This window comes from Medicago sativa, chromosome 8 (genome assembly GCF_051527215.1).
Source record: "Medicago sativa cultivar Bolivia chromosome 8, Bolivia_mono, whole genome shotgun sequence".
In the NCBI taxonomy this organism is placed as follows: Eukaryota; Viridiplantae; Streptophyta; class Magnoliopsida; order Fabales; family Fabaceae; genus Medicago; species Medicago sativa.
In genome coordinates this window covers 76215925-76287855 of record NC_140756.1, presented here as the reverse complement: position 1 = coordinate 76287855, position 71931 = coordinate 76215925, and the positions used below count along the sequence as shown (strand labels likewise).

The following is a 71931-nucleotide window of genomic DNA, read 5'->3' as shown; positions in this document are numbered from 1 at the left end:
CTCTTTTATTCCGCCTGTAGAGAACATTTAGAGATATCCTCCAAAGTCGACTTCTATCTGATGAAAACTTTTAGGTTTTGTTTGAGAGTTTGAAGGGGATGGGAAGAGAAGGATATGGAGAGTTGGAAATATAGGAGAAAATGATAATTTTTATATTTTTTGAAAGAGTGATTTTTTAGAGAATGATAAATTAATGCTTATGATTAATATATTTTTAATTTTAAAAATATTCTTATGATTAATATGTTTTTAATTTTAAAAATATTATAACTACATAGATTAAATTTGAAAAATTCATGGACATCCTCTAAAATCTCATAAAACTCTATTCCAATACAATTTTTGAGTTCCCCCAAATGACGATGATTTTGTATTTTGAAGGAAAAAAAATGAACCCTCAAAGTCTCATCTCTCAGTGTCATTTATTTCTTCCAATTTCTCCTTCATTTTTTTTTTCAAACCTATTCCTCTCTTTTCCTTCAAACTCGCAAACAAAGCCGTAAAGAATAGGGGTTGTTGAAGTATATGTGTGTAGCTTTTGTGTGAACGGAGTTGATACAAATCATTTGCTTTGTCAGCGCTTATTTTATCTTGAGGTTTGGTCTTTGGTTAGGTTCTTCTTTTCATTTATGCATTGATGTCATATTAGTTCTATTGCAACAATTCCTAGTTATCGCAAACGAATGATGTTATCTTAGGCTTTGTTTAGGAATTTGGAGGGGAGGGGAGGGGAGGATTTTGGAAAAAAGGAAGAAGTAAGTGGAAGAAATAGAAGACATTGGGAGGAGAGGGCTTTGGAGGTTAATTTTTTACTCATAATAAAAAATCCCCTCATTTGGGAAACTCAAAAATTGCATTGGGGGAGGGTTTTGGGGGGTTATGGAGGGTTTATATGAATTTTTCAAATTCAATCTATGTTGTTATAATATTCTTAAAATTAAAAGTATATTAATCATAAGTATTAGTTTATCATTCTCTAAAAAACTGTTCTTTCAAAAAAAGTGAATTTTTGTCCATTTTTCTATATCTAAAAAACCGTTCTTTCAAAAAATGTGAATTTTTTGTCCATTTTTCTATATATTTCCAGCCCCCAAAGCCCTCCTCTCCCTTCCCCTCCAAACTCCCAAACAAAGCCTTAGATTCTTAGCGAAAACTATCAATCATATTTGAATTATTTGGCATTATCACATTCGCATTTCTCACCAAGACAAGGTGTTTTTAACTTGATCTCAACCTTCTTTAAAAAAGAAAAAAACTTATCTCAACCTAGTGTTTGTTTGTTTGTTTGGTTTTGGCAGGGATTTCGACTTTGCCCCATGCTTTTTGTATTGTTTTCCTTTTTATTCATGATATATGTTTGTGTGCTACAAATGGTTTTTTAGAGGGTATTTGTTTCAAGTTTAAAAATGATATTCTCGATAATAGATAACTAGACAATGATTTATACACATGTTTGTTATAAAGTTGGGAAAAAAATTATTTCTGGATATAAAGAATCCAGGAAATAAAGTTATTTCCATTAACTTCTTTTATTCTCATGGATTTATTCTCATACGAGAATGTGAAAATATACATTCCTATAGAATTCTATATAGTTTTTTTTTTTTTTTAAATGTAACTTCCAATTTTCATAAAAATGTTAAGTTATGTGTCAAACACATTTCAAAATAACACTCGATCAAATTTTCATATTTACGTTTTTAGGTGAGTTATTCTTGAAAATACTTCATCCGTCCCATTTTAACTTAGCTTTTGATTCATTTCACATATTAAGAAAAAATGTACTTATAAGTGAAAGAGAGAGAAAAATACTTTTGAATGTCTTGTCAAGTATTGATGCATTCATTCTTTTCAATTTTTTTAGGACACAATATTTTTTTTGCAAATGACTCAGTTATTCTAGAATGGAAGGAGTAATTTTTATAGCGGTGAAACAAACGACCCCAGTCAAGATGTAAGTTGTCATTTTAAAATTTCCACTCAAACTTACATTGCTGAAAAATTACATCTCATTTGTCTCAATATACTTCCCCATAACTGAATAAACTAATTTCTAAAGTCAATTAATATCATCATGGTTGACAAAACTTGAGTTTTAACATCACTTCGAGCATTCTAATTACAAGAATTCCATAAACTCTAGTAATTAATCTGAAAGATACTCAAACTATTTTATTGAGACGTTGTTGGTTCTCTCTCTATCATACATATATACAGTGCACACAAACAAAATTTGGATCGAATTAAAGCTGAATTATTTCTTTGTTTTCTCCCTCTAGTACTGGTTTACGTGAGTGGATAAATAGGATCCAGAACTAGCTTTCATTAGTGACAAATGCACATGCTTCTAACTCAAAAATCAAACACAAGACTCACGAGGCTTTTTTGTGGGGCCAAACGTATCCCTCACCTTTTCTTTATGCTAATGATTCTCCTTAATATTAAATTTCTCAAACCGCAAACTTCGCCAGAATTTATACTTACGAACAGCACAAAGCAACAAACATAAATACTGTATTGTATACCATGCTGACATGGCACAAGGAGAACTTTATACGACAAGAGTCGAGAGGGACAACCGTTTGTCGTTTTGAAAAATGAAAACATAAAAGGACACTTGGTCCTACCCTATAGGTCCTAGATGAGATTACTTGGTCCTACCCTATAAACGCTGTGACGTTTGTGGATTCCGTTCCTCATGGCTCATGGATTTAAAAACAATAGGAATCGATTAATTCATTCATAAGTTAAGGGGATAAGAAGAATCAAATTTAAAAAATCATCTTAATTAAGCCTTTGATACGCTATTAGAAAAGTTAAAATAATGATGAAACAAATAAACTGACCATTAAGGGCGTCACATAATTAGAGACGGGTGTTATCATTTCTCGTTTCAATATTTATGTTGTTATTTCAATACTTTAGCAAACAAACTTAAGTATTGACCTAGGGGGTCAGAAAAAGTGACCAATATTAAACAGTAATTGGTCGAAGTTGAAGTTGGAGGAGTAATTACAAACACTTTGTCGTTTAAGTCAATATGAAATTAAAGAGTGAGAGATATTGAAATGATAGAGTGTGTATCTTGAGATGGCGTCCAAGGATAGAAGTCGTTGGGGAGTTGATGATAGACCGTGCACACCATCAATGTGGGTTTCATCACAAGTCGTTGAAGTGTTACGGAACAATGGAATCTCAAGCTAGTCGTTGAGGATAAAATCTAACTCTGAGGTTGTTGGATTGGGTTCTTAACATGTTCGGGTCTATGTGCTTTTGAGCATTGTATAATAAGAATTGTGCACCTTAGGTCAATCAAGAACAAATATGTCTATAGAGTATTTCTATAAACTTCAACCATTTGTTTGAAGTTTATTTTTTTTTCTCTCATCAAAACTATGTCATGCATGAATCGGATCGTAGTTAATATTCTCATATACCTAATGTTGAGTCACACCCATTGGATAATGAGAATCCAACTTTATTCAAAAGTGATTTGAGGGACAAAACTAACGTGAGGGTCTTTGTTAAGCAGTTAAGCACAGCCATGTTAGTTGGATTGGGTTAAAGAAAAGTAGTTTGGGTTGGGGAGAGTGCTTATTGGCTGGTTTATGACAATTACATTATAGCAACCACCACATATCCTTAAACACCTGGTGGTTATTGCTTCATGCCATGTGGCAGTCTTTCTCAATAACCAATAATTTTTCCCTTCTGCACATGGTAGAGCACATGCTGTATCAACATCATATTGCAATTCATTATCCTTTTCTTTGTTATTTTAAGTCAAAATTTCATAATTTATTCCTTGATTAGTGGTTAGTAGTCCTCCACACACACAATGTACGACCTCTCTAGGTCATCATTTACACACAAGGAAAATAATTTGAGTGAAGAAATATAATCATAAGATTTTTTGTTTGACCAGAGAATACAATGAGATGAAAGTAAAAACTGAGAATAAGAGTGAAATGAAAAATAAGATACTTTTTTTTTTTTTCAAACTCAAAGCCGGACACCAAAGGAAAGGAGAGTCCAAAATTATGGAAGGTGGTGGTAAGAGTGAACAGATTATGATGAAATTCACATAATTCAAGAAAAAATTGGTACAGCACATAATGCAATTTTTCTTTTCTTTTTTTAGTCAAGAAACATAATGCAATTTTTATTAGGTAAAATTAACGTTTTTTTTTTATTATCAAAAGTATCAAAATGAACGTGTAGTCATAAAATTAAAAGACTGTGTAACCAAAAAAAATAAAATTAAAAGACTGTACATAATGGGCTTGTATTTTTGTGTGTGTGTGTGACTAAAGGTATGCTAGGGCTTGTATTTTCGTGTGTGTGTGACTAAAGGGGCTTGTATGTTAACCCAGCCACAAACAAAGTTCATATATGTTAGTATGTTACAATCAAGTTTTATGTCTTACTCAAATGTGTTAGTCGACGTGACCATATTTTGGACTGGATTAACCTCCTTAATTAAGTATAGGTCAGATTATGTTTTTTTCTTCAAAAAAAAAAGTTATAGGTCAGAACACAATTGGATATTTTGACATAGATTGTTTGATCCTTTGGACCCTTTTTAACCAATTTTTTAAAATTGAAATAATTTACTTTCTTAAAAATTTGAACTTTGCCTAGTTTGACCCGTCCCATATATTTTAGGTTGAACTATGTCATCTACTATACTTAGGGATGGGAAACGATCAGGCCGTTCGACAGAGGCCTACACTCTAGCTATTTAAAGTCTAACTCGGTCCAACTCGTTATATAAAAAGGTTAGACTCAAACTTTTTATAAACTCCTATTTAATTACTCCCACCGTCCCACAATAGATGACCCATTTGAAAATGTGCAATTTTGACCTAACTTACTTGGACCGTATTTTTCTACTAATATACAAAGATAAATAATATCATATAAGATGTCGTTATATTCGTCTCGATGAGTATTTTCAAAATATCAAATTTTCATAATTTTTTCTAATATATTATTCAAGATATTTAAGCTCAAAGTGATGCATTGACATGCGTAATAAGGTCAACTGTGTCAAGTATTATGGGACGGAGGGAATAAATAGGTTAGGCTAAGGTTTAAAAAAGACATATTAAGTCTATCAGACTATTAAGCTTTTTATATATAATTTCTCATCCCTTATTGATATTGTTGATTTTTTTTTAGGGTTAATTAAGTTTTTAGTCCTATAAATATTCACACTTTTGTTTTTAGTCCCTATAAAATAAAATCACCCTTTTTAGTCCCTGTGTCATTTTTCTTAAGCATTTTAGGGACCAAAAATGTTGATGGAAAAATTGTATAGGGACTAATGATGCTGATGGAAAAATTTTATAGGGACTAAAAATGTTGATGAAAAATTGTATAGGGACTAAAAAGTGTGATTTTATTTTGTAGGGACTAAAAACAAAATTTTGAATATTTATAGGGACCATTTACTTAATTAACCTTTTTTTAATAAACTCAAGCTTTCGTCTATGATTTGGTTATTTACTAACATGTACACCCTCCGGTCACAAATATAAGCAAAAATTTACTTTTTAGGTTCATTCAATAAATGATGTATGTGGTCTATAAAATATTCACAGTTTTGTTTTTAGTCCCTACAAAATAAAATCGCACTTTTTAGTCCCTATAAAATTTTCCGTCAGCATTTTTAGTCCCTATAAAAAAATTCATCAGCATTTTAGTCCCTGTCAAAAATTTCCATCAAGATTTTTGGTCCTTAAAATGCTTAAGAAAAATGTCACAAGGACTAAAAAGTGTTATTTTATTTTGTAAGGACTAAAAACAAAGCTGTGAATATTTATAGGGACTAAAAACTTAATTAACCCTATTTTTTTTCTTCTTATTTTCTCATTTCATCATGACAGGATCTAAAGTAAGGGTTTTATTTTGGTGCACCCTATATTTAGTCAAATAATCCGTATAGGACTACATTATATTATGGAGTGTATGTATATATTTTTTTTAATTGGGTATCCTTCACGCACAATTGTATAAACTAATCTCTCGAACCTTGTATGACTTAAATGAGCGACAAACTCTCTAAAAGTTTTAACGTTAGAGACTAATCCCTCAAATCTTGTAGTTTTTAAGTAGAATTAATTCTAAAGACAAAATTGTACTCAAAAGCAATTAGAAGTATTATACTAAGTACTAGTTTGGTTCCAACTCTCACTACCCCATAAGCGCTTCTTTTTGCCTCCACCGTGAAAACTAGTTGTATCAACATGTTTGGTTCTCCCATTCAAAATCAATTCCCTTCCTCCAAAAACAATTCTATTTGAAGCTACAATTCCTAACTTTTGAGGTCAGGTAGAATCAATTATGCATCAAATGATATTTTAGTTGATAAAGCATTATTGCATCCAAACATAAATCAATTATGTAAAAATCAATTCTATCAAAATCAATTAAGTTAAAATCAAATTTGTTCATCTTAAAACCAAACACACACTAAGTCACTTGTTAATTCACTTGTCAATGGAAGTGTGGCCCTTAATTAAATTCACTGCCAGAGGAGGAACTACATAATCATATGTGTGAGTAAAAGGCTCGATTAATGTAGGATCAGAAAGTAATAAACATAATTTATTGTCTGAATTAACTATAATTAAATGCATTTGAGTGGAGTTAATAGTAGTAGAAAAACGTAGCCACAACCAAAGATTTTCAGCCACATTTGCGAGGAGAGGGAGGGACCAAAAGAGACCCTCATGTTAGCTGGTTCTATAGCAAAAGGTTAACTTCCAAAAAATGTTCCTTACATCGTTCAGGCAGAGCATTCTGTCCTACACCAAAGGGGACAGATAACCTTCCTTCTTGGCAAAAGGTTAGAGATTTCCCACTAGTACTTGATACTTACCCGTCTCTCCGAGCTATTAGGTATCACATCACATATATATGCCTCAAATTCTCTATCTCCAACCAAGCTCAAGTAGTTGATACGCAACATTCATGTATGACAAATGAAATGTGATCTTCAATAATTGAATATAATAAATTATAATTGACTAGTAATACTTGTTTTTGATGATTTTCTCACCATGCAGTCGATTACATTCATAGACATGGTCACGGCTAATATTAGCCAACACTTATTATTTTCACTAATTATATGAGAGCACAGAGAATCTTGGTAATCATTGTGAAGGTTTGTTTGTTGATTGTGAATATATTTTCGGGGATGATATTCTTGGAAATATTTTTACTATGAATATGATTTTCAAGATCATTTTTAAGAAATAACAAAAATATATTCCATGTTCATGTTTCAAGAAATAATTTATTTTTTTGACAGATAATTTTATATAACATGAAATACTTACTAATTCTAATTCAATTAAAGACAAGCATAAACATTTTCCCATTTAAAGATCAATTGAATTCTTTCATGTTCTTGTACTGAAAAAGATGTGATCACCTGAGTTGGTGTTGTGATAAGAATAAACATTTTCCCATTTAAAGATCGTATTGTTTAGAAAATTGGATGTTGAACACATTATAAATAAGAGGACTCATGAACTCAATAATTTAAGGTTTTGATCCAATGTGTACGATTCCTGAAGATTATTGTTGTTTAGCAAGTGTGAGCAGGGGCGGATCTGAGATTGAATTATTAGTGGGGCTAAATTTTTTTTTGAAGGAAGTAAGACTAAATTTTTTGGAGAAATAAATATTAATAGATAATGCACAACGTAAGTTACAAAATCTTATCTTATAACACGCGCGCGCGCACTCATTCACGCACACGCACGCGCGCGCCACATACATACACACATACATACATACACACATACATACACACATACATACATATATCAAAGTTGCAAAAAAAAAAAAAAACATTGCAAGCATTATAGCTTATTGGAAGATAATCATGTCAATTTGTTTGGAGTTCACAAGTTCGACTCTCACTAAGTTTATTTTTTACAAGTAAATTTATTTTTTTATGTTGTTTATATTATCATGAAAAAAATTATCAAAAAAACGCAAAAGTTAAAAGTTGAACGCAACAACCAAACACAAACAGAAACACAAATGTCGCGCCACTAGACCAAAGAATAATGTCACATTATGTTTCGAAATAGAACATATATATTATATAATTATGTTCTGTATATTTAAAAAAAAATTATGCTCTGTATATAAAAAATAAAAAAAAAAGAATGGGCTGGGCTGGTGTGGCAATAACCACACTCAGCCTCACACAGATCCACCCTTGAATGTGAGTTAGAAGTCTTACATTGTTTAAAAAATTTATGATTGAGCACGCTATAATGCATTAAGATTTTGAGTTAAGAGGTGGTGTCCAATTCACTCTATTATACAACAATGCATTTTATAGCAATGTGACCATTGATATGATCACTCTCTAGATTGGGCTTTTTAACCCATACCTTTACACTTTGTTTTCACTATTTATTTATACACTTCTATATTTAATGTTAATCTATGTATTAATATTCAAATTCATCCCCAACAGTTTGGTCCAAAAAATAGAAAGTTCATCCCCCACCATCACACGTCAATTATTTTTATGTTAAAACGTACCTATTATCTCTTAATTATTAGCACCTGATCGCTTTGAGGCATTAAATATTTGTTGACAACCTATTGCCGAATAAAAGTCACAGATTAGAATCATACGTTTTCCCTCTTTGTAACGGATCCTGGTATCAAGGTTAAAAAAATAAATTAAGAGATATCAAAGCTTCATTGTTAAATTTTACGACCCATTGTTGTCATGACCACAACAATGTGTGTTTTTTGGGGAGAACAATGGTGAGCAGAAATACGCAAGTTCCACTAAAAATCATGTGTGATGTTTAGACCTTCTCAGACTGCATCATTTTCATTATCAATATTGGCTTTTTCTGATTAATAGGCTTGTCGTGTGCAGATATCATACTATTGAATATTCATTGATGATGGTGAAAATATAGAAAAAATAATTAAGGTGTTAAATGAGAGTGTAATCAGGAGCATGTATCTAGAAGAGACAGGCAAGGATAAACAAGAAATAGTGAAACAATCATTTAATGTCATGTGGTATGGTTATTTACTTATTTTATCAAACACATTTAACTCCATTTGGCTGATCACATATGCCTAATTTCATGGAATTATCATATGGTCTTTGCAGGGCCGTCCCTGTGAAATTGGAGGCCCGGCTCTCTTATTATTAATAGGCCCCTAAAAAATACAATTTTTTTAAAAGAATTTTAATATATAATGTTTTATTTATTTATTTTAGAATAATTATAATGTTTGTTGTTATAGCTTTGCGAAAGAAGTGAACTGAATTGGAAGAAGAAGAGAAAGTATTGATGACATATAGACCTCAAATCCATTAAAATTAGGCCCAAAAAGGATAAAAGAATAATACAATTACAAAACAAATGACATTTGCCATATATGGGAGTTGAACCGCAGACCAAAAGGAAAACACCACCATAGCTAACCGCTGGGCCACACCATTGGTTTTGTAAACTTACCTATACTATGCCTATATATTAAAATTTCAATGCGTTATATATTAAAAAAAAATATTTTGGGCCCCAAAATTGGGGAGGCCCAGCTCTATAGAGCTGTTTGCACCTCCCCAGGGCCGGCCCTGGGTCTTTGCTTCAATATATCAATCATGTTCTGGTATAATTTTTGGTTTAGAAGTCAAAAACCCTTCATAATTACTTACATCCTCGTTTTCCTTAGTGGATAAAGATTAAAGACATTTACTTTTCTTCTCTCTTCTCATTCTACCTCTTAATTTTAAGGGTCATGTTAATCAACGCCTTCCGTTCACTAGTTAAGGAAGCTAAAAAGAAAAGTTTTAAGTTTGAAAATGTAACTCTTTAGATTTTTGATGAGTTGATCACACAATTTCCAATACGATTATGTTATATTTGTTCTTTAACTGGTGCTGAGAACACCGATACCTAATTTTTACAATTTGCGATGTTTTTGAAAGCTCGTTTCTTCCCCCTCTCCCTTTTCTTTTTGACATACTAAGCATGCTACGCAACATTTGACTACTATACTCCTTGTAAACATTGTAAACAGTTTGAATATAAAATTTAAGTAGAGAGCACTTTATTTGTTTTTAAGAATGATGAGTGATAAAGTTGCCTTGACAATAGTTTGTGTCATTGTTTTATCGGTACCATATTTTGAGTAACATTGTTTATAATGGATATAATCAAATTCAACATATGTCGATCTTAAAAATGACTTGTCAACATGTGGTTGAGTTGGTCATTTCATAGATCACATATAGTCAATATAAGCGAACATCAACAAGTATTTCCCCCCACATATTGATGGGTTTTAAAGATCGTAGATTTTGCATTATTCTTTATTGTTGAACAAATCTGAATGAAAATTGTTTGATCATTAGGATTAAAGTTTTTGTTTGTCAATTTTATTGACTTTTGAAATATTTAGGCTAAAATATGGTTTTAGTCCCTGCAAATATGTCTCGTTTTGATTTTAGTCCCTGTAATTTTTGTTTTGTTTTTCGTCCCTGCAAAATATTTTGTTTTTGAAAATAGTCCCTAACCCTACTTTTGTGATGATTTGCATATATGACACATGATGGCTGAACCTATTTTGTAGTTTTTGGTCCCTGCAAAATATTTTGTATTTTAAAAAGGTCCTTGCAAAATATTTTGATTTTGAAAATAGTCCCTCCATGGACTATTTTAAAAAACAAAAAAATTTGCAAGGACCAAAAACTACAAAAAAAATTTACAGGGACTAAAACCATATTTTAGCCAAATATTTATGTGCATCCTTATCCACGCATGTTCTTGACTTCTTTAATCACTAATATCAATATCAAAATGTAGATGAAAAATATCTCATTGCATCATTTTGTTGTATTGTCTTTATTTTATCAGTTGAAGAGAAATTTACAACTAAGCTAACACAATTCCCTCGGGAATAAAACTAAGCTAACACAAAATTTACAAAATAAATAAACATGTTTTGACAAAGTAAACAAACTCTTAATTTGGGTTTTTCGAAAGTTTTTCCAAAAAACAAACTTTAAGGGCTTGTTTGGTTGTGTTTTGCTTTTCAGTTTTTGGAAAGTGATTTATAATTCTGTTTTTAAAACCTGTTTTTAAGAAGAAAATTTAAAAAAAAAAATCTGTTTGGGAATTATACTTTCAAAAATTGTTTTTGAGATGAAAAATGAAAAAACTTATTCGGTAACTTTATTTTAAGAATACATTTTCAAAACTATTTTTGACTCAATAATTTTTTGAAACTGAAAATCATAAAATTTGTTTGATTTTGAATAATATGTTTTACAGTGACTTTTAGTTAATTAAAAAATCAATTAAATTTTTCTAATTTTTAATTTGATAATCAACATACATTATATTTTATGAGCTCGATAGTTTTTTTTAGAGGATGAGCTCAATAGTTGAATATTGAATTAATAAAATATTACAGATTGATTAATATTTTTTTTTTGAAAGATTGTGAATATAGGTATGTAGTGTTAGTGTGCTACACCAAAATCAATTTATGAGTTATATGCCTTATTTAAACGTACGGCCTAAACGTAAACAAAAAAAAAAAACGTATAGCCTTGGACTATTTTTTCTAGAGTATGGGTATGATTTACGTTCTTGTTAAAAAAATAAAAATGCATGATTACCTTAGCTTCCGGTGTAAAAACAAACACAGATTAAAATTAAACAAAATGTTGTTATAATTACCAAAGATGCCATTAATGAAAATGTACCAGTGGTCTGCCTTTCTGCATTTTTCAAAAACAAAAATTAAAAACCAAAACTATCTTTGGCTGTTTTACTTTTTAAGTTTTCAAAACCAAAAAACTGAAATTAGTTTTAAAAATTACATGTTCTAAAATAGTTTGCCAAACAAATTTTGTAGTTTTTAATTTTTAAAAACTAAAAAACAGTTTTTAAGAAGTGAATCAAACAGGCTCTAAGTCACTTACAATTTTATTTTTTTAGTTTCAAATAAAGCTTGTGTACATAGGAGTATTCCTTTTACTTTTTGTTAGGCTGATAGAAAGAGGGCAAAACCCACTTACATCACGTTTAAGAAAATAAAATGGTCCAATGGAGCCTAGATCCGGCAAAAACAAAAAGAGAATTTCTCTTCTTCCATCTAAAATTGCTCCCTTCCATACAAACTGACGAAAATATCTCCTATGTGACTTAAGGTGCGTGACTTAAATCACATAAGAGATATTTTCGTCAGTTTAAATCGGAGTGAACAATTTTGAATAGAAGAAGAGCAATTTTCAAACAAAAATAGATAACAACAAAACTAAACAAAAACAATAACAAAAAGGCCATGATTTATCTTAGTTACACCCTATAAACTTTTGGTTACACCCACTTTAGTCAAAAATACCCCTAATGGGTTATTTGCGTGTTTTGTTTAGTCATTAGTGGTAGAGGTATACGTAGATTAAATTCACATACTTATGAAAATTAACGACGTGAACCAAGATCACGTATGTATCACTCGGTTTTCAATACACATACGTTATTTCAATTTACGCTCATCTTCAATTTTTACATAAATTGTTATTCAATTCGCCTGTACATGTAAGCTACAAAATTTTGGCATAGATTCTCGTCACACCCACACCATGTACCTATCACGCCCCCATCAAAAGGAAGAAGGCCAATTGAATATATAAGTTGTTCCTAAAAAAAATTGAATATGTAAGTTGTGTTATTCTCATATTGCATAGCTTGAACCGATAACAAGAGAAGTAGAGTTTGTTGCCAATTCAATTGACTCATGCTCTCCAAAAGAAATCGATCAAAAGTTACAATTTGATCGAAAATATTAATTGAGAGACCTATTGAACAACCATATAAAATATGACTTGCATATAATTTTTCATAACATATAGATTCAATCCTTGTCAATATATATATATATATATATATATATATATATATATATATATATATATATATATGGGGAATGCTAATGCACACATACTCAAAAATTAGAAGGTGTGTATTAGTATTGTACACATTTTTGTTTTGGACTAAAAACCCAACATCATTTTTTAAAAACATGTTTTTATTTAATGGGCAGCACAGTAATTCTGCCTTGCAATTAATTCATCACTTTACTGGTTTACTATTAATACAAAGTTGCAGGCTCACGTGGCATTTTTAATTCATTGTTCAAACAAAAAAACAAATTAAAAACAAACCAGAGAAAGAATTCAGAAAAAAGAAAACATGTTCTTCTTTGTCAGCACCGTCGTGTCCTGCCATGTCTCAACCTCGCATCTCTCTGATCCCACCCCAAGGCTCATTTGTCAGTTGCAACATCGGACGCCGTCGACGAGGATCTCAACTCAAGGTTGTCGGAAGAGATGGCGGAGGACTCGATATAGTGGATCTCACCGCCGCCATCGCAACGGTACCGACGACAGTGAAGAAAACGTCAGAACGGCGAGGGTGGAGAAATTAAAGTGGAGGAGAGAGAGGTTGGGTGATAGAGAGAGAGTTGTTGGGGCGGAGAGAAGGGTGCTGCAATCAAGGTGAGGACTGAGTGGTAATCGGCGACGGTCATTAGAGGCCGTGAGGGAAAAGAAGATTTGGTTCAGAAGGGATGATCATTTACCAAGTAGAGAGAATAAATAAATAAAAGTAAAATTACTTTACTACCCATTAAATGAAAACATTTTTTAGAAATGATGTTGGGTTTTTAGTCCAAAACAAAAATGTGTACAATGCTAATACACACCTTCTAATTTTTGAGTGTGTGTGCATTAACATTCCCCTATATATATATATATATTCAATCTATTTTTTAAATTGAGTTGGCCCAAAAAGATACACCCTCCAACCATGCAAAGTTTTCTCCTTAGATATAAGATCATATACAAATCGTTAGATATATTTACCGTTCTTTTTACAAATATACCATTTATTAATACTACCAATTTTGTCATGGTATATGTAAAGTTAACATTAAATGTAATTTTAATTAAGGTAATATAATACTTCTTCAAAAAAAATTAAGGTAATATAATAATAACACTCACATTCAAGACAATTGTATTACTCCAAAACTTTTCGTAATATCCGCAATTTTTGTAAATCATTCCTATAAAAAAATATAGAGTATAATTTATTTTATAGAATTTTTTTACGGTCAGATCTATGCTAAAATACAGATCCTATGGTTTAGTAGCTCTGTTTTCTAGACAATTAAACAAAAGAAAAATTATATTTTTACATATTTTCCATTAATATATCTTAAACCAAACAATTAAATAAAATTACTACTAAATACATTATTCATTAAATGGATCTAAAAAGTACTCAATTTGGTCTTATTTATAAGAAAAATTTGACTTTTTAGATTCATTTATTAATTGATGTAGTTTATCTAAAATACAGACTAAATACATCATTTATTGCAGTGAATCAAAAAAATCAAATACTCCCTCCGATCCTAAATATAAGCAAATTTCACTTTTTAGGTTCATTCAATTAATGATGTATGTGGTTCATATTATGGACCACATACATCATTAATTGAATGATTGTAAAAAGTCAAATTTATTTCTTAGAAATAGACGGAATGGAGTAAAAATTCTCTTAAAAATGAGACCTGATGGAGTATTCTCTTTCTTTTTCTCACTTCCATTATTCATTATCTCTTAAAAATTCTCTTAAAAATGTTGTGTTTTATAAACCAAACACAACATTAGAGATGAATTATTTATCAATCATGGCCTGCAACCTCAAAATACTAATAACTTCTCAAATGTGTTTATGAACAACAACGCAGTGCATGTTTGGATTACAGTTTAGCATAATCAAAACACACTGCAATTTTAATAAAATCAACATTTTGAAGATTGAATAAAATCACATTACTACATTCTACTACAACAATTTTAGATTTCACCAATCACCATGATTTCAAACATATAGGTGACAACACTATTATGTTCAAGTGCGACCGATTAAATCCGCGTTCACTATATATGAATAAAATGTTGGATAAATTACGATAAATTACTCATAGTTAAGTGATGTTATGACAGAGATATCCTGTCTCTTTTTCGTGTTATGAAGCATTAATCCGTTGTTGCTTCTTCCGAATAGAAGTTTTCTTCTCCGGTTAATCTAACCAAAGCATTCTAAATACTCAAAATACAAAACAATGACACATATCCCCACATTTCTGCAAAAAGGCTGATTCCTACACCCCCCACATGCAACTGCACTCCCACAGTATCTGCCATTGCTAGAAACAGAACAAAACAAGCTTTTATCTATAATGTAGTAACACAAAAGTTCACTCTTCTCTTTCACTCTCTCTCCCTTTATTCAATTATCAGAGAGACACAGTTTGACACTTGTTCAGTCCGTTCCCTGTCATGGCATGCTTAATACACCCCTCACATTTATTACTTTTTACCACTTTGCCATTTCCATTTATTACTATTTCAGTGTTTCATCTCTTCAATGCAGAAACTCCTTGGTTACCTACCACTACTCTTTCATTCATTCAAATTTTGAGTTTTTCCACGACCCATTTTCTACGCTTACTCCATTCAACGTGGTTTTTCTTTGTCACTTTCCAAGGTTTTTTTGCTTTCTTTATTTTTTCCTATACTTGACTTTGTCCTTTTGTTCTTGTTTCCATTACTAGTACTATTTTTTTATTAGATATAATAATATTAAAATTTGAACTGAAGATTCTCTCTTCTTCCACAGTTATTTTTCTTTCTAATACGGACGCAAATGTAACAGTACATTTTGCTGTTGAGGTAAGAACAACTATGAATGTGTACTTTTTTTTGTTTTTGTTGTTATTTTTCTGATGTTCATTTCCTGTTAGTAGTGTCCTGAAAATCTCAGTAAGAAAGGAGATAACTTTTTATCCTCATTTTGATTATCATGAGTACTATTTATTTCACTATACTATGCTTTTGATTATGACACAAATTTCATTTTTATACTTTTTAGGAATAGAATAAAGGGTATCTATTTTATGCTTAACTTCTGGAATATGTTTGTTTACTACATTACTGTTATTTAACATATTTTTTTGTGCCAAGATTTTTTTTTATACATGAGTATTTTTCTTTCTTTCTGGCTTAGCCTTTTGATATTTTTCTTGTTGGTTGGTTTGTAGTGATTTCTGATTAAGATAGTGATGGATGGTAGGAGGCATTCTGTTGATGTGCCTATTTCTAAAACTCTTGTAGCACTGAGGAGAGTTAGGTCATTGAGGGATCCTTCAACAAATGGTATTAGCAAACTCTCTCCTTTGATTGATAATGAACATTGGGAAAATGGGATTTCTCTTAGGTTTCTTAATGCTACTTATGCATGTGAATCTGATGATAATGGTTGTTTAAGGTCAAAGGATTTAGATTTTAAAGGTCATAGAGAGCATGATAGTACTACTAACTTTGAAATGGGTTGTCACATGATGAAATATTGTGATAAACAGCAACAAGATGATGAATTAGTTTACTCTAATCCTAAGCAGCAAGGTAATTTTGGAAATAAATCGCCAAAAGAAAGTTGTTGCAGCAACCATGAAGCTGTAGGATTGGATTTGGCTTCAATCATTCCGTCTAGTAATCGTTTGAAGGATAAAGAATCATGTTATTTATCAAGTGCATTGTCGTCGCAATTAGGGAGAATAGATTGCACAAAGTCAACTAGAAAATTGCTGCAAAAGAATCAAGTGAAACCGTTTGAGTCGATGCGTGATAATGCAAGCAGTGTTGAGAGTCCATGCCTTAGTGCCTCAACACAAACACCTCAAGATGTTGATGTTTTAGTTGATTACAATGGATGTGGAATAAGCTGTTGTTGGTCGAAGTCACCGAGGTTTAGAGACGCAAATTATTATTCTGAAATGGAAGACCTTCCCTTGATGTTGCAGCATGTTAATGAGACTGATCTTCATGGACAGAAAAGCATGAGGCACATTATTGGTAGTGAAATTAGTCCAACATTAGAAACTCCTAGAAGTTTATCTATGAAATTTAGGCCGAAATCTTTCAATGATTTGGTTGGACAAAATATGGTTGGTAAGTCTCTTTTGGGTGCAATCTCTAGAGGAAGGATAGCATCATTTTATCTATTTCATGGTCCTCGTGGAACGGGAAAAACCTCTGCATCGAGGATATTTGCTGCTGCACTGAATTGCCTCTCGCTTGAGGAGCGAAGGCCTTGTGGTTTGTGTAGTGAATGTGTTTTGTTCTTTTCTGGAAGAAGTAAAGATGTTAAGGAAGTGGACTCTTTGAGAATAAATCGTCCGGACAAGGCTAAATCCCTTGTTAAGAATGCATGCACAACAGCTCCTTTTTCGTCACGTTATAAGGTGTTCATTATTGATGAGTGCCAGTTATTGAATAAGGAAACATGGGTGACTCTTCTGAATAGCCTAGGGAGTTTTTCTCAACATGTGGTCTTTGTGATGATCACTCCTGATTTGGAGAAGCTACCAAGAAGTGTGGTTTCTCGAGCTCAAAGGTATCACTTTACAAAGATTAAAGATGCCGACATTGCTAGCAGACTCAAAAGAATTTGCGTTGAAGAAGGTTTTGAGTCCGAACAAGATGCTTTGGATTTCATTGCTGCTAAATCATGTGGTTCTCTTAGGGATGCAGAAATGATGCTTGATCAGTTAAGTTTGCTTGGCAAAAAAATCACAATTTCCTTAGTCTACGAGCTTGTAAGTTTGTGCTTTGTTCTGTGCATATATATCATGGAAATTGTCTTCATTATTTATTAGTATTGGTATATGTATATATTCCTTAACATTTAGTCTTGCCCTTTGTTTTTCTGCAGACTGGGGTCATTTCTGATGATGAATTGCTTGATTTGCTGGACCTGTCTTTGTCATCTGACACTTCAAATACAGTTATAAGAGCCCGGGAGCTGTTGAGATCAAGGATAGATCCGTTACAACTTATATCTCAGCTGGCGAATCTTATTATGGACATTCTTGCAGGGAAATGTGAACTTACTGGTTCTGAAATCAGAAGAAGATTTTCTGATAGACATATTTGTAAGGGCTTTTAAATATCTTACTATGGACATATTTGTATATATTGGCTCTCAGACTTTCATTTCAGTCCTTTTTCTATTGTCTGATTGGTTTTTTTCTTCTTCATCGTAGCGGAATCAAGCATGCAGAAACTTAGTCATGCATTAAAGATACTTTCTGAAACGGAGAAGCAATTGAGAATTTCTAAGAATCAAACAACATGGTTCACTGCAGCTCTTCTACAATTAAGCACTATAGAATATTCATCTGTGGATGCTAATGATTCCAAGTTGTGCATCGGAGCTGCATCCAATAGAGGTAGGTTTGATTTCTTTCTCAGTTTCTTATGTTTAATTCCCCGCGTTTATGTTTGGTTCCAGGTCCAAACACTCCAGAATCATGTTTTGGTTGGTCAAATGTGGTTTGACTGCAAATTAGTTATGTTTGGCTTTCAGCCCTAAAATTGATTTCAACCTCAAAACCGATTTGACTATACAGCGAAGATTTTTAACTGTTGATCCAAACCTCTCAAACATGAATCAATAAATATTACATCTTTTGCGAGTGTAACTAAATATAAATCACTGTCTTTAACTCACTTTCGACCAAAATCAATTCAATCAAAATCAATTTTCCGGAAAGCCAAACACATGTCGACGCATGGATATAGTTTGAGATTTGATCTTGTTTAATCACTCATTCTAAATTTATCTTCATATGTTTGCAGATCGCGATTTATGCAGTACATCATCTACTGCTGAAAGCTTAAAGCATCTTGCTACAGATAAGTGCGCTGAGAAATCGTATAAAATAGAAGTGCAGGATGATGATAAAGCCACATTGGATTGTATATGGTATAAAGCTACAGAGATATGTGAATCTAAAAGGCTCAAGGCTTTTCTCAGGAAGCACGGGAAGTTGTCTTCAGTTTGTATTAATCAAGGTTCATATTACACTTTATGTACACTGTTTAAGTCCTGTGACTAAGTTTCCCTTCATTTAAATTTCTTACATGGTCAATGTCTTTTGTGCTTGTTGATGGAAATGTTTATGACTCCTCTTTTGACATTCTCTTTTCAACACTATTATTAAATGAAATCTTATATTGGTCCCACTAATAGAGTGGGCTAGGTTATTTAATGGGACCGCATGAGAAGAAAAGGTATGCTGTTAGGATTTCTCCTTTGTAAAACTAAAAGTCTTTAAAAATATTCTTATTATTTAAGCAAAACTGCACTACAGTTCCTTTAACTTAATCTAAAGTTTCAAATGGTCTTTTATCTTTATTTTCGTGGCAAGTTGGTTTTGTTTCGTGTTTTTTTTTAACTCAACTTTATCAACTAATTGAATGAAATGTACTCCAATTTTCAGGTCTTGCAGTTGTGGAGTTGGAGTTCCCCCACCGTGTCTACGTAGCTAGAGCTGAGAAGTCATGGAAACAAATTGCAAGTTCCCTACAGTTCATATTGGGTTGCAACATTGAGCTCAGAATCAACCATGTACCTTGTACTACAGATTCTAAGTATGCTAGATTGAAGAGGTCATCTTTCAATTTCTTCAATTGTTCGCGCAGGATTCTTCGGAAATCATTATCATCCGATGAACAAGGATGTGAATCAGACTATGCTGATTGCACTTCTCAAAAGCCTATGATGATGGACCGAACTCTATCTCGCTCCTCTGATTGTGGATCTCGGGTGCCTCCCCTTGAGTCCTACCATGGAATGGAGCTTGTAACAACTCTTAGAAGCTGTGAAGGGAATTTACTAAGCTCGGGGAAAATAATTTTAAATAGAATAGATCAAGAGACTCCAAGGATTTCATTTTCTAGAGATGGTTCTGCCAAGGAAGAAGGGTGCAATTATGAAGATCTTGCATCATCAACCGTTGATTTAGAAAATACTCATTCTAACTGTTTTCCTCGAACGCTCTGGCTTCATAAAAAACTATCTTCTTCATATGCATCAAAACAGAAGGAATTTTGTTTTATCCATCCTCAAGTTCAAATGTATTGAGAGTTGTAGCTATGATAAGGAGCCTTGTGTTTTTAACCATAACTAACAGCTGAACCAAAGCTTACGAGGAATATTAGGTTTCTTTTGCATTTTTTTTTTTATCATTATCTTAGCATTAGCTATACTTTATGTCAAACATAACATTGCCAGTGACTATTACATACTATTGTTGCTTTCCTTTTGAAGATAGCCGTTTTTACAAACCCATATTGAATGCCACATAGATAAATTGAAAGAAAAAACAATATAATAGAACAAACTACTACATATTAGAAAAATATTTAGATATTTTCTTTTTTTGAGGAAATTTAGATATTTTCTTTCCATCCACGTTCCTTAGGTATATTTTCATATTACTATGGAAAAAAAAAATACCGCTTGTTTCATTGATAGGGATTCAATATAGTTAGAGCGACTGACTTATCGATGGATACACAAGTATCATCTTAAATTTGTGTCTTAAAAAAAAGGCTAAAACCCACTTTTTGCCCCCTAAGTTTGCAAAAGTTGCGATTTTGGCCCCCTATTAAAAAAATAGCATTAGTGACCCCCTATGTTTAGGGAAATATGCTTTTTGACCCTCTAACATAAGGGAAATATGCTTTTTAGACCCCTTATCTTTAGAAAAAGTTGCAATTATTCCCCTTTTTTAGGACACGTGGCCTCTTCTCAGTAATTTTTGGACGAAGGGGGCCAAAAATGCTATTTTTTTTAATAGGGGGCCAAAATCGCAACTTTTGCAAACTTAGGGGGCAAAAAGTGGGTTTTAGCCAAAAAAAAATACCGCTTGTTTCATTGATAGGGATTCAATATAGTTAGAGCGACTGACTTATCGATGGATACACGAAGTATCATCTTAAATTTGTGTCTTCTGAATTCGTTATGAAACTCAACATGTTCGTGCTTGGTAACAATTAAGGTATTTAAGACGAAGAATGTGATATGAGATTTTTTGAATGAGAACCTTCTGAATGCAATTTTGAATTAAGTGATTCTTCTTCAAGCCCTTCTAGATGTTGACGGCCCTTGTAATTGGGGTTAGGGAGGAATTAACACCCGCCACTTTAGCGTTCAAAGTGCTTACACCTTACAACATGCTACTGTTATGTCTCATGCTAAAGAGATCAATTGGAAGATAAGGAGTGCGTTCAAAGGACCCCACCATATCCAGACTTTTACGTGGTTCGTTGTTCATGAATACATACTCCAACGTTCATAGGTGGAAGTAGGAAGTGGGAATTTCTCTTATCTGCGCTAATTACGAGAGGAATGATGAAACTACCCTCCATGTGTTTGTGATTGCGTGCATAAAACCCGTGTTTGGGTTCGACCTGTTCCATCTAATCATATTACTATTTTTTTTGTTTCATTGTAAGGACTAGAATTTTATAGCTTTAAAAAACATGAAATTGGAGCTTTCCAAGATGGATGACAAATTATTTCATTACTATGTTGTTGGAACAAAATGTGTTTAACATTGCCACCTTAAGTATTGATGATAACAATGTATTAAAAGTTCAATTGGATATGTTAATATTTGTTCAAATGTGCAGGACCATAGACTAAAATTTATAAGTCTTTAAACAAAGTATTGGTTCTGGAAGACAAATGAGAGCAAAGGAATTCACAAAGGAAGCTTATGTTGCAAGTTAGAGTATGAAGAAGTCAGAGTTTGAAGACCATCAGAAGCTGACAGTCAAAGTCCGAAGTCACCAGAGTCTGAACCTAAAGTCAGTTAATTTGGTTATTTGAAGACACAAGATTGTAGAAGGAATATAAGTTTGGAGCAACGGCTATTTCAGAGAAATTAGAAGACATTTGATGCTTATCCAATGAAGAATGGACAAAGAAAGGGCAATAGTGCAATTGTACAACCATTACTCCACTACTCCACTCATGTCTGCGCATAGTACTGCTACAATTGTGTCTCTGCTAGTTAATTCTCCATACAAGGAATGAAATTCAAATTATTCCCTCCTAGGACATTAACCAACTCAAACAACAGATCATTGGTGATGATCAAGCTTCAATAACGACTATTTTGATGTGCTGACACTTTTACAACGTATCTTTCATACCTCTATATAAAGGAATGAAGACTTGAAGATTTGTAGAGACTCAACAACATTTAAATTGTGCCAAAACTCTACTGAAAAATTGTTGTGTATCAAACACTTAGAATTTCTTAACAACTTTCATATTTTAGAAATTCTAGAGTCTCAAGAGTCTGATTTGTTTTGTATTGTGAACACCACTGATTGTATATCAAGTGTTCAAACCGAACTTATGTGTAATTTGTTTGTTTAGAAGTCTCTTGCTTTTGTGTTTGAGCATATGAAATCTCTTGCTTGTATACTTAAGTATTTAAAGTCTCTTACTTTTGTGCTTGAACAATTGTAATTAGATTGAATTATAGTGAAATCTCCTTGGAAGTGCAAGGGGGACTGGACTACTTCCGGATTATGGAAGGAACCAGGATAATTGTTTTGTGTCTTTCCTCTCTCTCTCTCTCTCTCTCTCTCTTTGTCTGTGTGTCTCTCTCTCTCTCTCGCTCTCTATTTATCTTTACTTTATTCGCTACATTAGACTCTAAACATTGTTCCAGACTCTGAACTCTATCAGACACTGGACCTTAAACTTTGTTTTAGAAGAAGAAAAAGCTAACACAATTCAACCCTCTTCTTGTGTTTTTCTCACCTTCATATGTGTTGGTTCATTTGAAAGGGGAGAAACCAAGCAATTTTTTAAGAAGATTTTCAGCGGCCTAATGATTTGGTTAACATGATTCAGAAATGTTCTAAAGAAATAAATCAGTTTACCTTTCATCATCTTTTCCACAACCCTCAACAAAAGGAGACGATCTTCATTGCTTGGAATAACCCAATTTAGGGATGGATCAATCTCAATAGTAGCAGTGCATGCAAGGGGAATAACCTCATAATGGGGTATGAAAGTTTGTTTCGTAATGGAGATGGGTGGTGAATCAAAGGTTACATTAAGATGATTGACTCGTGTGACGCTCTTCATGCAAAAATATGGGGCGTTTATCTGAGATTGGAGATGGTGCGGAAAGATCATATTGTTGGAACAAAATGTGTTTAACATTGCCACCTTAAGTTTTGATGATAACAAAATATTAAAAGTTCAATTGGATATGCTAATATTTGTTCAAGTGTACAAGAGCATAGACTAAAATTTATAAGTCTTAAAACAAGTTATTGGTTCTGAAAGAACAATTGAGAGAAAAAATGAATTTTCAAGAGAAGCTATGTTGCAAGTCAGAGTCTGAAGAATTTAGAGTCTGAAGTCACCCAGAGTCTGAAGTGAAGAACCTAAAGTCAGTTAAATTGGTTATTTAAAGACACAAGTATGCAGGAGGAATAGAAGCTTTTAGCAACGACTATTTTAGAGGAATTAGAAGTCACTGGATGTTTATCCACTGAAGAAGGACAGAGAAAGGACAATAATACAACCACTACTCCATTGCTCCAACATTTCCTGCACATAGTACTGCTACAGTTGTGTCTCTGTTGGTTAACTCTCCATACAAAGAATGATTTTCAAATTATTTCTTCCTAGGACATTAACCAAATCAAGCAACAGATCATTGGTGATGATCAAGCTTCATTAACAACTCTTTAATATGATGGCATCTCTACAACGTCTCTTTCATATCTCTATATAAAGGAATGAAGACTTAAAGATTAGTAGAGACTCTACAACATTTAAAACTATGCCAAAATTCTACTGAAATTGTTGTGCATCAAACACTTAAAATTTCTTAATAACTTTCATATCTTAAAAATTTTAGAGTCTTAAGAGTCTGATATGTTTTGTATTGTGAACACCACTGATTGTATATCAAGAGTTCAAACCAAACTATTTATGTGTAATTTGTTTGTTTATAAGTCTCTTACTTTTGTGCTTGAGCATAGGAAATTTCTTGCTTGTGTTCTTAAGTATTTGAAATCTGTTGCTTGTGTGCTTGAGCATTTGTAATGAGATTGGATTATAGTGAAATTTGAAAGTGCAAGGGGGACTAGACTACTTCCGTATTGTGGAAGGAACCAGGATAATTGCTTTGTGTCTTTCTCTTCTCTTCTCTCTCTATCTCTTTACTTTATCCGCTGCATTAGTCTCTGAACATTGCTTCAGACTCTGGACTCTTTACTTAGTTTAAAAAGAATAAAAAACTAACACAATTCAACCCCCTTCTTGTGTTTTTCTCACCGTCACATATTCCACATCTCATTGTCAAAAGTGATTCGAAACTCTTTATTAACAAGGTCGGGTGGGGGGGGGGGGGGGGGGGGGGGGTGGTTTCATTTTGGTTAGACGTATTTGTGATCTTTTGATGTTAGATTGACATGTCCTAGTCCATCACGTTTGGCAAGAAGAAGACAAAAATGTTGATATGCTTGCTAATATAATATCTCTTTAACAGTTGTTATGTAGTGGAGTCTCCTCCTAGGAAACTCCATAGTTTGCTCTTTGATGACTTGTTTGGGGATTACATGCCCAAAAATGTTAGATAGCTTCTTAGTTTTGTTTTCTTGTCTAGCTTAGGCCTTCTTTTGTAAAAAAAAAAATAAAAAATATTTAAGGTATTCATAGTTAGGTTTCATAAATAAAATAAACACTATATAAATTGACTTTGAAGACAAATTCAACGGTGTATCAGCACATGAAAATCACATACAATTCCAATGATGATTTAGTATATTCGACACAAAAGAAGCTCACAATATTTATTGTCTCAACGAGTGAGACAATGTCAATATTAGTAACGCCTTTAATAAACAACAACAAAGACAAATATCATCGTCTCAAAGTTAATATCTGTTTCCTTTGATTTTGTCGAATTCTAATCAATATCATAAACATTGCACTCATGAAGAAAAGGTCACAATTAACTTCTACTTCCAATAAACGACACAAGTGTCGTTGATATTTTGAGTGACTTTTAAGCGTTGACCCATCATAAACCGCTCATCAAAGTAATTTATGGTATAATCCGTCTGTGTTTGAATAATGACGAGACTAATTAGGTAATAAATTAGTTGAAACATTCAATGCATGAGCAAAATCATGAACGGATAACTTTTTTACTAAATATCGATTAATAAATTAACATACAATCAAATACGACATGAGAAAGTTAGAGGAGAGAATCTCAATATTTCTAATATAGAAGATATAATAACACATCTTTTCAAAATCGGTAAACTAATGAGAATCATTCGTCTATATCGACCTCTGATTTATACAGAATCATAGTGACATATCACATCAGCGCAAAAGCTTCGTATAGTAACATCAGAGATTTCACAGTGAACATGCATCAGAACGTGACATTCGATTAACAAACACGAATCCAAACATGCATATACATACACCAAGCGTCTATATAATCAACTTCATATTCATACAAAATCACAGTAAAGTATCACAACAATGCAAAATCTCCATACACCAACTTCAGAAATCTCACAATAAAAATACATCAGCACGTGACATCTAACCGACAAGCACGAAACCAAATATGCTATAAACATATTATGATCATCCAACTCTATTTCTATTTTTCCTCACACAAATAGCATTTCTATTTAGAACTCTACATTTCTATTTAGAAATGGATATGGATGTAATATGGTCCTAGTAGGTTTCCTAAAGATATACATGAGTTGTTTTGTTTGTTGGCAAAGGCAAAAAGCAGAGAGAGTGCACATCACATAGATCGGGTTCAGCCTATACCATCACCGCCACGTGTACACATAAACCAATGATCATAGCAAGATAGAATAGGCCCAAACCCGAAAACCTCTCTCAGACTAATGACGTGTACTTTTAACCGTAGCCTCCCTATATAAACCTCCATTTTTTTTTCTTCATTCTCATCCATTTCTCTTCTTCTACCTTTCCACCGATTCATCACTTTCACAAAAAAAAAAAAAAAACACTCACTCTCCGTTTCTCTCACACCACCGTTTAGGGTTTCGATATTCTTCTCTTCGCTTCGTTGTTGCAGTTTCCGATTTGGAAAATCCACTGTCTTCTCCTGTCTTGGCTCGAGATCCGGGCCAAGCACAGAAGATTCCAGTTCCGATTTGCATTTTCATTTCACTGGTTCGTATTTTTCATCGCTGTTTATCTTTCTTGCGTTTCTTGTTATGTGTTTTATTTTTTTCTTTGATTTGGATTTGTTTTTTTATGCTAGTGTGATTTGATTGATGTATACGCATGTCGTTTTGTTTGTTCTTGAAAGTAAAACGACACTAGTGTATTATTTCTGTTATTTCTTGCGGTTTCTAATGAATCTTGCATTGTGTTCGTTTTGAATTGAAACGGTTATTGATTTCGTTAGGAAGTTGAATCTTACTGAACTGAAGTTTATGTTAATGCTGTTATTGATAGGTGAACGTGACGTGTTTGTGTTATTGGGGAAATGGCGTCGAACGAGGGATTTTTGACTGAAGGACAGAGGGAGATGTTGAAAATTGCGAGTCAGAACGCTGAGAATTTGTCGTTGTCGCCTAAGTCGCCGTCGACATTGCTTGCTGATCATCATCACATCAAAGCTCCTGCTGGTGGTAAGGCACAGACTGCTGGGATTGCTGTGAGGCATGTGCGTCGGTCGCATTCTGGAAAGTTAGGGCGGGCTAAGAAGGGTGAGTTGTGTGTTCTTTGGATATTTTATTTTGAATTGATTCTATATGCTATGCTGTGGTTATTGTTGTTACGTTCGTAAGCTGTAGTATTTTACTTAGGCTGTTGGATTTCTTGAAAAGGTTTTAGAAGAAAGACTTTTGAGAAGGAATATAATATAGTATATATTTAGATGAATAGGTGATAGATTAGGATTTTCAAAGTTTATTCGGGACTAAGTTGATCGCTGCGATAAGAAAATTTTAAGTATTACTTTATTTCGTCTTTTGCGGCTAATGGCTTTTTTGCAATGGAAAATATTTCGTTTTGATTAAATGTTTGCTCAGTTATTGTTTCTGATAAATGTGGAATTATTTGATGTTATTATTAAATGATGATTTTGCTGTAGTCGATCAGCCTCCCCAATCAATTAGAACTGATAGGTTGAAGTTTTAATCAGCCAGATACGATACCACTTTTTAGGAAAATAATTTATACATATTAGTTATAACGGTAATCTGTGAATGATCGCATTTTCGGTATAGGTTCAAATTTTAATCAGCCAGATACAATACCACTTTTTAGGAAAATAATTTATACATATAAGTTATAACGGTAATCTGTGAATGATTGCATTTTCGGTATAGGTTGAAGTTTTAATCAGCCAGATACGATACCACTTTTTAGGAAAATAATTTATACATATAAGGTATAACGGTAATCTGTGAATGATTGCATTTTTGGTACATGGGCATTTTGTCGTAGTTGCATTTTCGGTACATGGGCATTTTGTCGTATTGGAGCACGAGAGCTGCTTTCTTCCCATCATTCCCAAGGGTGGAAAGTCATTCATTATTTCTGAAGGCAAAGCTGTGTAATCTTTGCCTAGTTTAGTTAACACTATTACCAACGAAAATGATTTTGCTTCCATGAAGCTAATCTTATTGATCATGAGGTACAGAGGTGGACATCAATGCAAAACAAGGCTGAAACTTCAATTGTTTTAAGAGTACAAATAATATTGCATTTACGTTTTAATTTTACCTAAATTTCTAGTAAATTCACTTGCACATATATTTGGATAATTTTCATAAACTGGAGGACGAATGATAAGCTTCTAGATTTGATTTTTTTTTCCTTTCTCCCAAATTCAGGGCTAATATGTGATTGTGTTGTCATTGTTTACCAATTGTTTTTTTTAATGGTCTTCATGCGATAATAATCTACATTGGTCATCTTGTGGATGCAGATGGTGCTGGTGGTAAGGGCACTTGGGGGAAATTGCTGGACACAGAAATTGATTCTCACATAGACCGCAATGATCCAAATTATGATAGTGGCGAGGTGAAGTATTTTTTTATCATTCTGATTTTGTTGGCTGTTTCTATGTTGTTATAATACTCTTAAAACTAAAAATATATTAATTACAAGTTTTAATTTATCATTCTCTACAAACTATCTTAAAAAAAGATGGTAGATGTCTCTCTCTTTCCCTCTAATCCCCTCCCCTCCAATCCCCTCCCCTCCAATCTTCCAAACAGACCCATATTGTTAACTCTTCTGTACCTGTTGCCTGCTTTATTTTTTCCATTCTATCTTTCTCTTGTTGTAAATGAATTACATACATAAGCATATAACATGTTCTATTTGCATACTTTTGCATTTTATAGGAACCCTATGAGCTGGTTGGAACTACTGTTACTGACCCCTTGGATGAATTCAAGAAAGCAGTGGTATCCCTCATAGATGAATACTTCAGTAATGGGGATGTTGATTTGGCAGCATCTGACCTAAGAGAACTTGGCTCAAGTGAATATTATCCATACTTCATTAAGCGACTTGTTTCCATGGCAATGGACAGGCATGATAAGGAGAAAGAAATGGCTTCTGTTCTGCTTTCAGCACTGTATGCTGATGTCATTAGTCCCACACAGATTAGGGATGGATTTTTTATGCTTATTGAATCTGCTGATGATCTTGCAGTGGATATCCTGGATGCAGTTGACATCCTTGCTTTATTCCTGGCACGTGCTGTTGTTGATGATATTCTTCCACCAGCCTTTCTTGCCAGGGCAAGGAAGGCTCTTCCGGAATCTTCCAAGGGAGCTGAGGTAGTCAAGACTGCCGAGAAGAGCTATCTCTCAGCTCCACACCATGCAGAACTTGTGGAAAGACGATGGGGTGGTAGCACTCACATTACTGTTGAAGAAATGAAGAAAAAGATTGCTGATTTACTTAAAGAATATGTTGATAGTGGCGAGACACTTGAAGCCTGTAGGTGTATACGTGAGTTGGGAGTTGCATTCTTCCATCACGAGGTTGTGAAGAAGGCCCTGGTACTTGCCATGGAGATTCCTTCAGCAGAACCTTTACTGTTGAAGCTGTTAAAAGAAGCAGCAGCAGAAGGACTGATTAGTTCCAGCCAAATGGTGAAAGGGTTTTCTCGATTGGAAGAAGGCCTAGATGATCTTGCTCTTGATATTCCATCAGCTAAAGCCTTGTTTCAGTCATTTGTCCCCAAGGCAATATCTGAAGGATGGCTTGATGCTTCCTTTGCCAATCCAGCTGGTGAAAATGGGGAATTCCAAGTTGAAGATGAGAATGTGAGGAAGTACAAAAAGGAAGCTGTAACTATAATTCATGAGTATTTTCTCTCTGACGACATTCCTGAACTCATTCGAAGCCTAGAAGATCTTGGAGCACCTGAGTATAACCCAATATTTTTGAAGAGGTTAATAACACTTGCTTTGGACCGAAAGAACAGAGAAAAGGAAATGGCATCTGTCCTGCTATCTGCACTTCATATAGAGATATTCTCAACAGAGGATATTGTTAATGGTTTTGTCATGCTTCTGGAAAATGCTGAAGATACAACGCTGGATATACTGGATGCTTCGAATGAGCTTGCTCTGTTTTTAGCTCGGGCTGTGATTGATGATGTACTTGCCCCATTGAACTTGGATGAAATTGGCAGCAGACTACCACCAAAATGCAGTGGTAGTGAAACTGTGCGTATGGCTCGAACACTCTCTTCTGCTCGTCATGCAGGTGAAAGGCTATTGAGATGCTGGGGCGGGGGAACTGGATGGGCTGTGGAGGATGCTAAGGACAAGATCACAAAGCTCTTGGAGGAGTATGAAAGTGGGGGGGTTGTCGGTGAAGCATGCCAGTGTATTCGTGACTTGGGGATGCCTTTCTTCAACCATGAGGTAGTGAAGAAAGCTTTGGTTATGGCCATGGAGAAGAAGAATGATAGGATGCTGGATTTGCTGCAGGAGTGCTTCAGTGAAGGCCTCATCACCACCAATCAGCTGACTAAAGGATTCACCCGGATTAAGGAGGGTCTTGATGATCTGGCTCTGGACATTCCAAACGCCAAGGAAAAATTTGCTTTCTATGTGGAGCATGCACAGACCAAGGGGTGGCTTCTACCATCATTTGATTCCTCTGCCCCAGATGTCTAGCTAAACTACCCAGGGCATGTTGTCCTCCCATTGAAGATGGGATAATCTGGGATTGTTTGACATGGTCCTTTCCATTTGCTCTTTTACTTGACATTTTTCTTCTAGATCATTTCACTGAGGTTCCTGTTACTTCGGTCATTGTAAAAAGTTGGTCTTATTTCATTTACAGCTTTTCAGGATAATGTTGCATCAAGAGGTAGTTGTCTTTTAACATTTACTCTCTCTGGATGAAGGGTCTGTTGGTTGTGCACTTTTACACCATTAGATCAAGTTTAGTTTGAAAGATATATCAATTGGCTACTATTTTTAGATTCCTGGTTTCGGTCTCCAATTTTCAAAATATTTAAAATTTTCCCACCTATGCATGCTTAATGTGATGGCTATTGTTGATTGCGTCAAAATGAGTTGTTGAGAGAGAATTTACTTGAGACATTGTCTTCTGTCAAATTTGATTGTTTGTATGATACAATTTATTTATTTTTTGAAAAATGTTTTTATGAAACAAATTAATATATATTTTTTAAAATGTAGACTATTAAGTAGATCAGATTTAGGTAGACTATGAGCTAATTAATAGTTACATTTCTTCTTCTTTGTGGCCAAGTTTAAAAAGATTTCTTGATTAAATTCAAAATGATAGCTCCTGGAAAATTGAAGATGGTAGTTCTATATCATTTTGCAATGGCAAATGGAATGATAATGTGTTTGTTGGTGAATTGAAAATTCTTGAATCTATGGGAGGTGACTTGTCTGCAATGGTATCTAATTTCATTCACAATGGCTCTTGGTCTTCCCCTGATTGGTTAATTATTGCCTAACCTATCCCCATCAATAGAATTAAGGTTTGTATAATTCCTCTTACACCATATAAAAATCATATGGTTTGGGATACCGGTGTCTCTGGAGAGCTCTTTTTCAAAGATGCATATAATGCAAATTTTACTCATAATCAACATGTTGGTTGAGGAAAGAAAATTCGGTCTATTGTGATTTATCATATTAAAACTTTTGTAATTTGGAAAATTATTCATAATGTTTTGCCTATTGATAACAACCTTAGGAAGAGGGGTTTCACTACAGTGTATTGTTCTAGGCTTTTGTAGCCATCGCAACAATGCTTTTGAAGACACAAACACATCTTTTTTTGTATTGCTCATTTGCTTTTCACGTTTGAAATTTGTTCTGTTTTTCTTGATTGACCCTTGGACCACACTTCAATGACTAGTCTTCTTTTCATCATGAATGGAAAATGGAGCTCTCAACTGACATTTTAATTATGTAAACAATTCTTCAAAAAAAAAATTATGTAAACAATTATTAACATTATTTGGTATTATTACTTAGGTTTGGCAGAAACAAAATTCAATGTACAAACCGAGCTTGCTATTATGTTGAACAAAATCAAGCAGGATGTATTATAATCCACAAACTTGTCTAAAGGACATAAGCACTCTTGTATCCATGAGTTCAAAATTACTCCAGTGGTTCCTAATATGACTCAAGTTAATTAGCCCGCTTTTCTTAAATATTGGCTTAAATGCAATACTAATGGTGCATCTAGAGGATCACATAACCTCTCCATTTGTGTTGGTATATTTAAAGATTTTAGAGGTTCGTTTATTTTAAATACGATCTAGTATGGTATATCGGAAACTATATGGAGGTGCGCTATGATGCACGATCCTCGTTGTTTCATATGAAACTATATGTCGAACATTAGAACATCAAGCTAGATATCTCCAAGATGGGGAAAGGTGGTGTCTTATCCCTACATGCCAAAGAAAATGTTTCATATGTAAGGATGGACTTATGTAATATGCATAACCAAGACATGCAAAATGCTGTAGTTCCTTCCTTTCATTGGAATTTTAGCTCTTTAAGAACATCCTATCGAACATTAGAATTTCAAGACAGACATCCTTAACATTAGAATTTACATTTAACTTATTTTTTAACGGGAATCAATTTTATAATATTAATTCACTCAAAATCAATTTTTTTTAATAAAAGCTAAAAACACAATTATAATTAGAGAAATGTGAGGACTTACCACTTTATGTATGATTCGTTTCTAAAATGTGAGACTCACGTAGATATTCAATAAAAGATATAAATGTTGAAAATGTGTTAGAAAGATAATGTTCATAGAGGACTGCTAGGGGCAGTCGCTCCAACAAGCGCTTTTGGATACTTTCTCAGCAATTGGTCCACGTCACTATTATTAAAAAGTAAAGAAACTGGCAACCGGCTATGTTTGTTGAATTAAAATAAACTAAATCAAAAGTCTTCTAAATCTCGCTTTCGTCTCCGCACAACGTTTTCATCAAGCCTCCAAATCAAGCTTAGTGGTAAGGCCGTGTTTTGCTGTAAAGCTCACATAAATCATATGAAAGGGAATCGAAGAAGAGCAGATCAGATCCTATGATGGCACACGACTCGCCGGAAAATTATTCTGGTGTTAAAGTAGCAGATTCTGTTTACTGCAACATGGAAGTAATATTGAATACTAGCAAATACGATAAAGAAGGTGAAATAGAGAGAAAGCCAAAAAAAAATTACTGTTATTTATGTTTTGTATCAAATGACCCATTTTCAATAGATGAGCACCCAGGCCAGAACCTTTCAATATCAGTACCCACACAAGGTTTCTGAAACCATTGTTTTTGACGGCTATGGCTGATTCTTCAATAAACCCAAAGGACCACCAGAACAGATGCGACTTTACCATCCATACCAGACACAAACGCAGACCCAACAAACTTATGAAAAGGGTGTTATGACCATGTTCAATTCATGAAATCTGGTTTTGTGCTTGAAAAAGCCAGTGAAAAACTCATTCAGTTGCTGTGGAAATAATTTTTCTTTCTCTTTTTTTTAAAAAAAAAATTAAATAAAAGGATTGAGTTTTCTAAACCTGCAGAGCCGGTTAACAGGTTTGGAGATTTTTTTTTAAATGACGTGGCCCAATGGTTGGACAAGTGCTCAAAAGAGAGTGTTTGAGCAATTGCAATTAGCATTCCTCATGTTCATAACCTTCGTACCCAGCGTTTAGTAAAGTCACTTTAGAGTTTAGAGCATAAATTCACCGACACGTCCTTGTACTTCCTTTCTCCTATAATAATGGCCAAGTTGAAAGATGCTCCAATGCCTTATTATATTGTAAACTACACACACTTCTTACTTAAATTTCACACAGCAATAACAATATTGAATATATATATTAATGCAGTGACACATTTTCCTTTAAAAAATATACAAATTCCTTCATAAAAAAAGAAAGATACAAATTTCACAACGCATAATCCAATCCAACATGCCACTCCACAATACACGAACGTGAATTCTAAGAAGCTAAAAATTTGTGCGAAGATAAAATAAGAGAAACTAAAATAAAATAAAGATGTGCAATTGTCGGTGTCGTTGTTTTTGTTGTTATCTTCAAAGATACCAAACTGGATTCAGCTCATATGTTAACTTTGTAGCAATTTTCATTTCGTTAAAAGATTCAAATCAAACATGCACACATGTTTGACAAGATTTTACCATGGAGAGTGAATTAGTGAGTCACTAGCAAGGGAGGCTGGGAGAGTAAGAGGTAGCCATGATAATAAGAGGGTAAAATTTGTAAATTGGATGAAATAGTCATTCGTTGGAATTGCACGACAAGTGCAAGGAGTGTGGTGGACATTAGCATTTCTCTATAAAGATTTATGAAGGAGAGTTTGTCGTCCATTTAAAATTTGATAAAAAAAAAAATCAAAATAAAATTGACTATTGTATTAATTTTACAAAACATTTATGCCTTAATAGCAGTTTTAGCCCTTTAACTTTTCCAAAGTTGCGATTTTGGCCCTAAGAAAAAAAACTACAAAACCGCCCCCTAAGTTTTGCACATGTGGCAGTTTTGGCCCCCAATGCCAATTTTGACTCGGTCTACGCTGACGTGGCACCCTGAGTGAGGTGCCACATATTATTTTTTATTTTTTTTGGCCTTGGGGGGCCAAAACTGCTACAGTTGCAAAACTTAAGGAGCGGTTTTGTAGTTTTTTTTTCTTAGGGGCCAAAATCGCAACTTTGGGAAAGTTAGGGGGCTAAAACTGCTATTAAGCCAACATTTATTACATATTGCATAGAAATATGAGGTATTGAGGTAAAAAAAAAGTTAATGCAATTAAATTTAAAAAAAAAATATCCTGAAAAGTGAGAGATAAAAATATCTAGTGTTTTATATTTCTTAGGGGAAATTGCACTCACCTTCCCTGAGGTTTTTTTAAATGACACTCAAACCCCCTCTAATTTTTAAATAGATAATAACCTCCCTTATTTAATCTTATAATTAACAATAACCACCCCTGACTTGTTAACGCAGTTTCCTTTCTATTAACGTAAGAAATTTAAGAGGAGCCCATTATGTTCATTTGAAACTCTAAACCTAATTTTTCATTATGTTACATAGATTTTTCTTTTGGCAAACACATTCTCTGTTCCTTTCTGTATGTGACCGTCTCCCTGCCAACAATTTTCTCAAATGCAGCAAATAAAATCTATATGGACAGGGTGCTAATGATTCAGTCGTGGTATGGGCGGTAATTAGAACGATCGTCGTGGTGGCATATAGATTCAGTCGTTGTGAATCTATATGGACGACCAAAAAGTAGTAAATTCCTTAATTGTGCACTTTCACAATTAGTTACACATTGGGAAAAAAAATTCCAACAAACAAATTGAATACTGCTATGAACTATAAGTGAAAACCATACATATAATAAGTCGTTTCCAACAAATTTTTTGAAGTCGAGTGGTATCAGTTAACATATTCTACATTATCATCTCATCAAGCTTTGGTGTTAGATGCTGCATTTGTTTTCCTGTTCTTTAGTTCCCAGAAAACATAGGTAGTAGAATGTGAATTTTTTAATTTAAATTAACAAATATCTAACACCGTTAATAAAGAGGGGAGGTCAGTGTTTTTTCAAAACTAAAGGGGGTGTAAGTGTTATTTAAAGAATCTCTCTTGTTTCGAATATAATAGAAGATTTTTTTTTTCCAGATTTATTGAATAAATGATGCATCTAATTTATAGATTAGATGCATACTATAAATTAGATACATCATTTATTCAATAACTACAAATTAGATACATCATTTATTCAATAAATCTGAAGAAAAAAAATCTTATATTTGAAAGAGGAGGAGGGTGTATAGTAGTTGGTTGATACATCATTCAACGATTTGTTATATATAAGTCTAATATTATTCGATCTATAAAAATGTTACGTTTAACATGAGATTGATACAAATTTAGTGAATCATTTCATCCTTAAAATAGTTAGATAATTTAGTTTTCTAATTTTATATTCCATAATGACAGATTAGTCATCGTCTTCTTCTTTTCTTGACAATTAAACTAAATTAACACAATTCTTTCCTTTTTTTTTGGTTATTTTATAAATTTTGTGACTAGATTTCATGATACTTGCAATTTAAGTGTACGTTTGAATTATCCATCCTCTCAAAAAAAAGTGTATGTTTGAATTGCAACTTGAATGATAAAAGTCTGGTCTTCTAATTTTAGGAAACAAAGTTTAAATTTTTTTGGAAACTTTTTTAAACTGACAATGTGAACTTTAATTAATAATATTTTTCTCTTTCTCCGTTTTCTTAAAGGGTGTGTTTGAATTGGTGATGAAATTTGTTATGCATTGTAATTTTTTTAAGCTTAAATTATAACGACAATGATACAGCGTAATGTCGTCAAAAGAATGAATGTTGCATGTCGATTTTGTTCGACTTTTTAGATAAGATAAACCCGAGCCAAGTCAAAGTGGTTGTTTGGTTTGATTTTTGCAATCTTTTCTCTCGAAATCTAAACAAAACTAAATTGATGGAGAATATATTGATTTGGCCCCTAACTTTATACACACACACACACACACACATATATATATATATATATGTGTGTGTGTGTGTATAAAGTTTGTTTTAAAAAATAACATTTGTTCAAACATTATATACATATATTTTTTTTTTTACAAATTTATTCTAACATCATATGTTTCTTGTACTACTAAAACAAGTATATATGCTAAAATAAAAAACATAATAATTAAAAAAAAAACACATCAAAACAACATATTTTGAATTAAGATAAACAATTTTAAAAAATATAATTAAAAAAACACATCAAAACAACATATATTAAATTTGGATAATCAATTTTAAAAAATAATGGTTTGTTTTGTGCCTTAGTGATCGATTGTTTTTTTTTTTTTTGGTGAACAAAGAGGGCCAAAGCCCGCCTTAGTGATCGATTTTGCATGGCACAAAACTGTTACTCGAAACCAAAATGATAGAGGCCAAGTTTGATTTATTCGGTTCGGTTTGGATCCAAACATAAACAAAAAAAGTGAAAATATTTTATTGATTTAGATTATATCTTCAATTCCACCAGATAATTTGTTTGGTTCTTATGCCCGTACTTTTTTTGTTGAAAGAAAAGGGCTAAATGCCCAAACAAAAACAAAAACTAAAAGTCACGAGAGAAACCAATCATAGCAACATCAACACAAACATATAGAGCCTAGAGGCATAAAATTAGGAACACAAAAAAAAATCAAAGTCCTAATAGTGCTTAAGACCAAACTTTGCAAGGACACAATCAACTTGATTTCTTTCATAAAGAATGTGAGACCACATAATTTCTTTATAACCGGCACATAATCACAAATCCAACCATGATCCACTTATAGACAAAATCTCTTTATCCAATTGATTACAAGAATGAGAGTTCGGGCCCAAAAAGAAAGTTAGTAGCAATACTGAGCTTAAGACATATAGTAGTAAAATACCCCACAACTCTGTATCTATGAAGCCCCGATACCTGACACGATACCGATACGATACGATACCGATACGGCGATACGGGAAAAATTTCAAAATTCCCGATACGATACGGCCTCGATACGTTATTAAAAAATTAAATTTAAAATTAATAGTATAAGTGCACAATGTATAAACATAACTAAAAATGATAATAAACAAACATTCACATTAATGAAAATGATCAAAACAAGTGACAATTACATATTTTTTCCGCACAAATTAGATAGAATATAGCTAAACATCATTAGTACCATCCAAAGAGAGCATCATAAGTACTATAAAAAAAAGAACATCTTTGTCTAATGTTGACTACTTAACAGTTAACACTAATTTACATCGAAAACAAATAGCAGAAGAAACGTAACATTAGAGAGAATCAATCAGTGGTAATGGTTAGAAGAGAGAATAGCTATTGCTATGTGGTGACGAGAAACCCTATTTTTTTAGGTTAGAAGAGACAATATGATTTTGATAACGCTGCCAGACTTGTAGTTTTATTTCTTATTATTTTATTGGCTTAAGTGCAGTTTTGCCCCCCCTATTTTGACTGAATCGGAATTTTACCCCCTCTATTTTGAAACTCGGAATTTTACCCCCCTAATTTACTGTTTTTCGGAATTTTGGCCCCCCTATTTTAAAAATCGGAATTTTACCCCTCCAATTTAATATTTTTCAAAAGTTGGCTGATGTGGCTGTGCTGATGTGGCTTAAATAATATTAAAAAAATAAAAAAATAAAAAATGTAACTTAAAATGAAAATAATAATAATCATTTTCCCTTATATTTATATTAATAATAATAATAATAATAATAATAATAATAATAATAATAATAATAATCCTTTCCAATCCTTTCTTCTTTTCAAAATCAAAAGAACGAACAATCCAAAATTTTGTCAAAAAAAAAAAAAAAAAGAACAATCCAAAACCTAATGAATCGTGTTCCCTTTTCTCCTTCTCTTCACGCGTTGCCGTAACCGTCACCGTTCCTAACCATCGCCGTTCTCGCTTCGTCATCACCGTTCCACTTTGTCATTGTTCTCACTCTTCTCGTCGCCGTCGATCTCACTCTTCTCGTCGCCGCCGTTCAAAACTGAAAATGGTGAAACACGAAGTAATGATTCTTGGTTCAAGTTCAATGACAAAATTGAGGTATGTCTTTCTCATATTCTGTTGACCATATGGAATTATTCACCATCTGGGTTCATGTTTATGTTGATGTTCTGTTGTTGTAGTTTTTGTTACTGCTCTGCTGTTGTGTTGTTGTAGTTGTTGTTCTGTTTTTATGGGGAGTTTTTTTATTGTTTGTTGCAATCCTTGTTTTTTATGGGGCGTTTTTCAATCAATCTTATTTGCAAGGATAAGGACCACTTCACGCTGTCAAGCATTGTTCAGCCATTGAGGAGATTTGTTCATTCAAGGTGTAATTTAACTGGGTTCGTTCAACAGTTCCAAATGTGCTTTCAACAGTTTCATTTTAAGTTTTGTTAAAAAAAAAAAAAAAGTTTCATTTTAAGTTACATTTTTTTATTTATTATTTTTTTATTTTTTAATATTGTTTAAGCCACATCAGCACAGCCACATCAGCCAACTTCTGAAAAATATTAAATTGGAGGGGTAAAATTCCGATTTTTAAAATAGGGGGGCCAAAATTCCGAAAAACATTAAATTAGAGGGGTAAAATTCCGAGTTTCAAAATAGGGGGGGTAAAATTCCGATTCAGTCAAAATAGGGGGGGTAAAACTGCATTTAAGCCTATTTTATTTTACTTTTTTTTAAAGAAAATATGTAAGACAGAAGTATAGGTGTCGGAGTATAAGTAAGTTGTGTCGGAGTACAAATTAGTCGTATCCCCGGTCATTTTTTTTCCTTCAAAAAATAAATATTAATTGCCCGATACTTCTCCGATACGCGTATCGGGACGTATCCGACACGTATCGGTCATTGTTTTTCAAAAAAATTAATATTAATTGCCCGATACTTTTCCGATACGCGTATCGGGACGTATCGGGGCGTATCGGTATCGGATACGTGTCGGATACGATACTTCACCATTTTTGGAGTATCGGGGCTTCAGAGATGTGTGATAGTACAAATCTCCAGCTTGGCAACAAAAAAGTATTACTTATTGGGTAGTGTTAACTTGTGCCCTTAGGGCATATGTGAAGAATCTAAAAATGGAATTAAATAATCAATTTTGTCTTGAAAAGATAAGATTTCAAATTTCAAGAATATTGAATGCACAATTTCCAATAAAATATTTCTATCTTTGACTTCTTAACTTGTGCCTTGAGGGCACAAGATAACATTTCCCTTACTTATTTTACAAAATGAATCTTCATTACCAACACTGAGTTGATCCTATTAGTAAGAGATTTGAATGCTTATGCAAGACGTCGGTGATCTGATCTCTTGTATGGGTTTCAACAGGTTCTGATAATATTTAGTTATCATTAAATGATGGTGAAAAGTCGGTGATCTGAACCCTTGTATGGGTTCCAATAGGTTCTCTGATAATATTTAGTTATCATTAACACTGTGTTTGGTTGGCAAGAAATAGAGGCGATAGAAGTATTGAAGAGAGAAAGAGGAAAGAGATGCCACACTTCTCCTGTTTGGAAGACAGAAGAAATAGGGGAGAGAGACCAATTTTGGTGTGGGTCCCACGCTTTCTCTCTTCTCCACAAACCTGCGAAGAAAGACAAGAGAAATGGTGCTTTCAATTGTTTTCCCGTTTTTGCCCCTGCTTTCTAAATCAACAAAGATCAGTGGAAAAAACACCATTAAAACTGCAAACGAAGAAGACACCCAAGCTGGGCATGTTGAGGCCTCTATCATTCTTTTTTTTTTTTTAATTATATATTTGGAGGTGGAGAAGGAAGATGGATAACTAGGAGTTGAATTTTTTTTTATCAGGATCTTAATAAGAGAACAAAAAACACATGAACTCAAAAAATAAAAGGAAAAACAATATGTGGGAGAATGAAAGATCAGACAGTGCATCGAATGTGATAAATACAATTGTGGTTTTTTCATTTTTTGAAAGACAATAATAATGATAATTACGTGTTGAACCTTTAAAAAAAAAAATATGTGTTGAACCTGATTTGCTGAATACTTGAATTTCTTAGAAATAAAAAATAAATAAAAAATCAGGGATTGAATTGGTTGTAATCCTGATGGTGGATCAATTTTGAAAAGAAAGGGTATTTTGGTACTATCATAAATAATTAGCACTTCTTTCTTCTCTATCTCTTTCATCTTTCTCTTATTCCAAACCATACATCAAATCTACTATATTTCTCACATTTTTCTCTCTTTCCATACTCTCTCTTACCTATTTCTTTCTTCACAACTTCTCATCCAAACCAAACACACCCTAAATGACGGTGAAAACTTTATACGTATAACATGGTAATGAAAAACCTTTTTTTTTGAGAAAGTAATGAAAAACCTTCCATTAACGCCATAAGAAAAAGATATTGAAAAAAGATTAAATAATAAAAGGTATAATATAGAAAATATTAATATTTCATTTTATTTTAAAAGGGCATACTCTCATCACCTCAAATTATAAATTCTTTTGATAATGTCACACTAATTAGAAAAATGTAGTTAATTTTGTATAAGAAATAGAAACTACACAAAAGAGAAACTAATATGATTGGAAGAAAAAAAGAGTAATAAATAGCAACCGATATAAAGGAAAATGAACATTAAAATTTACAGTTTTAAATAAACATTATATTTTTTATTTATAATATAGGTAGCGTTAATTTGTGCCCTTACGACACGTGTTAAGAAACTCAAAAGAGGAAATATTCTTTAAAATTTTGTGCATTCAATTCATTTAAAAGTCAAAGATTAAACATAATACACACATTCCAATAAATTATTTCTATATTTGATTAATGAGTCTTGCTAACAAGTACCCTAAGGGCATTGTTTAAGGAACCCAAAAAAGAAACTATGTCTTGAAAATACAAGTCAAACACTTTTTAAAGTCATAACCGTACAATTTCCAATGCAAAAATTGCTACTTTTAGATGCTTAAACAATGTCCTTAGGGCACTTGATAGCATTTTCCTTGATTAATTAATCTGTGGCTTAAAGGCACAAATTAACACTTCATTTATAATATTGCAACTTAAGTTATAGTCGAGACAATTATTTTGAAAGTGATTATTTTTTTTGGTGCAAGAAGAGGGTATAGCCCATTTTAAAGCGAGTTATAATTTAGGATGAAGAAAGTTTAAAATAAGACAATTTTTTTTGGTTAGAACTTCATGGGACACACATTAAACATAAACAATAGTCAAAAGCACTTAAATGAGATGACAACAGATTTTTTTAGTTTAATACTTCATTCAGTTTTATTTATATGAGACATTTAAGTCAACAAAAGTTAATGTATCTTGTCCAAATTTTGAACCATATATATTAACTTTTGTTGACCCAAACATCTCTTAAAAATAGTAAGACCGAAGATCGTAAAAGATTTTGGATTCAAATCTAATTTTAAGAATGTAGCTGCTCAAAGATTAATTTTTGTAGTTCGATGCACAGAATACTCGGTTGATAAGAAAAAGTACAACCAAACGACCAAATTCATTAGACACCAACAACACTATAAAATTACTTTCACCAAACATGGAATCATTTGAGAAAACTCAAATTCAATTATTAGATGAAATAATTCTTAGTCAAACTCCGCATTAACTTAGTTTTTCGTCGGAAAATCAGATTATTAAAAAAAAAAAACCTATATAAAAGTAGCACACTCTTTTCCCCCTTTGTTTGTTCACACACACTGCCCCTGGTTTCTTCACTCCCTTTGCTGATTCCCCATATAAAAACCTTTTTTCTCACTTTTTTGTTATTTACTTCTCTCCGCGTCAGTGTGTGATCTTTCTTCTTCTTCTTTTTCTTCGTTACAAAAATCAATTTCTGCTATTAGGGTTTGAAATGTGGAGGGAGAATGGAACACTCTGAAGAAATCGATTTAGCTGCTACTGTTTCCAACGCCGAAGAACCCCAACTGGGTTCTGAGGTTCAACAATCTTCACCAGTTGATCATCATTCTCCACCGTCAGATCTCAATCAAACGGTTCAAAAGAATGATGATGAACTTGCTGTGGAGCTTCATGAGAAGTTGGATTTGAAGGTTGAAGATGAAGGAGTTGTTGAAACTGATGATAAAGTTTCGAACTTTAACGATGGTGAAGTAGTTTCCGATGAAAGGGGTGCTGAAATTGATGATAAAGTTTGGAACTTTAACGATGGTGAACGAGTTGGAGATGAAAGGGGTGCTGAAACTGATGATAAAGTTTTGAACTTTGATGATGGCGAACGAGTTGGTGATGAAGAATCTCTGAAGGGTGAAAAGGAAGATGAAGAAGAATCTGTTAAGGGTGAAAATGAAGAATTTGTTGAGGGTGAAGAAAGGGTTGATGTTGATGGAGACAGCAAAGGTTGGGATACTAATAGTTGGAATGAGAATGTGAATGAAGAGCTTGGTGGTGGTAGAGATGCTGATGATTGGGGTTATGGTGGTGGTGATGGTGGTGGTGCTGGTTATGGTGCTGAATATGGGGATGGTTATGGTGACGGTTATGGCTATGGTGATGAGAAGGAAGAGAAAAGCAGCGATGGAACTCATCAATTCCCTTTGAGGCCTGAAGCTGAAGATTGTTCATTTTATATGAAGACTGGGAGTTGCAAGTTTGGATTCAACTGCAAATTTAATCACCCCATTAGGAGGAAAAACCAAAACCAGGTTATTTATTTTCTCTTTCTTCTCTTGTATATTTCTGAGATGTTGTGTTTGTTTAATGTTTGTTACTGATGCTGCTGATGAATCCCTTTAGATATGGCATTGTTGAAATTTAAGGTTTAAGCTTGAATTTACCTTTTGCCCCAAATACCCTTTGTTTTTGTGGTGGACATTTTGATCTTGCTGAATGTAGTATTTTTGATTGGAAGAACTGGTAATAACTGTTGCATCTTTGTTGGTTTGTACCTAATGTTGAATTGTGATTTTTGGAGAGAAATTGATATCCTTGCAATCTTTGAAGCACATACACGGACATGAGTCACGCGACACTGACACTGACACGTCAACACCCGTAATAATTTGAAAAAATGGCATAATTGAATGTAATCACATGTGATAGTGTTAGTGTCATGTCGGTGTCAGACACTAACATTGTCGGACATCAGACACAACTTCTATTAGAAGTGTCGGTGCTACCAAGCTTGCAAATCGCAATGCCTTTAAAATGTCTGTTTTGGCCTCTGTTTTTTGTCTGTGCCATTGCTTGATTAGTTAGTTCTTCCGACTTTAGTTATATTCCTAGTGAGATCTTCTACTATATGGCGTAAGGACTTCGCTAGGGTTATAAAAATGGAAGAGAAAGTTTTACTTTAGGAGGGACAGTAGGTGTTTTCATTCATGATAGAACATAGCAAACATGTTCTATTGGCTTTTATGACTGGGCACATATTATTTGTTGTTGATATCTTAAAATATTCTTTTCTTTGTTTTGGTGTTTTGACTACAAATGCAGGCTGTTAGGGAGAAGGTGCGAGAAAGAGAAGAACCAGAAGAGAACGCGGGCCAGACAGAATGCAAGGTTATTGTCTAAATCATTATTCTAAACAAATTATGTTGCAAATTTAACGTATTACTATCACACTATCACTCTGGTTTTTTATGTTATTTATATTCATTAAAATTTAAAATACAAGTTCCCCGTGACTGTGTGCAAGGTTTATTCTATGATATTAAACCTAACATGTTTTTTTCATTTCCTTGTGTCACCTTAAGGTCATAGATCGTTTATGTTCAATCTTAGGTGCTGTCATATTATCCGACGTTGTTCTGCACTTTTACTTGTAGTACCAAGGGGACCTGGGTTAAAGAGTAGGACATAAAAGCAATATATCTTGCACTAAAATTCCTTGATTAATAATTACTGGCTGCTTAGGATTAATAGATGTCACTTATGGACACTCTGATTCTCAGGATTATGTGTTAATCTATGCTAGTGTACATGAGCCACGAACAGAGGAAGCAAACATGGTTGTTTGGTTTTTACAATGGCATGTCAGTTGACAGAGTTCTTCTGTTAAGCTTTATTATGCTTTCCTAGCAAGGATAATATTGATAATGGCAATGATAATAGAACTTTTAGCATCATGCTTCTACTCATATTTTTATTGATTTTTATCTTTTGGTATGGCAGTATTATCAAAGGTCTGGAGGTTGTAAGTTTGGAAAAGCTTGTAAGTACAACCACTCAAGAGGGTTCACAGCACCAATTTCAGAACTTAACTTTCTCGGCTTACCTATTCGTCTGGTACAACTTATTACCATTGAGAAGATATATAATATCTTTCTTTGTATTCTTGTAAAATAGTTCTTTCTGAAATATTTAAAATGTTTTGTGTTACAGGGAGAGAGAGAGTGCCCCTATTACATGCGCACTGGCTCTTGTAAGTTTGGATCGAACTGTAGGTTTAATCATCCTGATCCTACAACTGTCGGAGGATCTGATCCTCAATCAGGGTATGGTAATGGAGGGTCCGTTTCACTACGAGGTGTATCACAACAACCTGTCGCCTCATGGTCTTCTTCAAGAAAGTTAAATGAAACACCTTTTGCTCCATTGATGCCTACGCCTACTCAAGGACTTGCTCCCCAAACTTCTGATTGGAATGGATATCAGGTAAATACATAGATTCAATACCAAAAGCCATCTGGCAAGGATTATTTTTTTCTTCTAATGAGTACAATATACAATTTAGTCTACCATTTTCTATTATGCGATCTTAATGACCCCTGTTCCATGAGTTACATATTCTACCAACTGAACTCTTACAAGTTTTCCTAATCAATTTGACTTGTCTGTGGTTTGTAAAGGCACCTGCCTACTTATCAGAGAGGATCATGCATCCATCTTCTACTTATGTCATGAACAACCCAACAATTGAAACAAATGTTTACATGCACCATCAAAAGCAGATGCCGTTTGAAGTGTTTCCAGAAAGGCCTGGTGAACCTGAATGCAGTTTCTTCATTAAAACTGGGGATTGCAAGTTCAAATCTAATTGTAAATTTCACCATCCAAAGAATCGGGTTGCAAAGTTGCCTCCTTGCAACCTTAGTGACAAGGGCCTGCCTTTGAGACCTGTAAGTTATGCTGCTGTTTTTGCTTCTATGGAATCTTTAAAAGATAATTGACAGGGCAATATAACCTAGTAGTTACTAGAGTTTATTAGTTTCTGATTTATTTCTTTAGTATGATTAGTCGTATGAGGCTACTAAGTAGATTGGCTAGTTTTTTTTTGAAGTAGATTGGCTAGTTAATCATGCTTAATATTTTATTTGTCTTTAAATCCAGGACCAGAGTGTCTGCTCGCACTATAGTCGTTATGGAATTTGCAAATTTGGGCCAGCTTGTAGATTTGACCACCCAGAAAGCGCACTTCCCCTAATGATGCCTGGACTCGGACAACAATCCTATGCAAACTCAGCTAATGCTCAGGTGGCTGGGATGGGTGGAAGTGCAAGTGATGCAACAATTCAACAATCTGTCTAAAAGCCTTTGTCAAGGATCTTCTATCTTTTTGGATACAATCAGACCCAGAACCTCTAGTTTTTTTTTTCCTAAACATGATACATTTTATTTAACTTTATGGCTCTGTGCAATGCTAAATACAAGCTTTGCAGAGAATATCAATATCTATATATGTCAGACAAATCTCTTATGTATTTATTACAGGTTACATCTGCATCTGCAGATTGATTATCTGTTATTTCTGGTTCCTTTGGATTAAAGTTAACTGGTTTGGATGGTTGTGAATGTCGCTTTCTTGTTCAACAGTTGCCAATGGAGTTTTGAAGTTTAAAAGTCAGGGTTGAAAGCCGTGCTAACCAGTACTACCACCAATAGCCGGTGCATAGTGCAATGATTTTAAAATTCTGCGACATTTTATTTAACCCCATTCACTCTTTCCCTGCAGTTAAATGCTTCTGCCATTTGGGTCATATTCATATGCATATGCCCCAGCAGGAAAAATGAGAAAGTGCTTAAATTTGTGTGGGTTTCTCTAGTTTTGAATCATGTTTCTCTTTACTACTTAATTGCTATCTTTCTTGAATCTTTCTGTTAATATGCCTCACTTTTGTGCGATGATCCCATTTTTCATTGTTCTTTATTGTGTCTTTGTGCGCACTCTAAACGTCATGAGCATGGCCAGACCCTATCCCGTGTTGGGTCGCTACACCCTCATTTGTGTTTGTGTTTAAATTAGTATAGCTGGATGTGCTTGTGGCCACGGCATAGGGAATCTTGTTGCACAAGCCATTCAGATTGCATTCACCATCTCTGATTGTTTGAAATCTCATTGAGACGATCTTTTTATGATTGTGAATAGTTGCCCTCTTCGCTTGTGAGATGGAGCAGCAAACTATTAGTGTTTTTTTTAATACGCACACTTGGTTTCTCAAAACCCTAGGGGGAGACAAGAGAAACATAGAAGTAGGTTGGAGAGGGGTTCTTTTAATTTGGACCAGTAAACGTTGGGGTTCAACTTGGACCAGTTAAAGGCTGACCATTGATATATTAATATTTAATACATACGGTTGAGATTAATTATTCAGTACCTGTTGTACAAGTTGAATGATAGACAAGGTTTATGTAAATTTATGGGTTGGGTCTAAACATGAACCTTTGTCATTTTGTGAAAAAACTATTTACGGAAAATAAAATAAAATTTGTCAAAAATCTGCTACAATAAAATACGGACAAAGTAATTTATATAACACAAGATGAGAGTAACGTAATGTAATATACTAATATCAGCCAATTTATTTTTTTAGAAAAAGCTATTTACGGAAAATAAAATAAGATTTGTGAAAAAAAAACTATTGAGAGTAACGTAAAGTAATATACTAATATCAGCCAATTTATTTTTTTTAGAAAAAACTATTTACGGAAAATAAAATAAGATTTGTTAAAAAAGAAACTACATGAGTGAAGAGTTTGAAAGGAAAAAAAACTTTTATTAATTTTTATCAAGTTTGGATGCCAATCTCTTATTAATAGTTACGTTTTTATTTTTATTACGAATTTCATTCTTAGAAATTTTTATAGTGGCTTGTATTTATTTTTAATAAGATACATAAATTGACTATATATTCTGGAATTTGCAAGACTCATACTCATGTGCATCTAGACTCTAGGGAAAAGGAGTTGCTAGCATGTTTTCTATAAGGGGGTGTATGGCATGGGATAATTAGAACACAACTTGTGATACCAGCTAATTTCACTGGTCCAAGTTGGACCAAAATATACACTGGTCCAAGTTAAAGGGACCCGGTTGGAGAGTATTCCTAGCATGACAACTATTCAATACTTGTTATGAGTAAACAAGACGCTAAACAAAACTATCTTTACAGAACAAAAATGATAGAACTGGTCAAGTTAGATAAATAGGATTGAATAATAAGGCAATTTTATTTTATACAATTTTTATTTTTTTTATTATATTTGTACAACTTTTTTTTTATATTACATCACATTTTACACTATTTTCTTGCACATGTAATTTTTCTTACACGATAAGAACTAAATCAATGTGTGATCAATCTTCTCAAAACAAAAAAGAAGGAAAAATGGTGTTCAAAATTCAACTTGCTTACAACTAACATCAACAATATATCAGGTTGTGATCCAGCAAGAACATGGTTCAACATAACAATTGAGGGTTTGTAGATTGCTCTTGTTGTCTAATCCCTATTCCCAGCATATCCATTGGCGCGTAAATCTAAATCACCGTAGAATCAACCGCAGCAAAACCACTTACTCTGCATTTCAAATTTCATTTCAGATATCAAATAAAATTCATTAGAGAAGGATATTTAAACAACAAGTCAAAACAGACAACTATACGAAACGATTAGATAGACATTTTAGTCATTAAAAATTGTAATGGTCGGTCAATTTAGCCTTTCAAATTAAATTTGCGAAGTAACAATTTAGTTCTTTAAATTGAAACATGTATCACGCCAATCAACTTATTCCCTCGATTAAAGTATCTCTTTAGTTAAACATCCATAAACAACAATAATAGATACAAATAACACTAGCATGAATGAACTACTTAATTTAACCTTTCGAGGATATTTAGGATGGTTGTCATTCTTGTAGACAGGATCAGCTGTACGTGGAGTAGCCATGTTGATAGAAGTATTGGTCTTCTTCTCATCTCTAGCCTTGTTGAAAATGACTGTAAAACCTTCGGCTGAGGCAGGATTGTTCACATCCCACTCACCAAATTTAGGCAATGGTCGACCTTTATCCTGCTGTATTTATCAACCAAATGTTCAACAGTTAGTGCAGGATGATACTATGAGTGTGTTTAATAAAACAACTTAATTAAGTGTTTATCATGCTACGACTTATGTATAAAAAAAAAATGTAGTTGAACTATTTTCATGTATATTCTGTAAGTTGTTTTCAATAACTTTCAAAGATAGTTTATAAAAACAATTTAACTATCTTTGTAACCTCTTTCAACCATTCTATCAAATACCCCATAGATATGGCTCTAAATAATTTATTCATAAGCCAATCCAAATAGAGCTTATATCATGTTGTACAATCTTTAAAATTGATGAATGACCTTATTATGCATCATCTTAATTTTTTAAATAAAGACAATATTTGACTATTCAACCCTATCAATAAAATCTTGTACTAATTGAAAAAAAAAAAAAAAAATCCCCCAAAAGTAAAGAAACATGAACATTGGTTTCATTTCATGTCCATTTGAAACAACCGGGTCAAAAAGTTTGTACATATGAGAATTTTCAATTGCAGCATTTTAAAAAAGAAAAGAAAAAGTGTTATTTGGATTCCAAATTGAACCTATTCATTTTCTTGTCTCCCTAACTCATTTACATTTATCAATGAACAATGTGCAATCCATAAAATAAAATAAAAAGTAGACAAAGAAACGTTTCTCAAAAACGTTATTCCATTCCATATTTATCATCATGATGATCACCATCAAATTTACAATGATGCAATGCAAAGGATAAAATTTGAATCAACTAACGATCCATTAACAAACAATATAACATGAATTATTCTATGTGTTAATACCAAAAAGAAATAAAATGAAGATGATAGGAAAAAAGTGAAGAATAATACCGAAGCCATGAGGTGAGAATCGCAGGTAGAGATTTGGATTGAGACAAGAAAAAGACCAAAGCAAAAAATAAAATTGAGGAGGAACACAAACAAAGACTTGTGTTCCAGACAGAAAATAATATAGAATTTTAAGGAGGATTTGTTAGAATAGACAGGAATGTACATCAAAACAGAATTAACAAATCCACGTAGTTTGCTTAGTTGGATGATAATAGAAACAACAACGGTCAACGGAAACTGTCTTGTTAGTTATTGCATTTTCAATTTTAGCTCTCCCTAACGACCATAACTCATGTCTAAATAGAAACTTCAAAAACTCAATATTCTTTTTTGAAATGCAAAAACTCAATATTCAACGTAACATTTTTTTTTTCCATTTTGTGTGGTTCATTACATAAAATAATCATAACTATCTATGACTTTTCAAATTTACAATTTTCTTAAAGTTTATAAAAAATAAATTTTACACGAAGAATGATACGAAAAATATTTAAGGAAATGCACCTATGTTTTGTGCTATTTTTCTTTAGTTTAATGACTATGCAGCGTAGCCTGTAGGGTTACTTTGTTGTTTCTAACCGTATTTTAAAGATAACTATCAAATACATTATTTTTATTTGACGTTGATGTAAAACTAGTTTAAACTGCGACAGCATATTCATTTCACTCCCTCAAGTATTGTAATTGTATGATGTTTACCTCTTTGTTTTTATTTTGAACGATTTTCATCTCCTATGTTTTTTTTTTCATTTGTAATTTGATAGTTCCTACGCAATTCGATGAATCTATTTGACTTCTTCGAAATAAATGATAGTTCGTACACAATTTCTTCCGCATCTTACTTTGAGGTGATGGCATTTTTATTCAGGTGACACCAAACTCATATAGACAACATAGATTTTCTTTAAAATAAAATAAAAAATGCTAAACATCAGGTTGTACATATGAAAGCAAAGGAATCCCTAATCAGGGTTTCAATATTTTTTGTGTGTATTTTGTTTTTAAACAAATTGAAAACTTACAAAGTATATTAAATTAGAAGATTAGAAGATGAGTGATAATCATAACCTTGATGAGGAAGATAAGACCAAAAAGTTTTAACACAAAAGAGATATAAAAACTCTTGAGAGAATTCTATACCTCACGCAAGTATGAAAACTTGTCAAATTCTATTATCATAAAACTAGTTACAAACGTGAGGAAATTCCTATTTAAAAGTATGCAAGCTGAATGTTAAACACACTCCTAAATTACCAAGACCAACCTATGTGTCAGAATTAAACAATAGTAGACTTCTAAAGAGATATTAAAACCAAGTTTAACCAATTTTACCACTTTTAAGAAGACTCATAGTAAGCAATAAGCAGCACTTGTAATAGCTTGTTTTCATTGGGTTATCCAAAAAATTTAAAATGCAATAAAGTAACAGTTGAAAAAAATTGACATAGAGAAAATAAATGAACATAATCACAACACATGATGAACATAATATATAATTGGAGAAAAACCATAAATACTGCCTAACGAACCAAAGAATAAAACTATATGCAAATTTTTACAATACATCGGTACTAGTTCACTCACAACCTCCAAAACAAATAACTAACTACATCTCTAACACTCTAAGACAAGAGTAGAAGAGAAAAGAACAAAAATCCTACACAAACTTAAAGTGTTTATAACCAACGCATCTTGTAACAAAGAACTAGATTTTATATATAACCTTGATCTATCTCTTTCTTTATAATTCTAAACAAATGTGAAACTTCTATAATATGTATATTTTCAACCAACACCGACCATAACAATATTTCATTCCATCCCCATTTCAAGTCTCTTAGATTTAATTATATAGTTATAGTAACAACACCATCTTGTTCTCATTGAGCTTCTTGGTGGTCCTCGTCACTCCCTGTTATTTTTTAAGAAAAATCCGTCAAAGAGTTAGGCTCATTATCAAACAAAAGTAAGTCACTTACAACAAAGTCAAAATTAAGAGAAATAACTCATTTTTTTTTTTTTTTTGAAACATGTGAGTATAGTAGAGTGGACTCAATAAGTACATAGGAGTATAGTAGTAGAAAAAATAGAATAGCTTTCAAATCGTACTGGTTGGGTAAGACACATGAAACCACACATGCCTCATGTAGCTTGAAACATGTGTCAACAACCTATTAAGTTGATACCTTCAAATATGATCTCATAAGCGATGTCACAAGGTGTACCACTCACTTTTATCATAAGAAAATAAAGATTTTTTTAGCCAACAAATGAATTTCATCAAATTCAAAAAATGAGAATTATAAGGAACAATAATATAATTGCGGTGGTAAGAACAATGCATAATATATACAAGGTTCAGGGTTCAAATTCCGACCACCACAAAAAAAAAATATAATTGCGGAAATGATCAATCATAGAAAGTATCACCAATAATGTCTCGGATTTTCACAAATCTTTTAGAGGTCTTAACTATTTTGCATGGACTTAGATATCCATTAAATTCGGTTTGCTCATCTAACTTATAAAATATTTAATCTTTCTAATCAATATGAAACTTCTAATTCATGTATTTGCTAGCATAAGTCGAACCTAAGTAAATGAAATTATAAAGTCAAACAAAATACACCGGAATGTTTTCTATTTTCAAATTTCTTGAATAAATTGAACCTTATATGTGGCATTTAGAACTTCATCTAGAAGAAGCATCGAGATTTGAAATACAGGTGGATGGTGGCCATTAATGAGATGCATACCAAAGACAACAAAAGCCGTTAGCAAATTTACTTCATAGCCAAGAAATGGGCACCGCTGTGCCGGGTAGCACAGCACCTAGCTACTTATAAATTTTCCATCATGCAGGAACAGTTGGTGTGGGGACATGTACATTCAACACCTCAAATAAATTATAGAATTTGAAGGGAAACAAAGGTAAAGAACATAAATGATAAACAAACACATAAATACTGACACAAATACGACATCAGTGGCATTTTGGTAATTCTAATCAAAGTGCAGGACCAAAATCGTAATTCCACCTCTCTCTAATTGCCAGCTTCACTCTTCTGTTATTTCCGTCATCGTTCTTCTCTCTTTTTGGTTACCTGACTTCTCTCTCTGATGGTGGTGGAAAGGAATGTGATGGACGCGGCGATGGCGGTGGTAGTGTTGAACGAGCTCGCTGGTGGTTAGTTCTGAGAGCATCGGAGACGGGCCTGATGGTTGCAGGACACGGTGGTTGTCAGATCTGAATAACAAAGAAGCAAAAGGAGACGGTTGCCGGTGAGATCTCAGACGGTGGTGGTGAGGACGGTGATGACAGCGGTGGCGGTGGGTGAGAGATGGATCTGAGAAGAATGTTGAGGGATGGTGGTGGTTGGACAAGGGTGATGATGGTGGTGAACGGAAATTGGAGGAGAGGGATGTTGGTTGTGGGGTAAAACGACGACTGTCTCCGGTGGTCGATGGCCGGAGAGAAGAGGAGATGAGAGAGAGAAAGGACGCAGGGAGGGATGGGAGAAGAGAGAAAGAGGAAAATAAAAAATAAAAAATAAAATAAAAAAAGTAATAAGTATACGGTGTCTCTTTTGTGTTTGAAATTATGTGTTCACTTATCACAGCTCGGTAAAGAATCTAGGAGTGTTTCCGCAAAATTTACTTTGCATTTAAAAAAAAACTAGGAGAAGTTTGGATAGGAGGTGACCAATTTATTTTAATGTGTTTTTTTAAATGCTAAAAGTGTCTTTGAGATACTCTTTAAGTGCTTTAAATAATAAGTTTTTATAAAAGTTTACTTCCTCCGTCATTTTTTATAGGTAGTTTGCAAAAAAAGTTTTGTCCTTAAATATAAGATCATATATAAAATTCTATATGCGTTGATTACCCTTTTTCCATAGATACCCCTTATTAATACTACCCATTTGTCTTGATATATGAAATATTAACATTAAATATTTGATTAAGGGTAATCTAGTAATAATCACACGCATATGAGCAACTTTATTATTTTAACAACTTTTTGTTAATACCCGTGATTTTTGTAAACTATTCCTATAAAAAAAGACGGAGGGAGTATATAATAAACGCATTGGAAATTGAAGTATAAGATTTTTTTAAGGAATAATTTATTTTTTTGAAATCCTTCAAGAGTGTCTCGATGACACTGGTTATCGATACTTTTTTTTTTAAACACTACTCAAATGGTTTTTAGTGGTAGATAAACAAATCATTGATAATAACAATTAAAAACTCACACAAACAAGTGGAGAAGTCAGAGGTTGAATCTTAGTCACGATGTAGTAGTTTTCAAGTTCTCTTTAATTATGTAGAATATTTAAATTTAATTTTCAAAATGAATTGAGTTGTTAAAGATTAATTTTTCCCAAAAAAATAAAGTCTTTAGGGTATGTTTGAGTGTTTAGGAGGTAAGGCTTTAAAAAAAAGAATAGTAATAAATGATTTCGGGAGTTTATTTTTCTTCAATATAAAATCATTTTTCTTAGAGATCTAAAAAGTTATATTGGAAGAAGATTTTGAAGAACTTAGATAAATTCTTCTAATTCAATCTATGTTGTTATAATTTTTTCAAAATTAAAAATATGTTAATTATAAACATCCATTTAGCATTCTCTACAAGAATACTCTCAAAAAATATGGAAATTTTTTCTAGTCCTCCTCCTTCCCACATAAACTCCCAGACAAAGCATCAGAGCATCCTCTCCATTTCTAAATCTATTCACCAAAAACTATATAGTAAAGAGGACCTAATTAACTCTTTTATATAGTGGTGTGTGTCTATATATATATATATATATATATATATATATATATATATATATTAGAAATTTATTTTATTTTAGGCTAAAATATATTTTCCGGCTCTTATCTTTTACCTAACATTCGTTTTTTTTTATCTTATTTTTATTCATTTTAGTCCTTTAGTTGCCTTGTGATTCATTCTCATTTTTTTATCTTGTATCTAATATTTGCTTTTAGTCCTTTATATCGAGATAGAAAAAAGGACGAACTTGTGAAGGATAAAGGATTAAAAGGGGAGTTATAAGGTTGACTTGGTGGTTGAAGTGAGAAAGTTAAGGAGGAGAGTGTTAAGGATGGTCTCGTGCTCAATTTTCACAAGCAAATACTAACATATTAACAATTAACATACTAACATTGGTTGCTTAAAAATGAATATTAGGTAAAAGGTGAATGACTAAAACAAATGATTAAAGATAAAATGTCTAAAACGAATATTAGGTAAAAGATAAACGAAGAAAAAATTATTTTAACCTTTATTTTATCATCTAGTCACTTTAAATGAGCTAAATCTAATAGAATATCAATAGAATTAATAACTAATTAATTTCAAAATGATCTATGAGTTTATGTCCCAAGAGTGATATGATATCAGAGTCGATGATTTGACTAAACATGACTAATTTTTTGTATTAAAAGTCTTTTTTGACAATAGTGATCAAATGATGTGTTCTGTTGATGTTGAGTGCCAAGGGTGGTGCGAGTGTTGTGGATGAAAAAAAAACTTCTAACTGAGGGATCTATATGTATAGATGGACTCTCACTTGAAGGATAGATTAATGTGAATAAAAGTCTTACATGCATTGAATGAAAAAGTAGATGTTGAATATCATATAAGGGATGTGACTTGTATGCCTAATGTTTTAAAATTTTGGCAGAAGATGTTGCGTGTCTAATCTACTTGTGCAGTTGCTCTTCGTCCAATGTGATGATCCTACATGATCTATCATGGTCCAATAGTGGATTACAAGTAATTGGTAGAATCAATTGGTGTCGATGATGTGATGGATATATGATTCCTTCTTTTTTTTTTTGGTGTCCTATAGGTTTCCTCCACTGGAGGTAATCTTAGTCGAGACGTGTCAGATACTAAATATGAATATGTCTCTTAATGAGAACTCGAATCTCGATTCTCCACGTTACAAAGTCTAACCCCTCTTGCTAGACCCAAACCATATTGGTATGATTTCTTCTATTTGACCAAAATTGATACAATCTTATATACAATGATGATCTCCAAATTTTTTGTATGGTTATGATAACATTAGAAATCTTAAGGTATAATTTGTGTATATAATGACAATGACAACAATTATCTAAAATATATTTAGAAAAATGTTAATTGGTGAGAAAGTCTCATTTTTCAACACACTTCATTTTTTTTTTAATAAAATTCCAACTAACTGTTCTTATAAATCAAAAATTATGAGTCCACTCCCACATTATTTAGTAAATTTTAATCAATAAGATAAGATAAGAGAGAGTAAATGGAAAAAGTGTGTGCTAGTGCAAATAAACACACCATTAATTAGTCATACAATTGTTTCTTTATCAAATTCAATTCATTAAACTTTTTCATTTCCATGTATATATACAAGCTTCTACCTCAATGCAAAAGGAAGTCACCAACTACTCTTCAAGAACCATTTTGAAATGGCTCCTTCTATGGCAACAATAACTCTCATTACCATATACATATCCTCCTTACTTTTTTCAATAGCTTCTTCAGCTACATCAACTACAGAACAACCTTCAAGACCTTTCAAGAAAATTTACGCCTTCGGAGACTCTTTCACAGACACAGGCAACACACACAACGCTGAAGGTCCAAGTGGTTTTGGCCATGTATCAAACTCACCATATGGAACAACTTTCTTCAACCATTCCACAAACAGATATTCTGATGGAAGACTTGTTATTGACTTTGTCACAGAATCACTTTCTTTGCCTTATCTTCCTCCTTATCGTCACATCAAAAGATCAAATGATACTTTTGGTGTTAACTTTGCTGTTGCTGGTTCAACAGCTATAAACCATGAATTCTTTGTTAGGAATAATCTTTCTCTTGACATCACTCCTCAGTCTATTCAAACTCAGATATTGTGGTTTAATAAGTACTTGGAGAGCCAAGGTTGTCAAGGAGTTGATTCAAAGTGTAAAGATTTTGATGAGACTCTTTTTTGGTTTGGTGAAATTGGTGTTAATGATTATGCTTACACTCTTGGATCTACAGTCTCAGAAGATACTATAAGGAAGCTTGCAATGTCCAGTGTCTCAGGAGCTTTACAGGTAATATACTATTTGATTCATGTTTAAGATTAGTGCACATAAAAATGGGAGTTATATATATGGTTTATTTGTTGGTCTTGGACCTTGGTCTAGAGATTTTTTTTCATTCTTACAACCGATCCTCGCGAATTATCAATGCTTTCATATATTAACTGTTTGTTATATTCTTTGTTAATTTTGCAGTCATTGCTTGAGAAGGGTGCCAAGTACCTAGTTGTGCAAGGTCATCCACCAACAGGGTGCCTTACACTGACAATGTATTTAGCTCCTTCAGATGACAGAGACGACTTAGGATGTGTGAAAAGTGCTAACGACCTAAGCAACAATCACAACCTTATGCTGCAAGCCAAATTACAAGAATTCAGGAAACAGTACCCACATGCAGTCATAGTTTATGCTGATTACTTCAATGCATACCGTACTGTGATGAAGAATCCAAGCAAGTATGGATTCAAAGATATGTTCAGTGTCTGCTGTGGATCAGGAGAACCTCCTTACAACTTTACTGTGTTTGCTACTTGTGGTACACCTAATGCTACTGTCTGCACTAGCCCTTCTCAGTATATTAATTGGGATGGTGTTCATCTTACCGAAGCTATGTATAAGGTTGTTTCTAATATGTTTCTTCAAGGAAATTTCAGCCAACCTCCATTTGATTTTTTGTTGGAAAACAAAGAGAGACATGGCTGAATGCATGATGATGATGGTTCCCCCAAAAAATAGTAGTATAATCTTGGTCCTTGAAACTGTAAGGGTCTGTCAATTTAGTCCATTGAATTTACGAAATAACACTTTAGACCCTCATTTGAACAATGTCAGACCCTCATTTTAGCCCTCTATTTTTAAGATTTTATGTTTGTCTTGATGCAGTATAAGAGACTATTATGGTCAATAATGTAGGTCTTTCCTCGGTTTTGATCGATGTTTACAAAAGATATATTTTGGTGAAGTGAAGGGACTAAATTGATTGACTTTCTTTAATTTAAGCGACTAATATATTTTCTATTTCATAAATTTGCGGGACTAAGTTGTTTGATTCTTACAATTTCGAGTACCGAAATACTGATTTACTAACATTTGCTATTGCAACTTTGAGTGAGAGTCATATTTTATCTTTTTTTTTATCAGAACTTGTGTCCACTGATCTGCGTAGATCACGTGTATTTGAATAATTTTTCACGGCTATCTTAAACTGAAGAGATTTTCAGAAAGTCTGACCAGAAATTCTAAATACCTATGAAGTACGGATACGGACACCGGACACGACACGGACACGCCAACACAGCTAATAATTTGAAAAAATCACATAATTCAGTGTAATTACAAGTGTCGGTGTCGTGTTGGTATCGGACACGACACATGTCCGACACTGGGACACGCCTAATCCGAGGAGTGTGCGTGCTTCATAGCTAAATACTACTATTGTCAATTTTTCACCTAACTTTTCATCCTAACTAGGAAGGTATCTAATTAGCACATGATTATAGTTGAGAACATTTAATGTTATGCTAGGTGGAGTGTGTAACTGTGACTATAATAAATGGATACATACTCCTGAGTCCTTCTTATTTGCTCTCAGTATTTGATAAATGGCCCTTTCTTAAAATGTGGGGCGCCATATTTGTGAAGTGTCAGGCATAGACTCAATGAAGCAATAAGGGCTTTGCTAAATTCATTGGATTTTCACAGTCTGATGTTAATGTTTCTGATTAAATGCATTCATGAGTTTGCAGACACTGGCATGTGTTTTTGAATCACAACAACTACCGATCCTAAAACAACAACGATTGGTTACATGCAGACAAGCTTAGTACATCTTTGCTATCTGACAATAATCATAGAAGTAACAATAAAAGTGTGCGTGTGTGTATGGCACTGTAAAGATTTTAAAAATGGGTGCAAGTATCTATTAGAATTGGTCGTTTTTAAATACTCTAACTTTAAACATAAGAAAGAAAAAAAGTACATGCATGTATTTAGTGGTAGTTTACATGTTGAGAGAATGCACATAGCAAATACATTTTCTTCAATTGAAATAAGTACTCATAATTTATCTTAAAAGAAACCTCCTAATATGCTGCTTGGCATCCACTTTTTCATTTAATTTGAGATTTTTAACTCACAATTGACACATCAAAGGAGTTAACCATCTTTAAACTTTCTCGTCAAGATGAACAAGATTTTGACCTTGTGTATTACCAACCCTTCTGATTCCCAGCCTCAGCCATTACTGATCATGTGTGTCCCCACATTTATCTATTCTGTAATAACAAACAGATTTCACCTGTATTAGTAAGATTGTCCAATAGTCTTAGAATAGAAGTTACTGCTTGCAACCATGAGGCCCCATTCATTTTAGATTTTTTTTTTTCTTTCTACTATACTAATGTTTTCTACATACCCGATTTCTAGTATTACTTGATTTCTGCACATAAATTGAGCATTTCCCTACACTGCATATACATGATCTACATTCCAAGAGACGATCGAGCATGCTGAAGTTTAGAGTTACTTTTTCATTTTAAAACAGCATGGTGTCAATGTGTCATTTTCAATTCTTGTACATATCCTTCATCCACACATACTACTTTAATTTTGAAAACATAAATATACATCATAATTATTTCCAAAAATATATACTTCATAATTGTTCTCTTGCGATTCCGTGTTCGGTTCTTAATAACATTCATTGTGGAGAAAACTCTTTCAACAATTATAGTTGTCAAATATATATATAAAAGTTTTAACAATACTTTCAAAATACTTGCCGTTCAAAAAAAAATACTTATACTTGAAAATAAACTTTTAGAAACAACATTTGTCTTTTATATGTGTATTAATCAATGTTTTTTATGTGTGCTGAGATATGAACGGATTCAACAACGATCAAGATCAGAGGAAATTCGAAAATATTAAATATTTATTGAAATTGTCAACCACGTACATGATGGGACTTGGTTGTATTGGTACTTTCACGACATTGTCTGGATCTAAGAACAATATAGATATTTTTGAAGAGAATGCAGATAAATTAATAAGAGTTGGTATAATTTCGTTTATTGGCTTCATGTTTACAGCTATTCTTGCCGGGTTGGCTCAAGAAGCAATAGAACACGATAGTAGGTATTGGAGGAAAGCACTATTTTATTGGTTAAGCAGAGTAGTTTATATTTTTTCTTGTATGATATTTTGTTTAACAGTCCGCTCCTTTATATTTTCACGGTTTCCTACAAGGGCAATGATCTATTCTTATTTAATTTGTATCACTTTTTTTTATTTTAACCGCCTTGAAAAAGAGATCCTATTTACGGGCGTGGCTTAATAGATGTAATTTTTTTTTTAAAAATAAAATTGATGTAATTTCTTTTTACTATTAATAAAAGGACAAAACTTAGAAATAGTACCCTATGTACTGTTCATCATGTTCTCCAATAATAATTTGACATCTGGATTATGCAATGTCTAACCCAATCATTCTTTATTTCGCATACGCCGTTTTCTAAAAAAAATCATACGTATAGATTTTCTTTTCAAATTAATAACGTGTGTACATTATTATTTTAGTTCTTATATAAAGGTTATGTGGTTATGGCGAATAGCCATCTCAAAAGTAAATACATCAATTTTATTGTAATAAAAAAATACATCAATTTTGTTTATAAAAAAAAAAAAATTACATCAATCTACTTATACTATATTATAAAGATAAATCCCAAGGATTTTACCATTTTACCCCTAGGAGGGGCATTTTAGTAATTTCCTATTGATGGGGTGTGGTTAGTGCCACCTCATCATTTTTAGGGTGCATTTCCCATTTTGCCCCTCACATTTTTTTAATTATTTTATAATTTTTATATTTTTAATAACTTTTAACTATTTTCCAATTTTTATTTTTTTAACTATTTTTCAATTTTTTCACCTAAATTCAGTTGCTTCTACATTGCCGTTGTGGGAGATTAAGGTATCGTTTGACCCGGCTTTTTTCCAACTTCTCTACATTTTTAAGGAGAAGTTAGGTCAAACACACTATCAATTATTTTAATAACCTCGCAAATATTTACACACACACATTAACGTTTAGAGTAATATTTTATGTCCGTCTGTCTGTGTTTTTGTTACGCTGATGCATATAATTTTTTTTAATGTTGCTTGGTTGAGTGCTACCTCACCGATTTTTTTTAACTATTTTTCAATTTTTATATTTTTAAAAACTTTTAACTATTTTCAAATTTTTTTATTTTTAACTATTTTCCAATTTTTTCTCCCAAATTCAGTTGCTTCTACACTGCCGTTGTGGGAGATTAAGAAATCGTTTGACCCGTTTTTTTTTTACTTCTCTACATTTTTAAGGAGAAGTTAAGTCAAACACAATATCAATGAACTACTTACTAGAAAGGGAACTTTTTTTAATGCATAAAATTGAATGGAATGAGCTTTGGACAAAAGTTGTTGAATGTTACTTTAAAAAACTACTTCTCGACAATATATTTCACAAGCATCTCTTTTCAACTCACGCTGGGAACCTTTTTATTTATTTTTTAATATTATATTTCAATATGTTTTCTTTTCATTTAACTTTATTTTATTTTTTTTTGAACCGTTCCATTTAATTTTATTATCTTTTTTTCAAAAGAATTTTATTATCTTTTTTTCAAAAGAATTTCAATATTGCTTAATCATCACAACCTCACAAATATTTTTATTCATGCTGTCATTTAATGATACCAAATATTTTTATTTCCTTTCTTCAGCCTCGCGAATACACACACACACACATTAACGTTTAAAGTAATATTTTATGTCCGTCTGTTTGTTTTTTGTTACGCTAATGCATATTTTTTTTTTTTAGTATTGCTTGGTTGAGTGCTACCTCACCGATTTTTTTTAACTATTTTCAAATTTTCATATTTTTAAAAACTTTTGACTATTTTCCAATTTTTTTATTTTTAACTATTTTCTAATTTTTTTCTCCCAAATTCAGTTGCTTCTACCCTGCCGTTGTGGGAAATTAAGATACCGTTTGACCCGGTTTTTTTTCTCAACTTCTCTTTATTTTTAAGGAGAAGTTAGGGCAAGTACAATATCAATTAAGTACTTACTAAAAAAGGTACTTTTTTTTAATGCATAAAATTGAATGGAATGAGCTTTGGCCAAAAGTTGTTGAATGCTATTTCAAAAAACTACTTCTCGACAATTTATTTCACAAGCACCTCTCTTCAATTCACGTTGGGAACCTTTTCTTTTATTTTCTAATATTATATTTCAATATGTTTTTTTCTTCCATTTAATTTTTTCTAGCCGTTCCATTTAATTTTTTTAAGGAGGTTCCATTTAATTTTATTACCTTTTTTCAAAGAAATTTTATTATCTTTTTATCACTTATATATTTAATTTAAATATCGTTTAATCATAACAACCTCACAAATATTTTTATTCACGCTATCATTTAATGATACAAAATATTTTTATTTTCTTTCTTCAACCTCGCAAATATACAGACACACATATTAGCGTTTAGAGTAATACTTTATGTGTGTCTGTTTTTAAAAATTTTTTAAAAAACAGACACACACACAGATATATATATATATATATATATATATATATAGACACACACACACACACGCACACATAAAAGGTATAGATGCCTAAAAAAATTATACTTATCTTTTATATATATATATATATATATATATATATATATATATATATATAAATATAAATTGCACCTTTATATCGTAACAAACTATGCATATCTTTTTCTTATTCAAAAAAACTAAACATTGCTAAATAGAAAAGGTATTATTTTCTATTTTGTCAGCATCAGATGATAGGATTTTGTATAAGTTTGGTAATGACCCGAAAGATGTCTTTCCTTATGTAGTGGGAATATAGTTGATGTAACACTATGGGAAAAATACTTCGTAGCTTTATCATTTACCATCTATTTACCTTGACTTCTTTGCTTCCATTTTGTAGTCAATGGCAACCCAAATATATGTAACAATTGGTCAGGTTCGAGGCTGCTCATCAACCTACATCATCCAGTTGTTGAGAAGTTTAAGACTTAGTAAGTTTGCATTATGATTTCACAATACAGTGTTAGAGTAACTTATTATTTCACAATCCGATTTGATTGTTTTTTGACCATGTTTCTTAAATTGTTGTCGTGACCTTAACACTTCTCAAGCTCAGAGTCAAAGCTTCAGTTAGAACTTAAGTCAGAGTTCGACTTCTTCTCAACGTACTCCGTACAATGATTTTTCCAAACTGTCTCAGGTTAGGCCAATTGTTGAATTTATAAATTTCGTCAATGTCTACTTTTTTTATGCACAAACATACTTTGAGTTTTTTTACGCACAAATTAAAAATACATATTGCATTATTCTTTATTTCATTTGCATAATTTGTGTTAGGAAACATATTGCATAACTATTTGGAAAACAACTAAATTCAATCCTAACCAGTTTGGATTGTATTATGAGAGTTGCACCAAATGTTCGAAGACATCAATGTCAAATGGTGCTAGCTATATATGCACATGCGGAAGTGATGCTTAATTTCCATTTGTTTCAACAATGTTAATTGGTCAACGAGGTACATGTAATGTACATGCATGCATTTATCTAGACTTTATAGGAAGATAAATTATAAGTCATGCTACATTTTCTTTACCTTAAAATCAATTATGCTACCTTTATTTTATAAATTATATGTAACTATATTCATACATCTTATCCATGTAAATATGCATTAGACTAATATTGCAGTTATTTTCCTGTTTAGCATTTCCCAAATGAGGTGTCAAGAACAATTATGAAAGGAAAGCGCAAAACAATCACTTTCATTGATGACCAGACACAGAGACAGTATAACTGTCACCTCATTACCGCCGATAGAGCAAGCTATGAAAATTACTTGGGCGGGCAGTGGTTCAATTTTTGCAGATAACGAGTGATGGAAGAAGGTGGTAAGCTCGTATTTGATCGGGAAAAGTCACAGAAGAAATTGCAAATTCGAGTTGCTCTAAAGTAGATCTTTGTTGTTGAACTATTTGAACTTCTACTATTTTGACGTATCGCTTTGGACTGTAGTCGTAAACTATCTTGACTTTGGGATGTCATTTGTTCTTTTCATTTTGTCTGGTGTAAATATTGGCAAAAATCCCTTTTTGGTTAGTCTATGAAACTTGCAATCTCTTTTATAAACCTAACTATTATGTAACGTTAATTTGTACATTGTTGGTTCCTTCATTGGTTCCAATTAGTATCATGTTAATTGTAATGTTGTTTTCCTAATCTCTTGAACAGAATAAAACATGCTCTTTTCCTACAGTAAATCTTTATAATGCTTTGGTAAATGTTTTAGAAATGTACATATATATAACTTCTACTTAACACTGCAATTTGTTTTATACCTAGCACTTCTCAAATGAGATATCTATGACATTTCTAAAAGGAACATGGAAAACAATCACACTAATCGAAAAACAAGCTCAAAAAAGGTATAAGTATCGCTTGATAACGGCAAATAGAGCAAGTTACAAAAAATACTTAGGCGGCCAATGGTTCAAATTTTGCCGAGAACATATGTTAGAGGTAGGTGATAAGTTAATTTTTGATCTAGAGAAGCCACCTAAAAATATGCACGTTAAAGTCGTTTCCAAATAAAGATTTGGTGTTCATGATCCGCACTTTCAACAGATCACCTTAACTCTAATCCTAGACTAGATTATCTTCACTCACCGATGCTACTTCTCTGCTTGATTTCATTTGATGTAAATATGGGTATCAATCATTTTTTGGTAACTCTATAACAACAACACTCTTTTTTATAATTTTGGATGATATGTAAATTCACACATCATTGGTTCCTTTATTGGTTCCAATTGTTTTCATCCTAAATATTATGTCAATTCCTAATCTCATAAACTGATTATATGCTCTCTTAATAAGCCCATACATATTTTATGATGAATCACAATGTTCCGTCATTTTAACATCTCTTCTTTCGAAGATTTTTTTTATCGAATACGTTATTGAACCCGTGCGAAGCACGGGTTTGTAACTAGTTAATATGAAAAGAAAACGTATATGTGTAGAAAAGAATGGTCATTCTTCAGCCATAAATTAAATTGAAGTGAAGTGACCTGAAGTATGTTGTGCTTTCGATTACCGCTCGTTTCTGTCGTCATTGGCCTCTTCTCTGATTGAGTGTTATCAAGGATACACCCAAAAATTTTAAGTAGTGAGATCAATACACGCACGCACGCACCCACGCGCGCACATACTACTTTAATTTTGAAAATATAAATTTACATCATAATTATTTCGAAAAAAATATACTTCATAATTGTTCTTTTGCGATTCCGTGTTCGGTTCTTAATTATATTCATTGTGGAGAAAACTCTTTCAACAATTATAGTTTTTTTTAGGGAACAACAATTATAGTTGTCAAATATATATAAGTTTTAACAATACTTTCAAAATACTTGTCGTTCAAAAAAAATACTTATACTTGAAAATAAACTTTTAGAAACAACATTTGTCTTTTATATGTGTATTAATCAATGTTTTTTTTTATGTCTGCAGAGATATGGACGGATTCAACAACGATCAAGATCAGAGGAAATTCAAAAATATTAAATATTTATTAAAATTATCAACCACGTACATGATGGGACTTGGTTTTATTGGTACATTAACGACATTGCCAGGATCTAAGAACAATATAGATATTTTTGAAAAGAATGCAGATAAATTAATAAGAGTTGGCATAATTTCGTTTATAGGCTTCATGTTTACAACTATTCTTGCCGGGTTGGCTCAAGAAGCAATGGAACACTGTAGTAGGTATTGGAGTAAAGCACTATTTTATTGGTTAAGCGAAGTAGTTTTGATAGCTGTCTTATACATAATATTAGCACTAGTCGTCTCGATAATCTTCATAGTGCACGTTTATCGGCATTATAAAACGGATGTGGTGGCTTTCGTGGAGGGGGCAGTGGCTGCGGTGGTGAGGATGTGGAGGAGGCACTGAGTGCTTCCCCTTCTACCACTCCTCCTCTTCCTCCTCTCATTCACCCATATCTCTTTTTAGTTAGGTCTTCGTATAATAATCGAGAAACTCTTACTTGGTCACAAGACCAACACCTCACATTTAGGCACACATCCATGAAGCTAAAAAAAATGAAGGTCATTGCTGAATTGAAGATAATGTTTGCAGAGGAGGAGAAAGAAACAATCTAGTGGTGTGTGAGATGGAGGAGAGAAGGGTGTGGGAGATAGTGTGAAAAAATCTAGTGGTAAGAGACTATGACAAAACTATGCTCTTCATTTGATCCAAGGGTTAGAAAATTAATTTTCTCATGATGGGGGAGAGAGAGATCTAAAAGAAAATATATGAATGAGTACACAACATATTTCCTTGTCTCCACCACATTACAATTTTTATCTGTGGCACTTATGTTTAAGGCATCTTTTTCTACATGTAATAAAGCAAATTTGTACTCAATTTAAAGGTTCTCTCCGAATCTGACTGTAAAATTGTAGTAGATGCAATTAATGATTTTGCAGTAAGATCATCCACAATGGTGGATGCTTAACCTATTTAGCATCACATTAAAAAGGCACCCCCATTGAAGAGTAAAATATATAGGTGCATGTGGAGAATGGTAGTTATGCAAGCACCCTCTCTCTCTTCATTTTTTGTTGGTCTTATTTAATAAATCTTAATAAATTAAATAAATTTTGTTGAAATTTAATGATATAGAATTATTTGTGGGACCTATTTAATAATTTCTTTTAAGGTGCTGGGTTAGAGAAAATTGATGCTTATTAAGTATTATTGTAAAATTAATTATGGAGACACAGGGGACCCATTTAAGCACCTAATTTAAGGTGCTCTGTTGTGGATGGTCTAATGAACTAGCCGCCGGGTGGGATTTTGAATCAATGTTGAGAATTCTATTTTTGAAAGAGAATCAATGTTGAGAATTGTTATCATCTCATGTTGATTACCGGCTGACATTTATGAAGAAGCAAGCAAAGAAATAGTGTCGCCCATAACTTAACTAGCGATTTCATATTAGAGTCTAGGTCCTATTATTCATTATATTCGCTATTGTATTTCGAGCAAACTACTAAATTGGTCTCCGTGTTTGTAAGTCATTCTCAAACTAGTCTCTGACTTTATTAATATTTCAAATTATTCTATGTTTTTGTCAAAAATTTCTCAATTAGATCATTGTCTTTGTCTTTGTGTTGAAAATTGTATTTCTCTACTAAACCTTTTTAACTAAACAAGCTTATGAAAAAAAAATCAAACCCCCTAAAGAAAGCTTGTGAAAAAAATCGGTGTGTGTATTTAAAAAAATAATTTGTCCTCGTGAGTCTAACTCAATTGTTAGAGACAATGCATAATATATAAGGTTTGGAGTTTAAACTCCGGCGACGGACAAAACAAATGGTCTAGACCTTTTTTTTCTAGAATAGATCCTTAATTTTTTTTTTTTTTTTTACAAAAAGTCCTTAAGCTTTTAAAATTGAGTCTCTAAATTCAAATACATAATCAGAATTAAAAAGAAAATAGAAATCCTATTAAAAAGCTGAATTAAAGAATCTATACCACAAATTATTACTTAATTAATAAACTTCTTGGTACAGTCCTGTATCTTGGTCGAATTACTTCGGCGAGTAAATTTGAGATTAGCCGTGAATAAGGTCGAAAATAGAGTATCCGATGAAGAAGGTCACAGTTATTGTGTCCATTCTTCTCTTCTCAATACTTCCTTTTCAGCAATTCGTATCTTCGTCGCCTCTCTTATACGGAAACCAGGTAACACCCGAATGAATTTCCAATTCAAAATCAAATAGTGAATTTTAGATTTCAAGTTTAGCATAAGATTATCTGTTTATGTTGTTTCAATTAAATTATTTATGAATGTTAGTTAAACTTACATTTTATTTGCAAGAACTGTAAATTACCAAGTTAACCTTTGTTTTTTTCCTTTGAGATGTTTGCTTCAGGTTTATGAGGAATCTTCTGGTGAAAGGTAATGGAATGAATGGATTCACAATTTATTTCATTTTAATTTCTAAATGTTTGGTTTTCAAGTGACAAAAAAAAGGCACTTTCTAAAATGATTTATGTTTAAATACATTCATGTAAAAGTAATTCCAGTTATAAGTGACTTTGTAAAAATTGATTTTAGTCGAGAACATTCAAATATGTTAAAATCACTTCTACAGAATCAATTTTGCCTCCTCCAAAAGCAGAACCAAACATACAACATACACGTAGCTTTTGTTCTGAATTTTTAACTAACTGTTTTTGCTTCCGAAGCAATCTTCTTCGTTATCCCTTAGCTTGTTCACATGATTAACTCGCATGCCTTACATAGCACTCTTTTTTATAGTAGGAATCTTAAACAGGAGCAAGAGCATGCTCCTGAAGTGCATTGCTCTAGAGAGAGAAGCAGGGTTGCTTCGAAAGTGATAGAGGAGGTATGGGAATTCCTTTTTCAATCGCAATAATTTTATGGCATTGAGGTATGGTGTAAAATTTGAATCACATCGAAAAATATTGTTAGAAACAATTATTGTAGTGCCTTGAATCAGGACATATGTCTAGGCTTAATATAACATTTAGATGTAATAATTAGGAAATATACAAATACTGTGTTTGTTTACTTCAAAAAACACAGTTTTGCTCTCTAAACTGGTGTGTTTCCTATATATGTTTTTGTAGTATTTGACACCATTTGTGGAAAAAGAAAACTATCAACTTTCAAGAAAGTGTAGACTTCACCCTGAGAATGATATGTTTAGGGATCAAGAAGAGCATAGAATTTATCTAGACAGAAATGAATGGCGATGTGGATATTGCAAGAAAAGCTTCCGTGAAGAAAAATTTCTTGATCAACATTTTGATAACAGGCACTACAATCTTCTGAATATAGTATGTTTACGTTAATTCTCGTCTACTGAGTATCTCTTATCTTATGTTTCTTTTGGCTAGAATGCTTATATTGAGCCAGTATTACCTTACAGGTATTACTGTTTTCTATGTCAAATCTTGATATGATGCCTATTAATTTTTATTTCTGCAATACCAAATGCAATTCTATACTCTTAGGGGGTGTTTGTTTCCTGGTTGTAAAAATCATTCCCAAGAATATGGAAGTTACAAAGAAGGGTTCCTATGTTTGTTACAAAGCTAGGATATTAATTCCCAGGAATTAAATAACTTCCCATTTCCCATGTTTTTATTCCCAAGAAAATGGGTGGGAATAAAATATTCCCATGAAGGTGGGGATAAAACTTAAGTAACCACCTAGTAACCACCTATATTCCCCATGTTTACAAATAATCCTAGGAATGTAGTAAATATTAAACAAACGCTATCTGATCTTTCATTGCTAACTATGTTACCTGCCTCTCTGATGGCATAGAGAGTTAGGATTGGCAGGGCTCGCAACCTGCCCCGCCGTGAATCCGCTCTCTCATAAGTTTACTTTAAATTTTCTTGCAACATAGATATAATTTTATATTTTACCTCTTATAAAAAGTGCAATGCTTCTTTCCGCACGTGGGAATAAACAATTGGCTTTGCTGAATATTTCTTATTGCATATGATCATTTTAGTAATTTTAACATTGGGTGTGGCATTAATAAACTCAAAACAGACTTGTTGGAAGCTTAAGTTTGGCTTAGAATGAACTTTCAGTTCTGTAATATTTAATATTAATCAGAGAATATTTTTACCACAATTTCATTACTCGTATGGTTAATTTGAATACAGAGTCACGGCAAATGCTTCGCTGATTTATGTGGGGCATTGCATTGTGATGCTGTGATGAATTCCAAATCCTCTAGAAGCAAGTGTAATCCAGCAGCTGCTGCAAGAAACCGTCACCTATGTGAGGTTGCTTTAATTTTTTTTCATTTACTTTTATGTTCATATATAAACTTTTCTACCTAATCTATATGCATTCTTTATTTATCAGAGTCTTGCTGACAGTTGTTTTCCTATAAGTGAGGGTCCATCAGCAAGCCGTCTTCATGGTATACTTATATTTTCTTTTTCGGTTAAATATACTGTTCCACAATGATGTCACTAGTCACTTTTTTTTTTTTTTTAATTTATTTGTATTTTTTATATTTTACACTTTGTTGATTAGTTCTTATGTTGATTGTGCATTGGTAGAATTGTTTCTGCACCAATTTTGTGATGCTCACTCCTGTTCAGGGAAACACAAACCCTTCTCTAGAGTAGGCAAGGTAAGGCCTGATTATCTCACCGGTTAAATTTGTTTTCATTATGCTTTTATTAAAATTATGTGATTGATTAGTTCAGTAATACAGGGATATGTATACTTCCAGTCATAGAGTATCTGTGTTGTGAGGTTTTAGGCCTTGTGCTATTCACAAAGTTGACTAGTAAAATGCCGTATTGACATTACTTGAATGGTTGATTTTTGGCTAGCTTAAATCATTAACTGATGCCAAACTCGCTGTCACACTAGCTTTCCTTTACTTTTTTTGAAACAAATGTCTTTCCTTTTCTATCAGGAAGCTTTTATAATTTTTAGGCTTTAGCTCGTTGTCTTTTCAATAATCAATACATAATGCGATGCCACAGTTTCTGAAGATTTTGGGTTCACTGTAACTCATTTATTCTTAAAGTGAATACATGTCAGTAACCTATTTATTTAATTGTGATCAGGGTCAAGGAAGTTTCTTTCGCCTGGCCGCCGGAGCATTGATCTTAGTGCTACTTCCTGTGTTCTATCTCTTTATTTATTTGATGAAAAGGTACAATTTTTATATTTTTCAAGCTCTTTAACCAATCAAGATTTTTCAGCAATATCTCAAAACTGTTGGGCAAATTGCAGTGATATGAATGATCGAACTCAAGATCTTCGTCGCATCTCCAGAGCTGGATGGAAGACAAAGCCATCATGATTGCTGTTTGGTAATGTTTCTCTCTTTTAAATTGTTATCTTTTGGTTATTTGCATGGCAGAATGGGCTGCGATAACAAAAAATTGCCATTAATAAACAATGGATTTGTAACATGCTGATTGTCAATTAATTTTGATGATCCTGTTTTCACATCCTTCTTTCTTCATTTCACCTAAGTTTTACATGTACTATATTACTTACTTATATGTACTAGTACTTTCTATGCCTCATTATTGGTCTTATTTTCTTACTTTTTTACATTGCTTTATTTTGTGTATGTACATTGTCCAAAGAGAAATGGTGTGCCGACAGACATTAAAGTTCTGATGTCGACTATGGTATCCATTGGTTATTGTGTGTATTTTTGAAATGTATGCAAGTTGTAGAAGATAAAAAGTTAAAGAGAGAGATTAGCATGTATGGTGTCTGTATTTTGATGTTCAGATAGCATATTTGTTTTCGAATTTACATGACCAATTTAAGTAATTCAGTTAACATTACCTTATTCTCAAATGAGTGACCATAGATTGCTTATTTTTTCTAATGGTTTACCTTAAGCTTATTTTAATTATAACTAATTCACCTTAAATTTTACTTCTACCATGCACATTTTATGGAGGTATTGTTTTCTATACTGAGCAACATTTTATGATGCAACACATTGTTTACTTAGACTACATGTATTCTCAACTGGAATTTATGACCAGGCTGTTCCGTACCAGTTCTCCAATTTATTCATCAATATTAGGTCTATTGAAACTCTTTCCATTCTGTCCTCTAACCCCTGCTCTCTCAAATTTATGCTCCGCCTAATGACTTTTACTTTACTCAAAGCAAAACCTCTTATCATGTGTAACTCTTTTACTTATGCAGGTTAGACTGTAGCAGTCATCATCTATGATGAATGGGTTTACAAAAGTGGGAAATGTAATGCCTAATGTTGATTTTGGACTTTCCCCGAAGTAGATTCTCTCTGCATGTCTGTGTCAAGGAAAGGAATTGAGAAGTATTATGAGTGCATGAAGGAAATCAAACTTCGCATTGGTCCAATGTCTAACACACATTTCCTGAGGTAGTGAAGGGTATGAAAGCATTAATTGAAGATCATACATCTTTTGTACATTTAGCTATCAATTGGGATTGTTCTAAAAATAGCTAAAAATGTGTTTGCACCATTAACCATTCTCACAGTCACTGATGTAAGCTGTTTGGCATTCTTTAGAAAATCCACGCACAAAGCATTCATACATGTTGGAATTACATTGGTGCATTAGCAAAAAAACAATGTGTACACTTAAAATATTAAAATAGAAGGAATTAAATAACTGTTTATTGGAATTGTTGTGTGTATTTGCATTTTACAGATATGATTTTATGTTACATTTACAAATAGAGGTGGCACCGATTCCATGAGTATAAGTATTTAGTGAACTCTCACTCTCACTCCTTCTCTTACATCATGCTTAGAAAGTGATAGAGAATTTTGTAATGTAACACAGCTTTTCATCACGTATAAACGACGTAGTAAAGAGTTTGTTCCTTCAATGGAGAAGGAAAAAATAAGGAGGAAGTGTTCAAATTTGA

General features: G+C 32.8%; 6 protein-coding genes across 8 annotated transcripts; 5 read left to right on the top strand and 1 right to left on the bottom strand.

Moving 5' to 3' along the window:
• The first annotated feature begins 15053 nt into the window (after positions 1-15053).
• On the top strand, positions 15054-20254 carry LOC146901635 (AAA-type ATPase family protein). Of its 2 annotated transcripts, XM_085733799.1 has the most exons (7): positions 15054-15629; positions 15762-15814; positions 16183-17739; positions 17856-18075; positions 18187-18372; positions 18782-18997; positions 19426-20254. In XM_085733799.1, exons 3-7 carry the CDS (start codon positions 16204-16206, stop codon positions 20067-20069), a joined length of 2802 nt encoding a protein of 933 aa, XP_085589925.1. In that variant the 5' UTR covers positions 15054-15629; positions 15762-15814; positions 16183-16203; the 3' UTR covers positions 20070-20254. The 2 variants fall into 2 exon arrangements, with proteins under 2 accessions (XP_085589925.1, XP_085589926.1); XM_085733800.1 differs by lacking the exons at positions 15054-15629; positions 15762-15814 and having other exon boundaries at positions 15845-17739.
• Positions 20255-25968: 5714 nt separating this feature from the next.
• On the top strand, positions 25969-30490 carry LOC146901634 (MA3 DOMAIN-CONTAINING TRANSLATION REGULATORY FACTOR 1-like). Its single transcript, XM_085733798.1, has 4 exons — positions 25969-26198; positions 26487-26740; positions 27967-28061; positions 28388-30490. Exons 2-4 carry the CDS (start codon positions 26518-26520, stop codon positions 30179-30181), a joined length of 2112 nt encoding a protein of 703 aa, XP_085589924.1. The 5' UTR covers positions 25969-26198; positions 26487-26517; the 3' UTR covers positions 30182-30490.
• Positions 30491-41858: 11368 nt separating this feature from the next.
• Positions 41859-45926, top strand: LOC146901633 (zinc finger CCCH domain-containing protein 67-like). The gene is made up of 6 exons (XM_085733796.1): positions 41859-42838; positions 43629-43694; positions 44307-44420; positions 44517-44789; positions 44984-45253; positions 45465-45926. The coding sequence occupies exons 1-6, from the start codon at positions 42041-42043 to the stop codon at positions 45660-45662; spliced, it is 1719 nt and encodes a 572-aa protein (XP_085589922.1). The 5' UTR covers positions 41859-42040; the 3' UTR covers positions 45663-45926.
• Positions 45927-47563: 1637 nt separating this feature from the next.
• Positions 47564-49410, bottom strand: LOC146901632 (protein NOI4-like). Its single transcript, XM_085733797.1, has 3 exons — positions 49281-49410; positions 48239-48430; positions 47564-47932 (listed from the first exon to the last, which is right to left on the bottom strand). The coding sequence occupies exons 1-3, from the start codon at positions 49287-49289 to the stop codon at positions 47909-47911; spliced, it is 225 nt and encodes a 74-aa protein (XP_085589923.1). The 5' UTR covers positions 49290-49410; the 3' UTR covers positions 47564-47908.
• Positions 49411-55714: 6304 nt separating this feature from the next.
• Positions 55715-57337, top strand: LOC146901631 (GDSL-like Lipase/Acylhydrolase superfamily protein). The gene is made up of 2 exons (XM_085733108.1): positions 55715-56384; positions 56568-57337. The coding sequence occupies exons 1-2, from the start codon at positions 55749-55751 to the stop codon at positions 57072-57074; spliced, it is 1143 nt and encodes a 380-aa protein (XP_085589234.1). The 5' UTR covers positions 55715-55748; the 3' UTR covers positions 57075-57337.
• Positions 57338-67054: 9717 nt separating this feature from the next.
• On the top strand, positions 67055-71685 carry LOC146901630 (C2H2-like zinc finger protein). 2 transcript variants are annotated; one of them, XM_085735965.1, is made up of 10 exons: positions 67055-67220; positions 67412-67437; positions 67804-67888; positions 68133-68342; positions 69186-69308; positions 69391-69448; positions 69591-69664; positions 70110-70198; positions 70279-70358; positions 71221-71685. In XM_085735965.1, exons 1-9 carry the CDS (start codon positions 67125-67127, stop codon positions 70346-70348), a joined length of 831 nt encoding a protein of 276 aa, XP_085592091.1. In that variant the 5' UTR covers positions 67055-67124; the 3' UTR covers positions 70349-70358; positions 71221-71685. The 2 variants fall into 2 exon arrangements, with proteins under 2 accessions (XP_085592091.1, XP_085592090.1); XM_085735964.1 differs by having other exon boundaries at positions 67801-67888.
• Positions 71686-71931: the final 246 nt, after the last annotated feature.

Excerpts from the sequence above, each read along its gene's own strand:
- LOC146901635 (XM_085733799.1), top strand. The coding sequence starts at position 16,204 with ATGGATGGTAGGAGGCATTCTGTTGATGTGCCTATTTCTAAAACTCTT. Across the intron at positions 18,076-18,186 it reads ATTTTCTGATAGACATATTT|CGGAATCAAGCATGCAGAAA; the intron begins GTAAGGGCTTTT and ends TCTTCATCGTAG. Across the intron at positions 18,373-18,781 it reads CGGAGCTGCATCCAATAGAG|ATCGCGATTTATGCAGTACA; the intron begins GTAGGTTTGATT and ends ATATGTTTGCAG.
- LOC146901634 (XM_085733798.1), top strand. The coding sequence starts at position 26,518 with ATGGCGTCGAACGAGGGATTTTTGACTGAAGGACAGAGGGAGATGTTG. Across the intron at positions 26,741-27,966 it reads GTTAGGGCGGGCTAAGAAGG|ATGGTGCTGGTGGTAAGGGC; the intron begins GTGAGTTGTGTG and ends TTGTGGATGCAG. Across the intron at positions 28,062-28,387 it reads CAAATTATGATAGTGGCGAG|GAACCCTATGAGCTGGTTGG; the intron begins GTGAAGTATTTT and ends TGCATTTTATAG.
- LOC146901633 (XM_085733796.1), top strand. The coding sequence starts at position 42,041 with ATGGAACACTCTGAAGAAATCGATTTAGCTGCTACTGTTTCCAACGCC. Across the intron at positions 43,695-44,306 it reads CGGGCCAGACAGAATGCAAG|TATTATCAAAGGTCTGGAGG; the intron begins GTTATTGTCTAA and ends TTGGTATGGCAG. Across the intron at positions 45,254-45,464 it reads AGGGCCTGCCTTTGAGACCT|GACCAGAGTGTCTGCTCGCA; the intron begins GTAAGTTATGCT and ends CTTTAAATCCAG.
- LOC146901632 (XM_085733797.1), bottom strand. Across the intron at positions 47,933-48,238 it reads ATCCTAAATATCCTCGAAAG|AGTAAGTGGTTTTGCTGCGG; the intron begins GTTAAATTAAGT and ends TTTGAAATGCAG.
- LOC146901631 (XM_085733108.1), top strand. The coding sequence starts at position 55,749 with ATGGCTCCTTCTATGGCAACAATAACTCTCATTACCATATACATATCC. Across the intron at positions 56,385-56,567 it reads GTGTCTCAGGAGCTTTACAG|TCATTGCTTGAGAAGGGTGC; the intron begins GTAATATACTAT and ends TTAATTTTGCAG.
- LOC146901630 (XM_085735964.1), top strand. The coding sequence starts at position 67,125 with ATGAAGAAGGTCACAGTTATTGTGTCCATTCTTCTCTTCTCAATACTT. Across the intron at positions 69,309-69,390 it reads GAAACCGTCACCTATGTGAG|AGTCTTGCTGACAGTTGTTT; the intron begins GTTGCTTTAATT and ends TTTATTTATCAG. Across the intron at positions 70,199-70,278 it reads TTTATTTATTTGATGAAAAG|TGATATGAATGATCGAACTC; the intron begins GTACAATTTTTA and ends GGCAAATTGCAG.